Below are 57746 nucleotides of genomic sequence, written 5' to 3' on the forward strand. Positions count from 1 at the left end.
AGGGCGTGTCCATGGCGTACACATTGGCGTCTAGTGCGCACCCGCTCGAGTTCTTGCTGGCGCGCTTCCGCTGTCTGCTGAGATCGACGACCCGCTTCCTGTTGGCGATGTAGATCACGGCCAGCTTCGCGATCATCTTTTAACATCTCTGCTCTTCGAGATGCATGTTGTACACGGTGTAGCTCGCGTTCCTGTTGCTGTTGATCTGCTGTATGTTCCACTCTATGCTCCTTCTGGTGCTGCCTCTCCTGCCGCCGTCGTTTCTGAAGCTCTACTCCGCCCATTCGAGCTCTACGGGCACGGGTGAGCTCAGCGTCCTTCTTCCGGGCACGGTCGCGCTGAGAGAGCGTCATATTGGCTTTTCTCGTACGGGTCTTCTGAGCATCACCGGCACGGCGGCGCTCGTTGTGAGATAGCGTCTCGCTATCTCTGCTTCCGTGATCACGCTGCGCTGCCGAGACAGGGATCCCTTCCTGCGACTTCGATTACTTTGGAGCTTGCTAAAACAACTCTGATAGATGATTGCAATCTGAACGAAGTATCAAAGACGGTAGACACGAGTAGAAGGTTGGCTAAGGCTTTCAAGAACGAAGCTTTTGACTTTCAGACAAGGAATATCTAGCTTCACAATACAGAAAAAAGGTTTTAAAAATGTTTAAACGACCGTAAATATTCTCTGCGGAAGTGGAATTGTGGCGTTTGAGCTAAAGGTGCTCTCATGATACAGCACGTTTATCTAAAAATGACAAATGAACGGTTTCTACGAGCGCCTTTATCCTCGTTGGGAGCACCCTTAAGCGCACATGGCATTTGAAACATATGAAAAATCACATGTATTAATGGTGTAGGAATGCAATTCGTTCGACTTAGGGTGATTCCAGTTGCTATGGGTCTTATCAAGCTGGAAATTTGAAACAGCTCAATTGCTATCTGAAACACCCAAACTCTGATCAGGCTAGAATGCCTCAAACGAGCTGGTTTTGACTTTTTCAGCAATAAACAAAACCTGAATCGGGCTAAATGTCATTTATAACCAACATCCAAACCAGCAATTTGCGCGAACGTGCCCTTTTCCGATCCAGCCGTTTATCCCCCCCCCTAGACTAGGGGCCTAGTGGAGTCTGGTCTGCGTCCGTATTTCCGTCCGCGGCTAGGTCTAATAAATGTAGCGCTAATACGTGCGTTTTAATGGCTGCTGAGCGGAGCGAAGGTGGCCTCGATTGGCTAAGACTAACATTATGTGTTGTACACAGTGTATTTGGTCTACATATCGTATTTAATTGCAATGTTCAAATTTCATTCCCCCCCCCATTTTCAGAACGGAGGCCAGGGATCGCGACACTACTCGAGGTATGCTGCATGTATGCACGTTAGCTTGCATTAGTAGCTAGCAAGACACATATACACCGATAGTTCGAGGTTCCTGGGGCTGCTTAGGGGGAAGATTATAACTTGCGGGATTTTATCCTGCAAGTAGGTAGCTGTGCTAAGGGTTTTTAGCTCCAGAGCCAATTGGGTTCTCGCTCGGCGCATCTTGGCTTTACGATGGCCTAATGCTACGTTTCTGTTCTGCTTTGCACACTGTATCAACAACATTGTCAAAGCAGTGTTAAAGTCGTTTTTTGGGGCTGCCAAGGAGGCAACGGCAGCCGTTAAGTGCCTTACTGCGTCATCAGCTAAGTGGCTTGTCCGAGATAGAGCCATGATGGAGGAATGCTACGACAAGCCGCTAGCGTTGTTTACACTTTGTGAGACACCAAGGAATAGAATGCAGAGCTGTTTTGCCTCATTATTGAGAGTTCGTACTGCGCTAGAGATGCTTATAGCAAGTACTGTGGCTATAAGGATTACCCTAGATCGCTGAAGGTGTTCAACGACCCATCATTTTGGAGGAAGCTGACAGCGGCGGAACAAGTTACTGCGCCATTATTGGAGTCATCCTATCGGCTTCAATGCGACGATAGCACATTGACATATGTCGTTTTATCAGTTCGTGATATTTTTGTGGGTTTCGACAACTTTTATTTGAATTACCGAAGTGGACTAATTCAATGTGTAGAATTACGCTGGGAACAATGTGCACAGTCACTGATCATGTTGACCTTTCTATTGAGCCCGATGACGGCCGACGAAGGAAGAAAACTTGTGGAAAGAACCGACGACAGAAAGCGTGTCGTAGAGATGGAGGAGCGCCTTTTTGGTAGAGATGTGCTAGACGAGAGCACTGAGCAAGAGCACCGGCAACGGTATCAAGATAGCAAAAAATCAGCCATAATCGCATCTTCGACACAGCTCGCAAAATTTGCTGTCTATTATTACCGTCGTCGAATTGATGATGACTACGACTGTATTCGCAGTTATATGATTGAGTGGATTGAGAATTCGCTGTCTTCCGCGCATCCGAAAGAGTTTCGATATAATAAGTTAAGTATTGGCAGCACGTTAAAAGGAAAACCCAACAAGTGTTTTACCTGACCTGGCAATAAGAGTACTCTCGATCGCGGTTGATACTGCAGCTACGAAAAGGTTATTCAGCGAGATTGGGATGATGCATACTCCAAGACGCAATAAGATGAAACCACCGAAAGCTCTAGACACGCAGTGTATACGCCAATACAAGCGTGAGCGCGAACAAACATCCACCGAAAGCGGGCCAACAATATCCCGTATTCTAGATTCAACAGAGCGCCCGCTGGTTGACAGATTCGTACAAGAAAAATGGCGGGTTGAGGGGCATGAATCGTCCGACAGCGGGTCCGTTAGCGCCGCCGTATTAGCGGCACCCATCTCCACTGACGCCCTGCCTGAAGCTGCACCATCTAGAAAGCCTACGCTGCACACCCCAGCTCACCGTTTCGCCGGGTCGTACATCGCGAACCCCAATACGACGCTCTTTTCGCAAACGAACCCCCACTCCACAAGCACATCAACGCCAGTCCACCCGTCAGAATTGCCCCACTCCACTGTGGTCGCAAGCCGATCAAAAGGATGGGCAGGCACCATACGAGGACGACTTGGACGATATAGACGACGGCGTTGATGCAGAAAAATCCTTTCCACACTGGGTAGAGTATCTTGAAGAAGTTTTTGAGGATGCGGAGCTTGGTAGTAATTTCACTGCGTCTTACGAAGACAGCCTTTTCCGCAATTGGGACTTCGAGGAGACCCCCACACCCGATAACACACCGTTTCCAGACACCGATGGCCCCATGTTTCTGCAAGAGAGGAACGTCCGATGTATTCGCGCTCTGAAGTCACCACTCGCTGCTCTCTTCGCACGGTCAAATTCTCATAACCCACCGAGCTAATTGAGCGTGTAACCAAATATGATTACATCACCACCTTCGTTTTCGTTTCGACTGTCGAGCATTAAGTTGAATTCGTAATCGACAAGTCTCTGCCGTTACCACACGCACTAGCATTTGCTCCACCAACACGGACGTCAACGGGGCTGTGGGTGCAGTGGGGGGGGGGCTTCGGGAAGTGGCAGCACCATGTACACTAGCACGGACGCCGAAGAGAACACGTACGTGAATGCGGACGCTGGGACGGCGTCGGGCAAGACAGGAACGCGTACACCAATACCGACGTCGACGAGTCCACGTACGAGAATGCGGACGCTGCAGTGGCTTCGGGCAAGACCGGAGCGCGTACACTAGCTCGAATGTCGACGAGAACACTTAAGCGACCACGTACGAGAATGCGGGCGCTGCAGTGGCTTCGGGCAAGACCGGAGCGCGTACACTAGCTCGAATGTCGACGAGAACACTTAAGAGACAACGTACGAGAATGCGGGCGCTGCGGAGGCTTGATCAAGACCGGAGCGCGTACAATCAACTCGGACACCGACCAGAACACGTACGAGGATGCGAACGCTGCGACGGCGTCGGGCAAGACAGGAGCACGGACGCCGAAGAGAACACGTTCGAGAATGAGGACGCTGCGGTGGCTTCGGAAAAACCGGAGCACGTACACCAACTCGGACGCATAAGAGAACACGTTCGAGAATGCGGGCGCTGCGGCGGCTTCGGAAAGACCGGAGCACGTACACCAACTCGGACGCATAAGAGAACACGTTCGAGAATGCGGGCGCTGCGGAGGCTTGATCAAGACCGGAGCGCGTACAATCAACTCGGACGCCGACCAGAACACGTACGAGGATGCGGACGCTGCGACGGCGTCGGGCAAGACAGGAGCACGTACACCAGCACCGACGTCGATGAGTCCACGTACGAGAATGAGGACGCTGCGGCGGCTTCGGAAAAACCGGAGCACGTACACCAACTCGGACGCATAAGAGAACACGTTCGAGAATGCGGGCGCTGCGGAGGCTCGGTCAAGACCGGAGCGCGTACAATCAACTCGGACACCGACCAGAACACGTACGAGGATGCGAACGCTGCGACGGCGTCGGGCAAGACAGGAGCACGGACGCCGAAGAGAACACGTTCGAGAATGCGGACGCTGCGGCGGCTAGGGCAAGACCGGAGCGCGTATGATCAACGCGGACGCTGACCAGAACACGTACGAGAATGAGGACGCTGCGGCGGCTTCGGAAAAACCGGAGCACGTACACCAACTCGGACGCATAAGAGAACACGTTCGAGAATGCGGGCGCTGCGGAGGCTCGGTCAAGACCGGAGCGCGTACAATCAACTCGGACACCGACCAGAACACGTACGAGGATGCGAACGCTGCGACGGCGTCGGGCAAGACAGGAGCACGGACGCCGAAGAGAACACGTTCGAAAATGCGGACGCTGCGGCGGCTTCGGAAAGACCGGAGCACGTACACCAACTCGGACGCATAAGAGAACACGTTCGAGAATGCGGGCGCTGCGGAGGCTTGGTCAAGACCGGAGCGCGTACAATCAACTCGGACGCCGACCAGAACACGTACGAAGATGCGGACGCTGCGACGGCGTCGGGCAAGACAGGAGCACGTACACCAGCACCGATGTCGATGAGTCCACGTACGAGAATGCGGACGCTGCGGCGGCTTCGGAAAGACCGGAGCACGTACACCAACTCGGACGCATAAGAGAACACGTTCGAGAATGCGGGCGCTGCGGAGGCTCGGTCAAGACCGGAGCGCGTACAATCAACTCGGACGCCGACCAGAGCACGTACGAGGATGCGGACGCTGCGACGGCGTCGGGCAAGACAGGAGCACGTACACCAGCACCGACGTCGATGAGTCCACGTACGAGAATGCGGACGCTGCGGCGGCTTCGGAAAGAGCAGAGCGCGTACACTAACTCGGACGCATAAGAGAACACGTTCGAGAATGCGGGCGCTGCGGAGGCTCGGTCAAGACCGGAGCGCGTACAATCAACTCGGACGCCGACCAGAGCACGTACGAGGATGCGGACGCTGCGACGGCGTCGGGCAAGACAGGAGCACGTACACCAGCACCGACGTCGATGAGTCCACGTACGAGAATGCGGACGCTGCGGCGGCTTCGGAAAGAGCAGAGCGCGTACACTAACTCGGACGTCGACGAAAAAAAACACTCAAGAGTCGCTCTGACAGCGGGGCCGACGCACGAAGAGAAAATCTACATTTTTGATGAAGGGCCTCCCGCCACTTTCTTTCGTTGTGTGGTTAACATGCTGCAACTAAATAGTAGAAAGTTAACTAAGTAGTAGAAACTAAAACCAAGACGTTTGGGCAAAATGGCGAGGGGTTTGGTCCCCGCCTAAACTTTTCAAAAGGCGAAAAGGTTCGCCTTTTCCACCACTGCATCCAGCCCACACCACACCATCGATTGTTTTGCCCAGCTCACCCCGTTCTCGTCTTGTTCAGAGACGAATACACTCGGCCGCAGTATCTAAAAGAAACGCTTTCAAGGACCCCGCTTGACTTTGCGCCTTTCTCGATGTCTAATAACCCCCATATTGCGACGTTCACATAGGCTCCGCCAGCTTACCTTGATTCGCTGAATTGGAAAGCGATCCGCTGGCTGCACAAAATCGGTCGTGTTAGGCGGGAAAAAGCGCGCGCGCGTTGGCAGCTCACGTGCAGCCTTCTGCATCTCTTCGCCTGCCTATCCACTTGCGTTATCGAGTCATAACTGGCGCTCTTTGGCGAACGGGCCTGCTGGCCCCCAACTGTGAGTTTCGCGCAGCCATTTAGCCATGATGCGATGGTTGATGAACGCACTCGAGTATGTACGATAGCAGACCCCATTCACACATATATGGGGGGCTTGAATAGGATAGTTGGACTTGGCGCTCTAGATGATCAGTATTAAGCAGAGGAGTTTGGCATTGGCACCACCCTTAACCCCAGTGAAATTTATCCTAAGAGAAAGGATCAAACATTTCCGAGCCAAAAATAGGCTGCTTGATTATATCGTATGGCCTCTTTTGCGATAGGATAAAATTGTCTACATTCACTCTTCATCGCCCCCTTCAACTCAAGCGATTCCGCGCGGATTGCTCCAACTAGCATGGCCGACTCCGATGATGAAGAATTGCTATCAGAGCGTGAAGATGACGGCGAGCTTGATAGTTCGACCATCTCGAAGTGGAAGAGACGTCATTAGAGCTCGGTATTGATGATGTGGAGCAATACCTTCTCGCGAAGGCAAGACTAGAGGTCCCCCGGGTGGCTGAGCGTCTGATGGCGCGTATGTACGGCAAACGTTCACGTCCTCTCCAGCCTGAACTTCCTGTTGAGGACATCGTACAGTTGTGGCTAGATCCGACCGTGCTGATGCTGACAATGCAGCATATAAATGCAAATATGGATACCAGCGAGTTTGCAACGGTGAATGAAGTAAAAAAAATGCTTGAAGTGGAGCTGTGGTTGTGCTTCTACAGTATTTCGCCGACAAAGCTCTATGCTGAAGAAAACAAGAGGTACTATCCTCCTGCAAACAAAGCAATGAATTGTAGACGTTGTTGAATGCACGTGGGACCCCAAGTGCGGCTATTTCTACTTCTTCAGACTTTTGGAATGCCCCATTTTCACCGGACCGCCACTTATCTCAAGCAATGGATGCAATTCGTCGAGTGTGCTCCAAAATTGGATTTGTAAACGAAGTTTCGATTGCCAGTCTGGATGATGATTTGTTGAGACTTCGCTCAAAATCGGTTGATGATCTCGGGCTGACGAGAACTCGAAATCCAGCAAAAGGGCAAGCATGTAACGCACATGTTGCTATATATTCTGATAGTACGCACTAACACGATCATGTGCCTAGATTCGGCCCTGTACAACACGGCATCGTGTCGCTGGTCACCGGATTATTCTTGTGTAGTCATGTGGCGTCCAGAGGTGAGACCGTGGTTGACGTGCTGCGAATTCTAATGCGATCGCTCTGTGGTGTATCCACGGATAGCCAAATTAAACTCCCGGGGGTTGTCTTTGCTTTGGATCGTGGATATCAGTCCAAGGAAGTAAACCGCCAAATTATGGAGTGTGGCGGCATAGTTATCGGGACTCATAAACGTGATCACAGCTTTCCGTTCACATACGGAAAACTTGGTACTCAGAGGCAGACAGTGATGACGGAGAAAGGTGTCAAAACTACAAAATGGGCTACCATGAAGCACTCTGTCAGATCTACAGAGAGCACTTCTACGATGTGCGCTTTGGTTTATCGCTCTGGGCTTGGTAGTGTTGTACTATGCAACACTTCACTTAAATCGGCTGGTCCTGGAAAATGGTCGTATATTCCATTGCCTAGACCACAACAAGCTCATCGTGACATCCAAGGAAACGAATTTGCGAGTTTTGAAAGACGTGTGCTTATTCTGACGGAATGTCAGAGAACTCCCGACTGGTTTCTCATGCGCCAATTTCGCATTACTGGACTTGTTGCAGTTCAGATTCTCCGCGCAATTGTTAAGACTTCTGAGAGTCCTGGCGAGCTAGAACAAGCCTCCGAGAATCGGTGCAGTGTTTATCACAACTTGGCGCAGCAGACTACCGTTCAACTGGTGCAGAAAATATTAGGTATTATGACCGATTCAATCTCTGGTGCATCCCGATCTTCAACTGGTAGTGAGATTCCATCAGAATCGGCTCTCAGCACAATGAAAAATAATGAGTTGCAACAACTGTGTCGTGATCAAGGACTCACAGTGTCAGGAAACAAACGTGAGCTTATCGGCCGTCTTTTGAACGGGGAAAGTGACACAAATTCGAAAAAGAACACGATTAAATCTCCCGCTGCAGCGCTACTTAGCGCTTGGTTCTTAGCTCCAATATCGTCTACGGACATGAAAGTTGATCTAAGAACGAGGAAAACATTTGCTCACGTGTACCAAGGTTTCTTGAAGCACACTCAAACTTTCGCATTCTTCACACAAAGTCTTATGGTCTCCTTTGTTGGTACGTTGAACGACTGCCACAGCTACGTACCATTATTGATTTGTGAGAATGATGCATGATATAGCCCTGACGAGCGCTATTTGGCATTTTCTCCGAATGATATCGCATTGGTAACTCGGCCTTCTAGTAATGATTCGTTTTGTTGCTGTACTGGAGTATAAAACGAAGACTAGAGGCAATACTGTCGACACAGAGCGAAATATTGCAGTGCGATGCGGTAAATTCGCAGCTGTAGAGCTGAATTCCCATTCTGATAGTCGGTACTTGAAGACGTTGATTCCCGACCAAGGGCACCGATCTCAGCTGCTACACAACATCATTTCTGGGTCTCTAAGAGATGGATTCATTGTGTATGCGTCGTCAACAGCAATACTTCGTGTCGTTCACGTTGTAATTGGTGACGATATTGTGGATGCTTATCGACTTGCTCTCCGGAATATCAAAGAAGCATGCATGGACTGGATCTACACACCCGACGCTCCCGTACCGCCGTTTACAGTAGACGAATTAGGATATTGTGGAGACGTATCAACGCTGAAGCAGCATCTCGCGTTATGGCGAATAGTTGTGGCTAAAGCCGAAGAACGTGGAGGCCCACTACCTGCAGCAAAACACATAATCCCCAGCGTGATAGCGATCTGGAATCGAGTCAAAGGAGGAATCGACGTATATCCCGGTACCTGAAGAATATAAAGCCATCGCACGAGCATTTACCACCCCTCGCTGCTATTTGGCTGCGGTTTTTGATGACTTAAGTTTACAACGCGTTCCAGTCAGCCCAGTTACTCAGCGTACGTTGTACATGCAATCAATACACTGTACAGTGTACATGTACTCATTTCTGCGTATGCTTTGCTTAATTCAGGGAACCGCGTTCTTAATGGACGAAGATAGGTGCAAGTCCTACAGCAACTACCAACAACACAAAAGTAAAAATGCATCATTTCGAAATTTTTGCCGAGATGCCGCAAGCTGTTTGGGAGGAAACGCTTATGACGACGACAGTATCGATGCACCGAGACGGCCGCTTTCTGAGGTTGATACAAATGTCTTGAGCGCGAATGAGCTGGGAAGCACTTTTTTGAAGCCGCATTCGTTTGCGTGCCGGGTACGTGATCATTTTGACGATGACCCCGAATGGCGGAAGCTTCGAAAGTCCAGTCGAGAGCTTCACAACGAGGTATGATTAGCTCATTCATTATGTGGTTGTGAAGCTAGAAAATTGACACTAACTACGGTACTTCAGAGGTTGCTGCTTTCCGGAAAACAACTTCGATGTGTGCTGTGCTGTGAACGAGATCATGGTGAAGAGAACACTACCCGCCATCGACTAGGATATAAGACTAGATACGAATGCTCCTTATGCAAGGTTGCTCTTTGCCAGACGTCACGCTGGGAGAACGATGAATCTTGCTTTGACAAATTTCATTCATCAGCCAAGCTGCCCGATGCATGTCAGCAAGCAGCAACAAAGTCCAGGCAAACTCGTGCTCCACCCCCATTGCGTAAAAGATCACAAGCATCGGTTGAACAGTTTGAGCGACGAGTCACCCGACACAAATCAAAGCCACTGCGGCGATCGGTAAGATTGTCTACTGAGTCCGCCGCATAATAGTTTATCCTAGGAACTAGGATAAAACTCCATCTTTAGCAAAGATTAAGCGTCGCACTTAAGCTTGTCTTTACAACATCAGTGCGCATGCGTTTGGGCTGAGGTCCTCGAACCTTGCTAAACGAAGTCTTAACGTCATGATGAGCCTCAAGTTTTTTTCAATTTGTGCTCTGGTTGCTCCAAGAGAGGCCATCAAAAGTTGATCCTTCCATTTATCATACCAAAATAGCTCACTGGGGTTAACTAGGACGCAAATTGCAATACCTACCCCACCTATTGACATAAATTAAAAGGAGGTCAGTACTTACACAGATACTCAAGCATATTTAAATCAGTACTTCGTATCTGAAACGATGCTACTGCATCTGCGAACAAGAATCCATTGAAGTACGAGTCACGGTCGTACGATCTGCAAAGGGGACCAAAACGGCAAATTTGATACCAGGTAGTACCGTACAAACTGTCCGCAGAAATGAACCTGTTTTATTTCTAGTTTGACGTGGGAATCAGTGCTGTACAGGGAACTTGGGGGTGTTACGTTAGCTGCTCACATGTACAATTCAAAGTGATACCACCACATTTACAGCTTGCTGCTGACGGGTCCAGTGAAAACACTCTCGAATCGCTCGCGCTGCATATTCTTCAGCCGGTATCCGTTGCAGAAATCAAGCGCGGCCCCAACTTTGCGATCTGCTTGCTGCAGCTTTGTAACTAGCAACCAGGAAGCATCAGCACATCGAAGCCAGAGCGCCTGGCGTTTCTTTTCGAAGAAGAAGGTCCCAGCCTCTGCTGGTCCGTTGCGATCCTCGTCGGCTTCAACTAAAGATGGGGGTGCTGTTAAAATACTACGCTCGAGCAGGTCATCATACTTGACGAAATAACGCACCAGATTGCAGCTCTTCAGCGGTTGGGAGCCGGACCTCGATCAACTTGACCACCTTTCCTCTAAACTGGACTTTTACTCCAACCGAGCTGCTCAGTGCCTGCCACCGCTAGAAGATAAGCGTAGAACCACGAATGAAACATGAGTACATAGTAAACCATGCGTGCAATAAAAACTCCTGTTCTTACGTGGAAGATGTCGCTAGCTGCTTCGTTAAGGAAGATAAGCCCATCCTTGAACGTCAGCTTGGGGGCCTTACAGGCGACGGCGTCGTCCTGCGTCACTGCGGTCTTCTTAAGCATCGGTAGATCACCCAGCGTTTTTACGATACAATCCGCTCCAAACGATGCGAGTTCCTTCGCAAGGCTATATTATACCACGAAAGCACGAAAAAAACTCGTTAGTACCGACCCTCAAAGATGAAGAAAAAACGGGTTGGACACACTCATGGCATTGGATACCGGGCTTGATATCGTAATGTTTCTGAAGTAGAATACGCCCGACGTCGAAAGCCTTCGGGTCGATCTCGATCACTGACACGCCTGTGGTTGAGTCGCCGTTCAAGAGAGCATGGTGGATCGGTGCAGGGCCCCGGTACTGCAACCATCAAACAGCGAAATAAATTCCCAGCGGTCCAATCCAGCTTTACTATCAACACACGAACCTTTGGCAGTAGTGACGGGTGCATATTGATCGCACCATGATGCAAGTTCTTCAGCATGTGCGGGTGCTGCAACCAAAACCAGATAGCGTCACCAAATGAGCTCGGATCTTCGCTTCAGACAGCCACACATACCAGAAAGTAGCCAAAGGACACGACTACGCCCACGTCAAAATGACTAGTAGCAGGAAAGTCCCACGTCTTAAGCGACTTTAAATGCGACGGCGTGTCGTAGGCCTTGTAGCCACAGCGCTGTGCAAATCTCTTGACTGGCACTGGTTCATCCTTTTTACGGCCGTTCATGGGTCGGTCCGATGGACAAACGACCTCAATGTGCTCAATTAGACGGTTGCCCACATTCTCTTCATTGCTTCAATGTCCACATGCACGCAGGATTGAGTGCGTGAAAGGAGAGCCACACGATCCAATTGGTGCACGTACCTGCTGGCGTGCAGCGCCTTGAGTGTGGCGAGCGACACATCGTCCGTGCCGAAGAAGAGGACACGGTAAGGTGGTTGGCCAGGTGCAGCGAGCGAAAAGTGACGGCTATTCAGTGACGCAGCGTGGCGTCGAGCAATGAACGTCATTTTCCGCATGTAGGGGTACAGTTCTTAGCGTAACCCTTTCATTATGAAATTCGGCAGGATACCGATTGTGCTCATTAGCATCACATTTGACGGCTCTCGATTGGATAAAACCCAAATCTGATCCGGTCATTCATTGGGCAATACCCTTCGAAGGTCGGACTGGATATCTGGTCCGAATACTTGCCTAGTCCCTTTGCAACCCCCAAGTCAAAACCTCGGAGTCCGCCGGCATCGACACTACAGAGAAGACAATGCAATCCGCAGGCAATTCAAGGCAGGAGGAGATGCCTGCTCCTCCTGTAGCTGATGCAGTCCATGAAGCTCTTGCACCGACACCCGCCGCGACGATGACTTCGACTCCTGCGGGCATCCAAGAAGACGTTCAATCCTCAAACGCACCGTATGCGGCAGCGCAGCCGACGCCAAGCGCGATGAAGATGGCGTCGACGCTTCCGCCTATCGCCATAGCGCAACCGCTGGGCAACATTAACCAGATCCAGTCGCATCGGGAGGGCGGAAGCAACATTCCCGTGAACCCGAACGCCCCGCAAGGCATCTATCAGAGCGGGCACAACAGCGCAAACCCAAGTCATCCGTACGTGACTGTCATGGCCATGGCCCCAATTTCGGGCGATGGGGAGGCAGACAATTTGCGCTTTGCATTCTTGCAAAAGTGCCGATGGATGGCGGGCTGCTTGATGGCGTATTACGTGGCGACCTTCTTGTTCCTGCAGCCGTTTATTCTAGGCACACTGGGTCTGCTTACGGCGTTTATGGGCTACTATGGCTCGCGGCCGCCTGTGGACGCGATGAGGCTCAAATGGCTGCGCTGGTACATTTGGGCGAACTACGTCATGCTGATCCTCAATATGTGGCTGCTAGTAGTGACGCTGGTATTCTCGGGGAGCATGTTCACCTATGGGGATACCGACGGCAGTGATAGCGACAGCAGCGCCGAGGATGAGTACATGGAATCAACATACTACTACTCCAACAGTGCTGGGCTATTCGTTGGGCTGTTAGTGGCTGCTAACACGATCATGCACCTGCGCTGCCTGCGTACGGCACAGCTCTTGGTCGCTGAGCTAGCGAACGCTGGAGTTGAGCGACAACCAGCGCCTGCCGTGATGCTCGCAACTGCCAATCCCGCCTCAACAGTGTAAAGCTGTAGCTTATTAGAGAACGAAGTGGGTGCTGTCTGTAACAATCAATGCATGTGCTTACCGTAGGTACATGTAATTGTATTTTGCTCCGAAATGTTCCTCGCCTTTTTCAGCCAATCACATGTCTCACATCTAATGCAAATCGACACGTTTAGCATTAGGCGAGTATCCTCCGCGTGGCAACATGTACTCGGTCTGGACGCGTGCGAACTCCGTGTTCTTTACGTCGCTGATGGCCCTGGCCATCATGTGTACCCTCACAGCCATCAGCACGTACATGCACGAACCAGCGCCGGTCGTGAGGCGTCTGGAGATGACCAAGCTGCACTCGCTGCGCAACTACCGTGATAAGGCAGACCGCGCCACGCTCTCGTTCGACCTGGACGCCGGTGCGCTCGCTGGCTATAATAAATACTACTCTGTGGGCTGTTATACTGACATCTATGTATATTATGGTAGATCTGAGCTCCGTGTTTAATTGGAACGTGAAGCAGCTCTTCGTGTACGTAATGGCCGACTTCGAGACCGCCAGCAACTCCCGCAACCAAGTGGTCGTCTGGGACAAGATTGTGCAGACAATGGAAGCTGCTAGCCAGCTGCAGCTCCAGGATGAAGGCGTCAAGTACTTTTTGGCCGATCAGTACGACGAGTTGCGCGGCGCAAATGTGACGCTCACTCTCGAGTGGGACATCATGCCTGTATGCGGCCGCCTCTTTGTGCACACTAGCGACACCAAGGCGAACTTTGCGATGCCAGACAAGTATCAGGGCAAAGCGCCCAAAGCTGGCGGTCGCTTTTAGAGAGAGAGGAAAGCTTTGAGACTCATGTCGATGACAGTCACCAATTGCTCTTCACTTTGTTCCCCTTTCAAGTCCCTGTCTGTTCAGGGTTTTTTGGTTTACCTACTTGAGGTTCTCATCAGTTTGTTTGTATTAGACACTTCATTTGTTCTCGAATCGAGCGCGGAGAGCTGCAACGCCTGACAGTGTCGTCGTTGCCTTTTTCTTCTCTGGTGTGGGAGGCTCCTTTGGTGCATCTGGAGCAGGAGACGCTGCCCCCGTGGCATCACTCTGGGTACGCGTCAGCGCTACGAAGTCGATGTTGCCATTGGAGTTCTCCTTGCGCCTCTGTTTCATCCGAGCAGCAATTGTCTTGATCTGGTTCATCTCAGCGGCAGGGCCGGCAGCAGAGCGACTGCTGTTGAAGACCTGCTCGGTCTCAGCTCGAAGCATGGAGGTGTCGATACTGGCAGCTGATCGCGCTTTGTGTAATTTCCTGTGTCTCCTCCGCTCCGACTTGACGCTTCCGTTGTCCTCCATACCGTGGTCATATCTAGCTGCGTGGTATGCACTCCTGCGCATGGGCGGTAGATCGTTAGCCTCCTCACGAGCAGCTACGAAGACATTATCAGTGGACCGATGTCGCAGTAAGACTGACGAAGGTGGAGGTCCAGGTGGTAGTGGAGGTTGCCTATACTCGGACACTGTCGATGTCTCCGTAGCTTCCTCCCCGTTCTCTTCCTCCTCGTTGATCCGGAGACTTAGAGGAATACTGCGCGCCAGACGTAACTGATCGTTAAATTTACGCGAGTTCTTGCGTCGCTTCATCAATTTATCCTTGTGCTTGCTGTCGCCGGATTCGGATGAATCATCGTCAATACCTAATATGGAAGGCATCGGTTCGTCACTTGCTGAAGAGCCTGACGCGACCAAAGTGCCGAACAGGTTTTCCCACGATTCGTCACCATCTTCACCTAGAACGGTGGATGCAATGATCTTCATTTCCTCCACGTCACGCACACTACCAGCATACGAAGCCGTGATGGACGAGCTTTCAATCACAGTCGTTGCGTTGGACGCACTGGACTCTCCACGTCCACGACCGAACTTCGACAGAATGCCATCAACGCCAGCACCACTTGCACCTCGACCACTTGAGAATGACGACCAGTCGGGTAGCGTGAAGGATGTGAACTGCACATCGGCCGTTCGCGCAGCAGGGACTCTACTGCTACTGCGTCCAGAGAGTTCGCTATCACGTTCAGAAGGACGCTGCCAATCATCATCTGCCATTCCCATGGGCTCTTCTCGTTTTTCCTCGTATTCGTCCTCTTGCGATCGCTCCAGCGCCATACCCTGAACTGACGACAGCAAGCTAATGCGCTGGTCCTCGCCTAGTTCATAAGCAAAACACACATTGCGGGCGAATTGAAGAAGCTGTCGTCGCGTAAAACCAAAGCTAGAGAGATGGTACAAGTAGGCCGACGCTTGTCCGTAAACAATGTTGTGGACCTCCAGCACCTTATGCGCTCGTTCAGGGTCAGGCAGAAAATACCACGGCGTGTCCGTCGACGTCTTCCTGAGTTCCTCCGCCACACTTTCTAGCAGCGCGTCTCCCCAGAAGGCTGCTACACGCCACGCCGCATGGTCTTTCAGCGCAACATGGAGATATTCCTGCCCGTCCTTGCTGGTTTTACGGTAAAAAGTCTGCAGCATGTTCATGAGGTGCTTGGTAGACCGTGTGTCATGCTGCGCAAGACATGCATCTAGCAGCAAACGCAGCGCCGCTGCAAGTCTCGAAAAACCCTCACGTGTCAATTCGCGATCGTGAGTTCTCTGATGTGTGAGGCAATCCAGTATGATGCGTCGAACAACGCCTAAGCGATACATTGACTGTGTGGCTGAAGCTGAGGCATCCGTGAACTTGCCACGGTGCTTTGATGACGTACCTGAAGAGGTTAGTGCTGTGGAAGGGAGAAGAGCAGCTTCGGGCTCTACGAAGCAACTCGATACAAAATCTTTGATAACCTCAACGTCCTTCTCGGATACACCCGAAGCTTTTAGCTTGGCAACGTCCTCTTGTGACCCTGAAATTGACAAATAGCTCTCAGGTTCAGCCGAATGTCGCGATTGCTGTTCGTAGCGCCACGACACACGATGCCACTCCATCAAACCTAGCGCCTTGGCATGACGGTGTGTAAGTTCTGGAGTCATACTATCCACAATATACTGCTGCACCACCGAGTCACGGTCCATGGCTTTAAGTGTTCGCTGCAGATCCGCCATCGCTTCAATTTCTGCCTGTAATATCGCCACTTTGGTCTCCACGAACTGCCCGATAACAATCAATAGCGTGTCGAGTCGGTCTTCCTCCACAGTCTGCGAGAGCTCGGAAGCCTCTTCCACGACCTCATCTCGTCTAGCAATCGCACTTATCAACATTGTCCTCGCGTCGTCGTATTCAGCGCCGGCTGCTTCATCCTCACCAAAAGCATTAGAGAAACGGTATTGTGCCGTCTGGAAGGCACGCTTCACCTCCGGGTTGTTTGGCTGCACTTGATACGTAGCTTCATTCGCAGCCAGCACCGTCTTCCAATGGGCAAGTTCGTCCGCCGCACGCGTGACGCGTTGTCGTGCCTTGTCCATCTTCTTCTCCGCCAGCTGCACATCGGACACACAACGCTGCACCAGGTTGTAAACGTCACGTGCCCATCGCTTCGACTTGCCAGAATTCTCCAGTGGTTTGGTCATATCCATGTAGGCCTTGCTAGCTGCCAAGTGCTTGTTGCCTAGCACCTGGTTGTACGTTCGCATCTGCGTGAAAAAGTCCTGGAAACAAGACTGAGCCACTTCCTGTGGCTGTAATGCCGGTAGACAAGCATCACTTAAGTGGGTCTGCGCCACCATGTGCTGCGTGGCTGACGCCGCCTTTAGGTACTTGCGGAGTTGCTTGCGGACCTTGACACCGCTCTCCACACGTTCGCTCGCGCGTACAAACGGCACCTGGCGGAAAGAGGGCGCCCCTGAGCCACCATGAGCAGGAGTGGGACGCTCACCCAGCATGTAGGGCGGCGTAGGGACCATTGTCGTCGCCATGGTGGAGCTGGAGCCGAAAGAACGCACAGAGTGAGGCACCCTTGGGCTTAGGCTGCGTGGACGGCGATGTCGCAGGCGCCGTGGAGCCAGTAGAGACAGTGAAGGGGTCGCCAGAAAGCGTCGAGGAAAGGACTCACTGGACGATGACTCCGAGTCGGACGATGTGAGTAGCGCGGGGAAGTTCGCCTCGGACGCGGAGCTGCTTCGCCGGCGGTGTCGTCGACGCTTAATGCGAGATGGGAAAGAGCGCAAATAATTGGTAGAAATTGGGCGCATTCCACGAACCTAACGTTTGCTCAAATCTGGCACTGTTGCGTAACGGATCTCTAATTTAGAGATCGTCGCTTGGACAGAAGCTCTCCTTCACGAGCTGCTGAATCTATCTATGCTTCAAGCATACAAGCATTGCTTGGTCTTCCACCTAGAAGCGCAGCCTGTTTTGCTATGCTTTATGCATGGAGGACTTGTGGACCGTTTGCGTGTCGAACATTGTGGCGTTGTGACGCTTGACAATTCAATTGAGTTTTAATGCGGGACCCCTTCACATTGTGAATCACAATGCTGCAAATGCTGACGTTTAGCCAAAAGTCACCGTAAACTCAAAGCGGACAATGTCATGTCACATGACTCATGTGAACCAGGCCACGATGATTCAGCCGTCAACCGTGCTTGGGTGGATAGCGCCATGTGAATAAAACTTTAAAGTGGAGCTTCTGGCAAACCTTGTCAATTGGAGGAAGTAATTGGGGCAAACAGCGCACCATAAATGAATTCGCGTTAAGTGTTTGATCATTTCGGCTTTCGTTTTGACTTCAACGAAAATTGTTGTTGGTCTTCATCTATGTCAATGGTTGCACCTTTGCATAGTGGCATATTGTACCAGCTACCTCTGAAAGCTGATGATCCGATACAAAAGGTCTCTTTAAAAGCTGCTAGTCAAGATATAGCTATGCTTTAGTCTGTACCAGTGTAGTTCTCCTAAAACCAACCATTTTAAGTCTGCTGCTAGGCAGCCTGCTTGTAGTGGGCCAACTCTAATCTAACTCACTTCGTCTTTTGACGCCTACAAGTATCTTCTTCTTTTTCTCTCTACTTCGTCTCGATCTGCTTACCGAGCTATAGGTTATGAGCCCAAGCCAAGCCTCAAGCGACGACTTCTCTCGCTCATCGGCGCCAAGAATTTCGACGTCTGGAAGACCCGTGTGTGCGCAGCACTCGATGGCAAGCACCTACTCGGCTTCGTGAAGCAGCCCGACTACGATGGTGTGTCTGAAGATGAGAGTGAATACAGCGGCAGCGATATGTCTGATGTCAACGATGAACCGCATGCCAACGCTACCAAGAACGTCGAAATCGACTCCGACGCTGTGGACTACGACGAAAGCGACGATGAGCTCAAGCTGATCTCGGACTCGGACGAAGACTCTGGGGCCAGCTCCGATACGAGGAAGGACCTCCCGGTAGTTCGACCATTTAACCATCGCGATACTCGCCGTGCACGCAAACGCACCAAGAAAGAGAAGCGCCAGCCTCTTAGCCAGCGCGAACGCCGTCGACAAGAAGCTAAGACCAAAGCCTTCTTGATGAAAACGATGGACAACATGCACGTGCGGCTGGTCAAAAATCTCACGACATCCTACGAGATATTCAACTACCTCTGCCAGAAGTACGAGGGAGCAGCCTTTCATGGTGATCCGTTCTTCATTCAATACTACTTGCTGGAGATCAAGTATGAGGAAGGCTCCGACTTAATTGAGTTCTTTCTCAAGCTTGAGAGCGCGATGAAAGCCGCGTCAGAAGACACCGAATCGGTGATGACCGAGGGACAGAAGTCTATCTACCTGTTCCACTCGATGCCCAAGTCGTGGAAGGGCGATCTCCGCATCTGGAAGGGCCAGCGGAAGTATATCCGTATGAAGACCTTAAGCAGAGCATTGAAGGCAAGGTTTGCGATCTTCAAGCTCAAGAGCGCTACATCTTGGCCAAGAGACCTCTGCAACCAAGGGTGAGAGAGCTCTAGTGGCTACCGGACCTCCTGTGACACAAGCTCAGGGCCGTGACAGCGCCAATGTCTGCTCCTACTGTGATCGCCCACGCCACAATTTTCGCCAATGCCGAATCCTTCAAAACGATTTGCGAGATGGACGTGTGAGGGCTGAGACAGTACTTCCTGTTCACTTCGCCTATAAGGGTAACTCGAAACGCGATCACCCGTACCAGAACTCGAACAAAGGTGGTAATGGACGACACGGCAAGAATAACAACAGCCGCGACTTCAAGGGCAACAACAGTAGTAGCAAGAACAAGCACGGAAATGGCGGCAAACAACGCGGCCAAGATCGCTACAAGGACCGCTCTCTTGAGTCAGACAATGACGAGGAAGATGACGACGACAGTGATTTTGGAAACAACCGCAAGGTAATCTCCCAAGGACGTCGTGACATCGGTCTCATCGCTGTTGCTACCACAGTCAATCCTCTGTTTAGCCTCACTGCTTAGGCCAAGGTAGAACCCGACCCCACCTGGACGATCGACTCTGTCTGCACTCGCCACGTCACGCATGAGTCTCAGTGGGATACCGACATCACCTCCAGTGGTGGATCAATTATGGTTGGTGGTAATAACCAAATCCCCATCGAAGGCATTGGACGGGTCGATCTGGAAGTCACTGACTCCAAGGGCACTATGCAGAAGCTTATCCTTCGTAGCGTCCTGTATGCTCCCCAGCTCCAATTCAGTCTGCTATCAATTCCAGCAGCTGTGAAACACGACTTTCGCTTCAGCTTTGACCGCAAAGAGTGCTATATGCAAACTGACCAGCGCTTCAAGATCAAAGCGCTTATGGCTACTATTTCGGATCTGTATCAGCTCCAAGCCAAACCAGCGGCACCTCCAGCGGCTCTCATTGCCTCAGGTAAGCAACGTTTCTTTCTGCTCCTACAAAAACGCCTTGGACACCCTAACGTTCGTGTCTTGAATGACCTATCTAGGAACCAGGCCATACATGGACTCGATGGATCTATACCTCTAGGTCCAAAGATAGATTTCTTTTGTGCTGCCTGCACGCTAGCGAAGTCACACCGCTTCCCATTTTTCTCTAATATAGCTGTTAAACGTGCTACATCACCTTTGTCAAAAGCCCATTCAGATATCTGTGGTCTTCTACATGTGCCTAGCCTTACTGGTTGTCGCTACTTCTTGATCTTCATCGATGACTTTTCTCGATTCATGTTTACTTATGCAATTAAGAAACGTAGCGAGTTGTATGACTGCTACGAAGACTTCAGGAAGAAAGCCCTGTATATTTTCAGACAATATATATATATGTCATAGAGTACGCGTTCAGTGCTGAAGACAATGCAAACCAGGGTAACTTTGAGATTCAGCGGCTTCAAGCAGACAACGCTAAAGAGTACGAGCAGCTTGGCTGCATCATATTTTAAAAGTATGAAACTCACGCCCAGTTTACCAATGCATACACACCTCAGCAAAACGGAGTTGCAGAACGCCGCATGCGTACCATTATGGAGCGTGTCCGAGCCCTTCTACTTGACGGCAAGCTACCGAAGCAGTTATGGGCCGAGTGTGTCTGTCATGTGACCACTCTCATCAATATGACTCCTAGCTCCAAGACGGATGGACGAGCCCCGTATTAGCTTTGGCACAACCGTATTCCATCCATGCAGTACATCAAAGTATTCGGATGCAGCGGATATGTCCACATCACGGAGCAATACCGAGACAAACTCGACGCTAGAGCCCGTTTGTGCATGTATCTTGGTGTGCCTGACCATGAGAAAGGCTACCGTCTGATGGACATCAATACTCATGCAATTATCTACAGTCGTGATGTAGTTTTTAAAGAGGACGAATTTCCCTCTCTCACAGGCCTGACGTCTACTCCAGAGCCCACACAGTCCACGAATCGGCAGAAATCTACCGCTACACTTGTACCTGTACCTCTGCCACCTGCAACTGCTACTACAGTAGCACCGGAGCCTGAACATGTGTCAGAACCAGTGATCACACCGTCACCCACATCAGGCCCTGCAATGACAACAGCGCCAGGCACAGTGAACCAACGTGTACTTCCCTCACTGAGGGAGGCTATTGATCGAACAGCCATACATTATTCTTTTCGAACGGTGACGGACTCTAATCCTCCGCATCATTCGACTCCTAAGCGACCCCGCCTCTCTGCGGAAGCCATTGAAAGCTCTGAGGAAGCCAATGACGTAATCCTCAACTCTGAGGAAGACATACACGAACAGGAGCAACGTCAGCATGTACTATACACACTATTGTGCTTTGCAGATGGAATGTCCATCCGTTTTATAGCCTAGATCGAGCATGGTCGGAGCATAAAACCATGCGTAAAAATGAGATTGGAAGACGCAGGCATCGATTTGTTTAATCTGTGATAGAATTACCATTTCAAAACGGCAAAAAGGGTCGATTTACAGGATATCGATGTGGATTTGGTGGTTGATCGATCCCGAACGGTCGATTTGGCTGCGGTAGCTCGATTTATCAGCCAGTCTAGCAAGATCGATTTGTACTTTTATAGACCTCGATTTAATAAAACGACCTCTATTTATTATAAATCGAGCATCAGGCTCAGTGAAAAGGACAAAAGCATTGAAATGCACAATACTAGCTATTCGGCATGTGTCTGAGTCCACTACGTATCGGGAGGCAATGAAGTCTTCCCACGCTAACCAGTGGCATAAAGCAGCTAAATCGGAATACAAGTCCCTCATGGACAATCACACTTGGGTGTTGGTATCCCCTCCTATAGGAAGGAATATTTTTAGTAGCCGATGGGTCTTTGTTGTGAAGTATACCGGCACTGGCGAAATCGACCGCTTTAAAGCGCGTCTTGTGATCAAAGGATTCCTTCAGGAATATGGCATCGACTTCAACGATATATTATATCCTGTCATTAGGATGGAGGTACTTAGACTACTTCTAATTATTGCAGCTCTTCTCGACTTTGAAGCTCACCAAATGGATTTTAAAACAGCATTCGTGAATGGCTATTTGGAAGAGGAGATCTTCATGGCTCAACCGGAAGGTTTCAAAATCCCGGGCAAAGAGCATCTAGTGTGTAAACTTTTTAAGAGCTTATACGGACTGAAGCAAGCTTCCCGTGTCTGGTACCAAACTCTGGCTGCCTTCCTAGAGAGTATTGGGTTCCTGACACTTATTTAAAATCGATGTATATTTCGACGCACAATTGGTGACATCACCTGTTACATTGCAGTGTACGTCGATGACTTACTGATCATTGCGCCAACACCAGCACTCGTCAATCAGCTGAAATCAGCCCTGAAAAAGTGGTTTTTCATGTCAGATGAAGGGGACGTGAAGTACTTACTCGGCTGGACCAATCAACGTGACCGTAAGGATCGAGCGATATTTATCCAGCAGCATAAGTACGCTACGAAGGTCGTTGACCGCTTCAGCGACTACATTCCGTAGCCTATTGTAACACCAGCAGAACGGAGCGCCAAACTCTCCGTAAGCAGCCGGCCTAGCAGTGAGCAAAAGAAAGATCCGATGAAATCGATTCCGTATCGCCAAGCCGTAGGCAGTATCATGTACTTAATGGTCGGTACTCGACCTGACATGGCATTTTACATGCGAGAGGTCAGCCAATTCCTAGCGAATCCAGGTATGCATCACTGGAAAGCAGTCATCCGTGGTCTAAAGTATGTATCCGGAACAAAAGAATATGATCTTCTTCTGGGAGGATCGACCGATATTACCCCGGAAAATCTAGCCGATCAGCTGATTGCCTACAGTGACTCTGACTACGCCAACTGTCCCGACACGAGACGCTCCGTTAAAGGATACGTGACAATGCTTACAGGCAGTCCTATCTCATGGCTTTCGCAAAAACATCATACTGTAGTTATCTCTACAACAGAGGCAGAATATATCGCCCTATGCCACTGCATGCAATAAATGATATTCCTCAAGCTTCTCCTCAAAGAACTTGGCTTTACTACAACGGAGGCTAATGCTATATACGAGGATTATCAGAGCTTCATCAAAATCTGCTACAACCTCGAACTTCACGGACGATCAAAACATATACACGTACGATACTGTTTCGTACAAGAAAAAGTAGAGCGGCATGAATTCAACGTCACCTACTGCAATACGAAAGAAATGATAGCTGACATCTTTACTAAAGCGTTAGACAAGCACCAGTTCAGAGAACTAAGGGCCAAGCTCAGGATGAAGTCCCTTGAAGCTATAAAACTAGCCATTCCGTATAGAGTACGAAAATAACACTGATACATGAAGCATGCCTACTTAAATTGCGTTCCTTTAGCTTTTTTTTCCACTGGGTTTTATCTTTTGTTAGCATTAAGGTTTTCTCCTCGCCGAGGTTTCCTGGTCCTGTTTTGAATTATAAAAAATGCATATGTATTTCAGCATCCATGCAGACACAATTTGCTGTGAGCATTCATTATCGATAAGACAAACCCGCAGAAATCCCTACTGACTTCTATCCATCTACTTCTTCTTGAAGACAATGAAAGGACGAATGCAGGCCACGAAGGTGATCCAATTATCGCCGACGACACTGGTTTGGGACCCTTCAAGTCGAAAAAAATCTGCCGGATCTTGCTCTTCTTCCCTTGAATTCTGAGCACGAACGCGTGTCCAACGAGACTGTGGTTGTACGCAACAACGAAGTAAAGTCCGTTGTGGAGAGGCACTTCCTCCAGTATATGTGATCCACGGCGTCCAGCTATGGTGAAGTTGTCTTTGTCGATGGCCTTGAAGATAAAATCACGTCTAGCATCCCTAAGTCGACGCAGGAACCTAAGGACTATCTTCCACGAAGTACCCCGTGTGAGGTCCACTCCACGCTCTTGAAGTTCATCAACAACGAATGTACCAATATCATCTTGCGTCACGATGTCCGATCGCCCAGCAAGCTTGGCAGCACGCTTCAATGCAGTGAACATGCGTAGGCCTCGAGCATCAGCACCAATTGCACGCTTGCCGTATTCACCCTTAGGCCAGAAGTCCTTAAACTTTTTCACATCGGAAGCCTTCGAGCGATCCACGAGGTCCAACCCCTCAGCGAAATTATCGTCCAGCAACTGTTGACGAGGCTCTCATGTGCGCTGATAGTAGCGTCGATTCACAAGCAGATGTTTGACCCACAACACATGATACTCTGGACCAAGAGGAGAATCACGGGGATCATTGATACGAGCCACGCTCCAGGTCCTTGTGGTAGCTGCATAGTCAGTTGTGACAGTCACTTGCTTACTGCTATAGTACTTGCCGTATATCGGATAATATATTTCATCATCAGATGAGAGTTCGGTGTCAGAAGTGGCCAGAATGGTGGCAGTAGCTGCACGCTCGGTGGTTGCAGCCAGTACGGTGACAGAAGGTATCTGTGCACTAGCAGTAACGCTCTAATCGCTGGCAGTAGTCTGGGCTTTCCGAGAATTCTGGCCTGTTCTACCAGCCGCCTGCTCTACCTCTTCGTGATGTTTGGCTTAATCGGTCATGCAACCCGCAAGTTCCGTCAAGATCTGAGCTACAGTCGGGTCTGTGGTGCTAGAGGTTAAACCCACGTCACTACGTTCCCTCGCTTCAATGACGTAAGAATAATCTGCCGTGGCAGCAGCGAGATGCTCTGTCGGCTCACTCGCCGACGCTCCTGTGCCACTGCGCGAGCTGCACGACGCTGCACCGCTCACTGTGGCTGTTGTTGCAGCAGGCTCTACAGTGATCTCGGCCATGGCGGCTCGAAGGGCCTCTGAAAGCAAGCCACCAACAGCATTCTTTGGCTTGCCCTCAGCGGCCTTCTTCCTTTTTTTTCAACCCGGCCCCCGCGGACTCATGCCCTCTGGTCACCAAGCACTCTGCCTTCACGCTGAGCTCGGCACCAGGACCTTGGCTCCTCTTACGGGCTGCCGCCCGCTTGTGCTGTCGGATCTTGGCTGCACTGCCGAACTTCCGTTTCTCCAGGCCTTTCGGCGCTGATGGCGTGCCCGGCACCGGTGCTGCGAAACGAGCAGTCTTCAAGATCGTTACCATGGCCTGCCCGCGAAGTCAGTCTTCCCAGACAGCAATATTGAATGGGCAAAGTTGGAGCAGCTAACTCGGGGCTTCCTCGGCTGACGACTATGAAGACTGAGGCGTTTGCAAAGAGAATCTTCCCAGACCTGTAATATTGAATGCATTCGGTGATAAGCAAAGTATGCAAAGATGCAGGGAGGCTGTCAATGGTTGCATCTTTGCATAACGGCATATTGTACCAGCTACCTCTGGAAGCTGATGATCCGATACAAAAAGTCTCTTTAAAGCTGTTAGTCGAGATGTAACAATGCTATAGTCTGTACCAGTGTAGTTCTCCTAAAGCCAATCATCCTAAGTCTGCTGCTAGACAGCCTGCTTGTAGTGAGCCAACTCTAATCTACCTCACTTTGTCTTTTGACGCATACAAGTAACTTCTTCTTCTTCTCTCTACTTCGTCTCGACCTGCTTACCGAACTATAATCTAGAACAAAGTTGAGTTCTTCGGCTTCTGATAAAGACGCTAGAAAGGAAACGTCCATCGTGGTGTCAAGGCCATCGTTGCTTGCAGAGTACATACTTGCCTTTTTGGCGACGAAACAGAAACAAACTCTTTCATTTAAAAATTGCTTTGCTCTTCGAAATTTACATCTTTGTGGTATATCTTAAAAAAGTAAGTTTATCTAATCAGTACCCGTAACTTCTTAAATTCCTAAGAAATATGAACTTTTTGAAGTGAAATAAAATCATATGAGCGAGAAATTAGGCCGTGTTCGGTTTGCAGGGGCAAATCCAGCTTGTTCGAAAATAAGCTAGAGCTGTAGAACAGTCGTTTTGCTAAGTAAAATAAAGATAAAATAAGTGATCGTGTTCCATCAGAAAAAGGCTGGATTTGAAGGCGCAAAGGAGGTCGAATCAATGTTCAACCCAGAGCTGAATTTTGAAACCAGTCGCTTGGAGCTATCCTGCTGGATACCATTTTTTGTGTTTCTTAGCGGAATAAAGCTGGTTGAGACATTCCAGCTCTTTAATAACAATTACAGGTAGGCTGTAATATAATTTGAAATGGTTATCTTTTTCAGAACGGAGGTAGTAGCTTAGACCGAACACGGCCTTAAACATATTTCTTTTTAAAGAAATACTTTCTTAAAATTACTTTCTTGTAGAAAATTGTTGCTCCAGTGTTCGTGCAACATCCGTAAGATCTACTCTTCCCCCCTCTGAAACAGCGAGAAATCTTACAGAATTGCGTCCCTACTGAAGACACCATGGTACGACTCAACCGCCATTCTTGTTATCTGCACGAAGACTTAGTGACCTATCTGCTGTTTACCTGTGTCCTTGTTGCGTGCAACAGTCCATCTTGTCGTACAATGGAGCGGCGATCATCGCCATGGCGGGCAAAGATTGCGTCGGAATCGCATGGTACGCTGAAAGCCCCATGTTGGCAATAATAGGCCGCCACTAGCTAAATTTCAGGTGCCAGTGCTAACATACTATTTTACTATGAACTAACAGTGATACCAGACTGGGCATGCAGGCACAGACTGTGGCCATGGACTTCCAGAAGGTGTTTCGTGTGACGGACAAGACGTTCCTGGGCTTGGCTGGCCTCGCCACCGACGTACAGTCTGTGTCGCAGCTGCTTAAATTTAAGATCAACATGTACAAGATGAACGAGGAGCGCGACATCAAGCCCAAAACGCTGAGCGCGCTGCTGTCCAACATGATGTACGAGAAGAGATTCGGCCCGTGGTTCGTAGAGCCTGTGATCGCCGGTTTGACTGAGGACAACAAGCCTTTCTTGTCCAGCATGGACTGCCTGGGATGTGAGATGATGACGAAGGACTTCGTGGTGGCCGGGACCATGGAGGAGGCGCTTTACGGCATGTGCGAGTCCATGTACAAGCCTGATATGGAGGAGGAGGATCTTTTCGAGACGCTTTCGCAGTGCCTGCTGTCTGCCTGCAACCGTGACGCTCTCTCGGGCTGGGGTGCTGTCGTTCACATCATCACACCCAAGGGTATTACATCGAAGAAGCTGCAGTCGCGCCAGGACTAGGCGTCGGATTACAGTCAAGTGTGGCATTCTGTAGTGCGAGTGACCCCACACAACGTTGGGCGGAGTAGCAAAGCGACCAAAACGAATAAACTGCAAAATCACGAAGGCTTCCCATTACTTTGTCCCGTAAACAAATCCGTAAATACCGGAAAGACCTTTCGTTGGGTGGTCCACTTTCAAACATCACCGCACCATGGGACGAAGACACTCCGAGGAGGACGCTCCAGCGGCACCGTTCGCGCAGGGCCCAGCTCAGTCGCCGCTGCCGTGGGGGATGGAGAAGACGGAGATGCAGCCAAGCTCTCTGACGTCACTCACGGACGACAAACTGGCGCGCTTCGTGCTGGGCCACCAGAAGAAGACCAAGTTCCAGAAGGTTTGGCGGCGCTAACGGCCGTGCTAATTCGTGGCTTAATTCACTGACGACACAAGTAAAAATGCAGGAGCGAGAAGATCGTGAGGCTAAAAAGCGACAGGCAGATGAGGAAGCTGCCAAGATCTACGCGACGTTCGTTGCGTCCTTCGACAATGAGGACGAGACGAAAGGCAAAGCGTTTGTGAGATCGGGAACGCAGGCAGCCCAGGGAAACAGCGAGCTGCCAACTCAAAGTGGAGATGTATATAGACTGAAAGGCAAGGAGCAGGCTGCTCCTTTTTCTGCGACGAGGAAAAAGGTATCAGAAATGGACCAAATGTTGCAGCAGATTAAGCAAAAAGACGCTGATCGGAGAGAAGAGGCCCAAACAACGCATAAACCGAAAAAGCGACGAGCTATCGATGAGTTTCTGGAGGAGATGAAGGAGCGAGGGCCTGCGCCTGTCTCGATGGAAGGTGTTGGCTTAGCGAAAGGATCGTTCGATAATGGAGACCCGGAGACGACCAACTTGTATGTTGGGAATCTGGCACCGACTGTCACAGAGGAAGTTTTACAGGTGTGTGGCAGCTAGGGCACGCTACAGTGAAGTGGAAGGATGGCTAATGAATGCTTTGCTCGACTGTAGGCAGAGTTTGGGCGCTATGGAGAGGTATATTCCGTCAAGATCATGTGGCCTAGATCAGAAGAAGAACGCGCGCGCAAACGCAACTGCGGATTTGTCAGTTTCTACGAGCGTCGAGATGCTGACGATGCTCGCGTCAACTTGGACAACAAACAGGTGGGTTTGTTTTTGCAATACCTTGTCATGCTCAGCCCCCGAATGTTTTCTTAATGCAATGTCCATGTATTGCAGCTGGAAGGCCAGCCAATGATTGTCGGGTGGGGTAAAGCAGTGAAAATCCAACCTCGGGGAAGCGCCCCCGGACTTCTACTTCCATCCGCAGTGCTCCATCCATTAGCTACCACCACTGTATCTACTGTTGTGCCAACTCCCGATGGCGATTTAAACGGAAAGCAGACGATTGCAATCGATATACCTACCGACCAAGAGGCGAGGCGGCGTGTGGACCATCTGGCTCATTATGTGGCAGCGGACGGACTCCAGTTTGAGAATGCAGTGCGCATGCGAGAAGCAAACAACTCGGCCTACAGCTTCTTTTTTGAGCCCCAGTCTGCTTTAGCTCTGTACTACCGATGGAGAGTCTACTCGTTCGCCATGGGGGATGACGAGTACACGTGGCGTGAAAAACCGTTCCAGATGACACTCGACGGCCCTGTTTGGGTACCGCCCAAGATGCCTTCCCGGTCACCTAGGGGTCGGAGACGAGGCTCTCACTCTCGATCTTCTGGACAGTCTAGTCATCACGATAGAAGTGCCTCTCAACGTCGGAGTCACTGCAGAAGTCGGAGCTTCAGTCGAAGCAGATCACGAAGTTCCAGCCGAAGTCGTAGAAGATCTCGGCGACGAAGCCGAAGCAGCAGTCGTCATCGCTCCCGTAGTAGTACAAGGAGTTCTGATGATGACCGCGATAACCGAAGAAGCCGCCGCCACTCCCACAGGCGACGTAGTCGAAGTCGGAGTCGCGTTCGTCGAAGTCGCTCGTGGTCGTCAGATGACTCGATCTCTCGAAAACGTCGTCGTCGCTCACGTTCGCGTCCTCGCAAGGAAGACCGGCAGCGTGATGACAATCGGCGTGATGGCAACCGGCGTGAATTAAGCCGCGAAAATTGGCGAGCAGATATCCAAAGTGGCTTCAGCCACGGATACGTGGAAAAGGATGAGAAAATGCTGACAGGACAACAAATTGCACGGGCTCGCGACATGGAGAGAGGACGAGAGCGAAGTCGCTTGTCGAATGAGGACTACGACAATTTCAAGGGATTGCTCGAGGACCTGACTCTGGAGCGAGAAGCCGTGAAAAAGACGATGGGTTTCGCTTTGGACAATTCCGAGGCGGCAGTGGATCTGGTCAACATCATTCTAGATTCTTTCAAAACTGCGACCTCGTCGGGCGTGGCGCTTGTTGGTCTGCTGTACGTGGCGTCCGACATCTTGCACAACAGCTCGGCTGCAGTCAAGAACGCGTCGCTGTTCCGTACGACATTTCAAGAGTGCTTACCAGAGATTATGGACACACTACGCGTTGCACACAGAAGCATTGGCGGCCGCATGTCTGCGAATGCGATGAAGGACAAGGTGATGAATGTGCTGACAGCTTGGGAAAACTGGAGTTTGTTCCCCCCTGCCGTGCTCGTGGGGCTCCATGCGACATTCCTACGGAAAGTGGAAGAGGACGAGTATATCGCTGCACGCAGTCTGAAGTTCGATGCCATTGGGGAATCAGATGTAGAGCGGCTACGGAAAACATGCCGGCAGTCGGGAATTATGGCCACTGGAGACGCAAAGAGGCTGGCTGCTCGATTGCAATGGCTGAAGGAGTTCACATCTCCAACGGCACCAACTGCTGCTGGACAACCAGTAAAGCACTGCGTCCAGGCAAATACCAAGAGCAGCGTGAGGGAAACTGCCACCCTGACTCTACCCAAGGTTGATTTCAATGATCCAATAGCAGCGACTACTAAAGAAATGGGCAAAGAAAATGGAGACGAAGGTGACTTGGACGGCGAGCCTATTGATGAAGATTTAGACGGCGAACCGATCATAAAAGAAATCGATGAAATTGATGGCGAGCCGATGAAAGACGAAGCGCTAGATGGAGAACCGTTAAATGGGGGAACGACTGAAGACAATCTAGATGGAGAACCACTCGATGGCGGGGATTTGGATGGCGCTCCAATGGATGAAGAGGACTTGGATGGAGAGCCAATTTAAGCTCTCGGCATTTTCAATTTATCTACCGGGGGGGGACTTAATTCATGGTTACGAAAAGTGTTCTGATAACTCGATCAAGTCAATGGCGTCATAGTCAACAATTTCAAGATGCCGTTCTTGCTCTTCTGGCCACTCGTGGAACGTGTTTGGTGGGTCGACGTCTTTATCGTCTTCGTTGTCACTGCTGCGTTCACAGTGTGGGAATTGGTAATGGTCCACGTTAATTGGCATTTTGGAAAAGAGGGTGCTTACTTGTCGCTGGGAATTATCGTCTTGACTGCCTCAACGCGTGGAAGAACGCGTCCTTCCTGCATAAGAGTAAGCTGGAGAGTGCGAAGATGCGTCTCGCGCTGCTGTGCGTTGTAGTTACAGAAACTAGCTTGTACGTGCTTAGCTAAAGTGAACAAGCAGAGAAATATTGGAAGGATATTGCACAGAATGTGGAGCTGCAGCAACTTTTGCAGGGCATGAACGTCTCCTTGATAGGCTTCCGTCGACCCTAGTTTCTCGATTACCTATTGTAATTTGCAAGGTGGCCGATCAGTTCGGAGAGTTTAGAGGTACCACTTCGATAGGGAAGAGTTCGAATGCCGCACCTCAGTCACCTTGGTCCACACGTGATGGCGATTTGCTAGGACACTCTCCAGCGTTGTTTCATTTGCCTCAGGTGCGCACACGGGCTGAGCTTTGACGTTTGGAATGAGTTCTGACGACACTGCGAGACAATCGGCCAGCGTTGGTGCATGCTCAAGCGACATGGAGGGGTGGAATTCGACAAAGTCTGCTGCGATCGAGGCTTGGACTGCCGAACCGCTATTTCCTTGCGGCCTGCCGCGTGCTCGAATGCTGAGAGCTGATTTTCGCGACATCAATTATCCACTAGTATTCATTCAATACAACTGTAGTGGAGCCGTTACCGTAGGGCCTAAACCGGAAATGCTAAAGCTACCATTTGCTTCGAAGCACCAGTTCCTTGTTGGCTAAATACCGCCGGCGTTACCGGCGGTCCGCCGGTACCTTGCCGGTAGATACTACTACAGTACTGCACCCGTTTTCGCGGGGGTGGACCATATAGGATTTGCAAATAAATCAGTTTTAGCTTACAAATAATCGTTCATTTGGATTCAGAATCATCACATCCGGAAGTTTATCAGAGGTCCAAGGGCGATAAAACGGGGTGCAGTACTGTACTAGATTTTTAAAAGGCTAAGGCAGCGGCATCTGCATGGAAACTATTCAGGGCTCAAAGTATTTACATGCGTTACTTGCAGTGTCACATCTCGGGATCAGATGGGTGCCGAATTGCCACCGTGATTGACTATTGTAGGCGACATTGAACATTGGGCCAGAAATTGTAACCCATACTATACAGACTGTAAAAAGTCTAATACTTGTCTGTTTGATATAAATAAAAGTGCTATATATATAACTTAGTGTCTTGAGAGGGCGGTAGAACTCATCAATTAGCCAGAAGCATCCTTTAAGGTCAGCGAAAATGTCCGGCAAGCACGAGTTCTGCCCAGGAGAGAAGCGGATGATTGTGAACAGCTACGAGTATTTCAAAAGCCAGAAGGAACAAGGCCTCTTCAAAGGCATCAGGACACGCCAACTGGTCTCTGATTGCCTTGGTTGTGCTCCCAATACCGTTGACTCCGTGGTTAATGAGAAAAAGAATAACCCAGACACTGATTTTGAGGTATATCAATTATAACTGATATGGTAACATTTCCTTTTTAAACTAATATTTGTACAAAGCCCAGTGGAAACGACAGAGGTCGAAAGCGAGATTATGACCTGACGGATACCTTTATAATTTTTTTCACCATCCTGCTGGCAGAATTGAATGCTAAATCGACAAGGGCAATCTGCGACCGGGCGATGTGTCATCTTCCTTTTTGACATATGAATTTGATTCTAGACCAATCATATCTGTGTATTTGGCGCGCCTTTCCCCCGAAAATGACAGTGTTCTGAGAAGGCATTTTTAAACGACTGTAGCCTGGGAATTGGCTAAAAATTACCACAAAATCGAAATCTAAACGCATGATTGCACCCTATATCTAAATATGTAGACCTCTTATGCCTCTCTAGATTCTGGCCCAATGTTCAATGTCGCCTACAATAGTTACATCATGTACACTTCGCAAAGTGCAGTTAGTCAATGACTGTTCTAACCCTGTACTGTACATTCAATCGGTATGTTGTTCATCCGCTTAATTACATCATGTAAATTACATGTGTTAATAAGAGTGCTGGGAATCGTACGCTTTGGCCAAAGTTTAACATCCGCGGCTCCAAGGTTTGGTGAAGTTGAAGCTGCTCAACTTTTTTAATGAATTGCTTTTGGGTGCCAAATTGCATTTAAATTGGAACCCATGTGGCATTTTGCGATCGCCGCTGCCATCTGGGTCACAGTTGTCGGGTTGCGCCTTTGCAGGTTTTTACCTGACCGACTCTATTGGACTCCTGTGCTCGCCGTTCATTCCGCGTGGCGCAAGACTTTCCCACTGGCCAAGACCCCAGCACTTCGCTTTACAAGCACTCACTCCACCTACCCGGAGTATTCGCCTCACCTGGCCCAGACGGAAGGGTCGGAAGGTAGACAGCAGAAGACACAGGTAGCTAGCTAGCAGTGGCGACTAGGCTCGCGTCAACACAACACACAGACAAGTAGGTATGGGCGCCAGAAAACTCTGCGCGCTGCTGTTGCTGGCGCTGTGCGCCTTGGCACTCGTCACGGCGCAGACTAGCAACACGACTACCAGCACAGGAGGCACCACCACCGCCACTGGTGGGGGAACGACAGCAACGGCAACGACGGACTCGTCATCAGATGATGATACCGACTCCTCGTTAGCCACTTCGACGACCACGACGACCACCACGGCGCCAACTCCTACGCCTACACCGACTACCAAGACCCCATCGACGACTACCAAGACACCGACCACTACTACAGAGGCTCCGAGCGCCACCACGGAGGCTTCGTCAGCGACGACACCCGCTCCGACGCCTACGACCGCGACGCCTACACCGACTACACAGGCCCCCAATGCAGCAACACAGACGCCAACGGCTACGGTGGCGGCTGCGACTTCTGGATCGACAGATACCACTCAATCTTCTGCGCTGGACTCGTCCTCGACCACGTCGATATATGGCACAGCGGCGCCTAGCTCGGGTGGTTCCATGAGCGCTGGTACAGGTGACGGTAGCTCCTCTTCGTCGTCCAGCTGGATCGTGCCGGTTGTTGTGGCTGCAGTGGTGGTGCTTGCACTACTGGTTATCACCTTCTACGTTCGCACGCGCAAGCGCGATGATCAAGACGACATGGATCGCCAGAGCGACATTTTTTTCGAGGCTCCGCGTTCCAACACGAGCAACTACGCAAATGCCGCCGGTATAGGAGGAAACCACGGCATGGTCGGTGGTGTGACAGCGGAGGAACGCGCCCAGAAGGAGGTAATTATGGCCATGCGCAAGGAGTCGGCGGTGACGGCGGCCCCTGCTGCCATCCCGCCTGCATCCTCCAAGATGCGCAGTGACTCAGTGACTGGCGCTCAACCGCAGACGCGCAACCGCCAAGACTCGGTGCCAATTCTGGCAGAACCGCGCTTCACACTACAGCAGCAGGTTGAGCTCGAACAGTCGCAGCACTCGATGCGTGTGGCCGGCGTGCCACGCTCTCCACAGGCAATGACCAGTCCCGTCGGTCAGTCATTCGAGCTCGGCAATTCGTTTGAGCCGTCTTATGATCCGTCGCACCCGACGCCTGGCGCTGGCGCGTCCGTGCCGGGTGTCACCCTGTAAGGAGCGCCAAGTGCTAGCAGATACCTTTGAGGGAGGTGGCGGTGCGGCTGCAGTAGAAGGTGAAGCTGCACCGGCGTGCCTTGTACATTCTTGTTTTGCTCGTAGACGCGTGGCGGTTGTGCCGCGCTCCCTCATTAGCTTATTGAACCAATCCAATAAACCAATTGAGAGAACAGATTGCTACCGGTAGTAGCGATTCGCTACAGACGCCCTACACATGTACCGTAATACTACTACAGTACCTGTATGTACCTTGCTCGTGTTGTATAGCTTCACGTATAATATTTATGCTACGATTTGTCGAGATCCTCGCAGAACACTAAAATTCACACAACAGCAAGTACTCGTCCCGAACTCACTCCATTACTTGTATGCTTTCGCCAACCTTCACATTTTACAAGAATCAGCAGAATTTTTTTAAAATATAAATTTACCTTTAATTTTCCCAGAAGAGCGTGTCCGCGTGGCCTAATGGATAAGGCATCGCCCTCCGAAGGCGGGGATTGGGGGTTCGAGTCCCCTCGAGGACGCTTTTAAAAATGAAAAAGGGATAAGATTTGGAAAAATCTGTTGTTATTACTTATTCCTTTGGCTATCAAATCCGACATTTTTTCAAGCAAGTGTTGCCGTGGTTTGGAAATATCTTGAATAAATATTTGGGCTAGTTCCACCCCTGCTTGCAGAATAGCGAATACCGCTGTAAAAACGACGGCTACTGGATCGAAAAATGTAAAAAAAATCATGTGTGTATTCACCTTTCATATCTGGAACATGTATAAAAGCTCTACATGTACCGGTGTTAATACACGTGTTAAGAACACGTATTACAGCTTACATTTGGCCTATTTGGATCCAATTTATTGAAAGCCTAAAGAAACTACCTAAACTATGGCCACATCCATAACAGCGGAACTCGTCGAAAAAGTCTAATAACCCAAGTTCCTTGTCGAGAATGGCTGACGTAAAACACAGCACATCAAGCTGCTCTCAGAAACTCGTAAAACAAAGTGATATGTCATCATTTCTCCGACCGTACTTGAATAGAATATTAGTATTAATGGCCAATCAGAAAGGATAGCCCGTATTTGGACGAATCATACATCGACTGTGCCAATATTTTGACTAATCGAAGCACGATAGGGTCAGTATAGGTCGATAAGAGGCAGCTCCGACATATCGGGTCGGAGGCCCCTCTTGTGTAATTGATATCAGCATACAAACCTCCACTCATTAGCATATTTTGCAAATAGCACGCGAGCTCCGACCCCTCCGACGCAAGATGAGTCTGAGCGACCTCGCACCGACAAACACGAAGCGCGCACGGGCGCGGCACGCATGTTCAAAGCGTTTCTTGAGGAAGAAGGGGTGACATGGGAGTACCTAGAGGTGTGCATGAAGCGCGACAACGCTCCCCGCGTTTTGGAGGCCGTGGTGGACAAGTTTGGAATGCATCTCGCTTTCAAGGAAGGACGGAAGGGCAGCCTGTTGGCTAGGCACTCAGTCATGCAGTACTACCAACAGGCAAAAAGCTGGTTGCTTGATCAGTTCCCACAGCATCGAGAGGCTGTCGGCAAGGTTCTCCTGAAGAAGGGTCAAGTGCTTGAGCGCTTTTGCATGAAGCGAGAGTCTGGCAATTTTATGAAGAAGGCACCTGCATGCACGAAGAAAGCACTCAAGCAGATGATGGTGTACCTCTATTCAAATGGTGTAACAGCTTCGGACTACCAAGACGCGGCGCTGCTGTGCTTGCTCTGGTTTCTGTTTGGCCGAGCCTCTGACATCTCGCTACTCCGGAAGGTGAACTTATCCATCGGTTCGGGGGGAATATTTTTCCTGAGGCTGATCCGTGTCAAGACGTCCGAAGAACAAGGTCTCTCCCTTTTTCCCGACGACGACTTCGCCACGTGTCCGCTGCTAGCTATCGCTGTGGCCCTTGCAACTCAATCGGCACCGGCGGCTGCGCTGCTAAACCACCTCCCTGAACAACAAGTGGCGACCGAAGCTTCCCTGACTCCGGCAGCACCACTGATCGATCTGATCGATAACCCAGAAGCTGTCGCTCCACTCAACTCCACCACAGATGAGAACAAGCCGCTTGACGACACTACTGGAATCCACGGCTACGTGAATCGCGTCTTGACGAGAATAATGCCTGAAGCTGGTGTTGTCCAGCGCTTGAAGTCACATTCGTTTAGACGCGGTGGGCAACCAACAAGGCCTTCGCATACGTCTTCAACACCCCAGCTGAAGATCACAAGGTGGCTCGTGTTTTGAGCAATCGAGGACCAGATGACTCCGTCGCTTTGCTGTCACTTGATGTATTCGACTCTCATACCCGGCAAAGTATTCGCTTGGTCTCTTCAGCTTTATTCACGTCTTCGTCCGGAATGGAATCAGAGCAGTACAACGTTAACGCGGCTGTACACGACACTCTCATGGCTTACCTTCTGCGGCACTATCCGTCACTGAAGACTCTATCGACGTCCGGTCTTGTAATTCAGCGCTTGGAAGCTTGTGCCGAGGATAAAGGCTTCACTGTAAATCATCTGCTTGCTTGGTCGGCGTACCTCAGTAGCAACCCAAGTACTGCGGAGGACTCTAAAAGCAAATTTGCACAAGACAACCCAAACGACATCACCCAGTATCCAGTATATTTTCAGCAAACAGCATTGATTGAGCAGTTAATCCAGGTCAACAAGAAGCTTGACGCTCGGTTGACTGTAATGGAAGACATAATCGGAAACAAACACCCACGCGCGCCTACAAAACCAGAAGAAAGTGAGGACTTAAGCGAGAAGAAGTCTCGAGGAAAGCGACGCCGTACCTCTCCAGCTCCAAGCTTGAAGGATGTCTGGTTCGCGTGGTACACTCAAGAACCGCGCATGTGGAGCTTGACGGATGCTGAAACCAAGCACACACGCTCAACAGGCAAGCAGGTCGTTGCGTTCTTGAAGCTGTTCCTTTACGATGGCTTTGTGTTGGACAAGCACTCTGCTCGCTACCGCGACGATGTTCTCGAAACAGGAAGCCTTGCTGAGAAGGCAATTCTGGCGTTCTTACAGCAGCACAACGTCACTGCCCGCGGAGCGCAAAACGTCCTGAAGTCCATGCGGAAACTACACAAAGCTGGCCAACTGAATGACCACATTGGTAAGTACCTACAACGTCAAGCTCAAGGTCTCATCATGGATCCTGCTCCTCCGCATACTTGCAACACGATCGGGTTAGTGACCATGAAGTAATTAATAAAAGCACCCACCTTTCTGGTCATGTCCAGTCATTTTTTGCGAAGTTTTGCGCGCTGCACTCTCTGCTGTTCACTCTTCATTCTGTTCTCAAACCGTGACACGTCAGCCTCGGATGCCTACCAAGAAGCCAACCAAGAACGGCATTAGCGCCGCGAAAGAGTTCAAGACAGTGTGCATCGCTGTGGCCAAGTCTTGCAAGATCCGGGTTAGTGATGAAGCCATTCGTCACCTCGACTTACCATGAACATTACCGTCGCCTCTACCAGCCTGCTTCCTGAAGCAATTCAAGTCGTCTTCACCTCGTTGGCGGAGCGCAAGATCCAGCGGGCAAAGCTTGACGACATCCGCGAGTGGCTGGCTCCTCCTGCTGTCGACAACGACGAGGTGGACGGTGACGAAGATAGCGAAAGCGAGAAGATCCACTACGTCCGCAAGATCTTGAGCTGGAAACGCGTTAAGGGCAAAACGTACTACCTCGTCGAGTGGGAGTCAACTTGGGAGCCACGCAAGCACTTGAGCCAAAACATCGTCGCCGCGTTCGAGAAGGAGCGCCGCTTGCTTGTGCGCAAGAAGTTCTTCGAAGACGAGGCTGTGGAAGACAACACGCTCAACATCACGGAAGGATAAAAAAAACAAGATCTAGTGAGGCGCAAACGGCTTCGTATTACAAGTTTAGAAATTGTTAATGTGTAGAGAGACTTGAACAACAATGTTAAACGCTGACAATAGGACACAAAGCTTAACCTCCTAACGGAACAGCAATGTTAACCTCCATCATCATAGCACACAGATTTTAACGCAAGACGGCTACACAACACACACACACTCGCACGCACACGCGCACACACACACAAACACGCAAGAACACACTCACTAATGGCTTGCCTCTGACGGCTGAAAAATCGTGAATGACAGAAAAATCTGTTGTCGGCCACTCTTAACCACCAACTTGGTAGGAGGCCACGTGTCGGGGTGAATACGCGCAGGCGTAAAAACGGAATTTTTACTAATGCTCTTTTTAGTGGACCCCGATTTTGGGTGGCGCCCTCATTTCTCAAATTGCAGCCTGTAGTGCACAAGGCTCTGTAGCTTAAAATCATGCGTTTTTATTTTTTGCCGATTTCTCTGCCCACAGACCGTTTCAGAGCCTGTGAGTGCGCCTATAAACGTGCCGTTTCGGCAATTTCTAGCATAGACAAATCTGCACATGGTCTCTAATTACCCTACCCACAATTACCTTTTAACTTCTATTAAGTCCGATCTCGTCCCTCCTCTACCGTCGGAGCTCGTCGGAGGTCGGAGATTTTTTGGTATGGGAGCCTGGCCCTTGCAGACTGTAGAAAATACGACTGCAATGCAGTCGTATTTTCCAGTCTTTTGCACACGCCGCCTCGCCTTTTCGACGAAATCGCTTATAAATTGCACCAGTAGTAGCTTTTCTTTTGCTACGAGCTCTATGGTACTGCGCGACTGGGCGAACTTCTATCAAATGTACAGCAGAAACTCCGTGCAGTACTCACATTGCCACTGCGGCAGGATACTGGCGGCGTCAAATACAGCATCCTACAATGCTTGAAAATCGGAGAAGTTGCGCTCTATATCGTAATCCGGAGATCTCAATATCGTAGAAGAAGGAGCGTTGGTCGAAATGCTTTCACCGGCTGAAGGTGTCGAAGTTGGCTGACGCTAGTAGATGTCCATTCTGTAAACCACTGTTCCATTCTCGTCTTCACGCGTCTCCGAAAAATTGATAAAATCCACAGTGCTAAGAAATCTCACCGAAGTTGCCGCTTTCCACCGTCGGTGCGCGTCCAGATTCAGTGCTAGTTGTATTATTAGGGTCACGATCTTATTGTCATCGTGTTGCAATATTGCGCCTTCCAGTGGAGCTAAAATGGGGTGTATTTCGCCATCGGGTCGAACGGCTGCGACGGCAGCTGATTCTATTCGTCTGAATACGATATGAAGGTCGAGGGTGACGGGCAGGAGTTGTTGTGTACCCAGTGGTGCTGTTCACACAGCGCCTGGAATCTGGTATCTGAAAAAAATAGTGACATTGTTCCAGATTCCAGGCAAAACGTGTTCAGCAAACCTCTGAAACAGCGAAAAAAGGCACAAAAAGTTCCAAGTATTCCTCACTTGAATGACATTTTCCCAGGAACCAAAGGAGCTCACTGAAATCTGGAACTTCCAAAAGTAAATATCGCGATCCTCCCACACAACCAGATTTTCTCCAGCCCCCTAAGCATCCCTCTTAGCTTTAAGCATGCAGAAGAAATCGGCCACCCGCCAGCCAAGTGCGGTCCCGCTGAACCAGCAGAGACCGAGACGCGTCTTGTAGAGCCTGTAGTATTCACGAAGCGGAACTGGACTGACGCAGTCACGCTTGCGCTAGCGCAGGCTTGGCACGAAGTGCGCAAGGAAGGGCGCCGTAAGGACGAGAAGACAGCGCTGTACAACAGCCGGATCTATGAAGCGTTCAAGGCGGGGGGGGGGCACTAGTTCAAAACGCTCTAAAAAGGCAGTGGAAGACAAGTTACAGGCGTTGCGCGAGATGTATCGCTTCATCAGCGACGTCAACGCAAACCGCATAGTCGGGAGTACCGGCAAGCCTGACTGGTTTGAGCTGTCTAAAAAGGAGAAGCGGGAATTACGGTACGTGCTGTCTAGCTAATAACATATGAACCTTCTAACTATGCAATTGTTTGCACTCATGTTTAGTACTCGGCATCGTGTAAAAGTTCCTAAAGTAGCTTTAGAGGGTTACGTAAAGTTAAACATTTTCCTGAGCGAGAAGCCCGACACGGTACCCTTATTGGCCACCTTTATTGCCCGCCCTCGATTCGCAGAGGCCGATGCCTTACCTGCGACAGCGAGCGGCCAGGCAGGTGATCTGTTTGAGAGATGTGCTAGCGATAATAACGACCCGCACAACACTGGCAAATCAACAAACAAACGGAAGCGAGATACGAAGCTGGTGTGGTGTAGTGATTTCTCCGTAGTTGCGAATTATCACCCGTCGACAAAGACGTGACACCGCCCAAGATGTTCAAACGACGAACCCTCGGTCATGTGATGTACGGAGACGCCAGACTCGACGGCGTCACTTCCGAACTTTCAACGAGTATTGGATACGGCCATATGTCACTGAATCCAGGCTGTCCTTATTATTAATAATGGACTGGCCGGATTCGCATTCAGCGGACCATCTACGGTACGAACCCTCAGTGGCGGTTGGGATGAGTTCGCGGGAGACTCAGCGACCCTTGGAAGGCACGTTCACCGTCTGGGAGACAGGGCGCGGACCGTTAAAGATACTCATGCGACGATGCAGACGAAGCTTGGCATACAAGAAGATCCATAACGGATCATTGTTCACTTGATATTTGTATACTTGATTAGGACTTCTTATTAGGAATAGACCCGAAAGGGTAAGCTTAAATACAGAACAGAATTCCCACTCAAGCCCACAGAGCGACGTCCGGCTTCAAGGTAAGCGTCTGGTCAAGCTTGTTTGAGTGTGTTATGCCTGTCGGTGAACTCGAAACTCTGTAGCGAGGGCTCATCCGGCAAGGCCAAGAGACTTTGTGTATTGGCCGATTACTATCGGGAGGTTTTTACGTGACGGCTTATTGTTGCCTATTTGCACGACTGGGAGTGCTTGTATTGCATCCCTTTTATTCTTCCAACCGAGGGTTGAACACTCGGTGATCTCGTAAACGGCTTACCCGTGCCTGGTACCCTTCCGCTGTTGGGACCACGAGGATTCAAAACACCTACTAGCTTTGCTCGTGCTAGTAGCGTGTTCTTATTTTTACTGGTTGGCCTATATAAGTAGTTTACAAGGTCCAGTCTGTCCCGGTGCAAGGGCAGAACTGGGGTCTTCAGGTCCGCCCGAACGATCGTTTACTATCCTAGTAGACGTATTGTTGTGGGAACCTCCTAACTACATTTGTAGCTAGAGTTCACGTGGGAATTCCAACACCACAACTAGTGCCGCGATTCGGGAACAGATTGTGACCATTGTGAGCTGTTTGTATGACCTTCCCGTCTACGAGCTACCAAGAGAAGAAGAACAAGAAAAAGAAAACAAGAAACATGGCGAAAGGACAGACGACGGTACCAGTTACGCCTGCCAAGTCTGGCGGGACTCGCAACGAGAGTTCAAGCCCGGCTGCGCGCTTTGCAGCCGCTACCGAGCTTTCTGGGAGCTTTGACGACGAGGCGGACATCGGTCCTGACGCCCACGATTATGAAGATTACGAAGGCAAGACGCCGGCTCCAGAGCCAGGCGCAGCAACGCCGGAGACGGCCACGCTATCATCGGGGCTGAGCGGGGCGACCAAGTCTCTTTCGAGGAACCTCGCCGACGAGCTCGATGATGTTGCGGGACCGGAACCGACCTACGAAGATTATGACGATGGGACCGAGGGTTCTAAGCCCTCGGTGGCGAGTGCAAAGCATTCAGCACTGCTGAAGGCACCTCGCCCACGACTTCGACTTGTGCACCCACTCTAACGTCGAGAATCGTGTATAGACATGTAGCGTCTTTCCTGCCAGCTGGACGTAACAGATCTTCAACAGCAGAAGTAACGCCAAAACTTCCTTCTCAGCAGGATGGTAGTTCATCTCGGCCTCCTTGAGCACCCGACCGAGGAACTGTACGGGGTGTAACTTGCCTTCATGTTCTTGCATTAGCGTAGTGCTCAACGCCCATTCATTCGCAAAGAGCATCACATGAACTTCCTTCGACCGGTAGAAGTGCCTTAGGATGGGTGAATGTGAAACACTCGTCTTCAATTTTTTGAAGGAACGACGTGCCACAGAAAGGTCACCTTCAACGACAAAGTCTTCATCCTTGAGCTGGTACAGCGCCGCACCGTAGACCGCGAAGTCTTGTATGAAGCGGCTGTAGTAATTAACCGCTCCAAGAAACGACTGCATGCCCTTCTTGCTCGTTGGAAACGAAAGCTCGGTGATGGCCGCAAGCTTCTTGGGGTCAGCTCTGATACCTTCTGGCGAAATTTTATGCGACAGAAAGTCCACCTTGGGTTGGCAAAAGATGCTCTTGGTGAAGCTAATGCTGATCCGACACTGTGCAAATCTTGCTAGCAATCGGTCCAGCGTCGCCAGGCAGCTGTCGAAATCCTCGCCACCGAAGCAAATGTCATCCACAAACGACCGTCGACCAAATACAGGTACCAGCGATGATTCGTCTGGCTCCCCGTTCGTAAACATGTCAGCGACGGGGCTGTTGACGAGTTGAAGTACAGGGTCGGTCTCTACCGGTGCTTCGCGGTCTGCCGCGAACTTCGTTTGAAACGAACCCTCGGCGCTTGGCCCACGACGTTCCTTGGCCTGTTCTTCAGCTAAACGCATATTCTCCGAGTATTCAAACCAACCTCCTTTAGGTTGAACGAACCCCAGAGTGCGTTGTCAATCATACGCTGATAGATCATCGGCGCGTTCTTTAGCCCGAAGGGCATGCGTAACCACTCGAAATGTCCGAGTGCGCAGACGAACGCCGATACTTTACGCGCTCGCAAGGTCATCATGACCGCCCAGAAGCCGCTTGCTGCATCCAGCGAGCAGAACCATAGGTAGCACTCGAGATCGGTTAGCAGATCATCGACTAGCGGCATTGCATACTCCATGATCGCGGTGATAGCATTCACCATCTTGTAATCAATGCAGAGCCGGATGTCCAACCCGTTCTTTTTCATCACAATCACGATCGGCGATGCCCATGGACTGTCTGAAAAGACGATCATTCCTGCTCGCAACAAAGCGCGCAGCAGCTCGTACAGTTTGCCGAGAAATCGTAGCGGCACGCGCCGGGCACGCTGTTTCATTGGGGCGTGCCCCTGTGTGTCGATATCGCATATCGCGCCATAGGCTGGCGGCGGCAGTGCGTTGCCACTAGCAATCAGGATGTGCTCGTGGTTCTTCAGCGTCGCGACCAGACGTTCTCGGCGATCGGTCGACAGCTGAGGATCAGCAACATTGGACGCATTGTAGTCGATTGTCGTGGTGATCTCTTCGGTCAGGTCCGGCAGGAATGCCAGCTCCTTCGCGTAGTCTTCTAAGTCAATGTTGTTAACAGGGTGCTCGTAGAAGTCATTTCTCGTATCCTCTGTTGCTTCATTTCCTTCGGTCGTTAATACTCGAGCAACCGAGATGTACGTTTCGTCCAAAGTCGCTACGGACTCTTCTCTGGACTCATCGTCGGCATCCGCCTCGATTTCAACAGTCGGTGCTGAGTTCGTCTCCTTCCCAACCTGGTTTCCCATCTCTGGGCCACCTGCCGAGTCGTTGTTCGCCATATTGAATGCGCAGGCAAACGACATATTGGGCTGTTGACTGTTGTTCAGCGCCTCGGTCGGCCGTTGTCTTGACAGTTCGGCATTCGCACTAATCTCGCAACGAACACTCGGTGCCGTATTCACCACCTTCAGCGCGATGCCTGCATCCTCTGGGTCAGCCACCGATGTCTCGTTCGCAGATTTGGCTGCACACAAAGCCGGGACAACTTCGTCAAAACTGGTGACTCCATGTAGTCCAGTGCTGTTACTTGTCGCTTCCGTGGTCACCCCAGACTTGACACGAACGCTCGTTGGCGTATGTACAGCGTTTACCGGGCTCAGTAGTTCGTGTGTACGCGCTACCGAGGCTTCGTTTGCAATATTGCCCCCGCCGTGAGCTGTCGTGTAAGTGTCTAAAGGTTCTGCGGAAGGCTGACCGTCGGCCGAATCCCCGGCTGTCACCCCAGACGCCAGACAGGCTTCCACTCGTTCACGTTCCTCCAGATTCAGTGCCCAGCGCTCTGCACACGTCAGACGATCACTAGAATCCACTAGCGAGTCTTCTAGAGGTCGTACTAGCACCCCACTGGGTTCTGGATAGTCTGGTCGATCAACTGCCGAAGGCTGAGTTGCAAGCCATTGCTCGTAGATTTCACATTTACGCTGAAAGAGCTCGCGGTCTCTACAACCTTCGTAAGCCAACACTTGCCAGTCTTGGTACTTCTTGGAATCCAGATGCACATAGCCGTCACCTCGTGGCAAATCCCCATCTGGAATCCACATCGCGATCGAGTCGTGTGCTGGTAGGTACACAGTTCGATCAGACACGTTAGTCAGTCGAATGCTCTGAGGCCGTCCACGTCGAAACCTCGCCACTGACGGGATGAGCTTGTTCGTTCGACGAAACCACAGTACGTGTTCCTCCAGCCCGACTTGGCGCTTCGCTAGTCGATATTCTCACCACTCGTGCGCTTGAATGTCCAAACGCTCGGGTGGCCCGGCGTTAACATGGGAGCCGTATTCCTCGCTATCGATCATAACCCTATTTCTTGGTCTTGATCAGTGGGATTTGGACTTCGTGCGGTAATTGCGCCGCGCCGTGAAACAGGTCCAACCGGAGCCCAGCTGGGATCATAAAGTCGGTCCCGAGCACCACGTCGACGCCTGCACTATGCGCCATTACCCACATCTCAAACTCGAACACCATCTCCCATCCGAGCGTAATCTTGACGCACGCTCGTCGCGTCGTAGACACCTAGACTTCGTTAATTCCTTGAATGTCAATGCGGCGTCCGTGATCGGGTACATCTCGGAGTTGCAACTTCTTGGCAAAGGCGTCAGTGATCACACTAACGTTCGCTCCTGTGTCGAGGAGGATCCTCGTTCGCTGGTCGTTCACAGCGCCTTGCACCAGAGCTCTCATTCTGATCCGTCGGTCGAATTTCTTGGCCGACCACCACCCCTGTCTCTCGCCAGGGTTCAACTTCATCATCTTGGAGTGACCCTTGGGCTCGTCTCGCGCTGCACTCGAAACCAAGCCGAACGAACTCTCGCTGGTGCCCTCATCAGAATCAGCACACTCCACTCTTTCTCCAACACCTCCACCGAGGATTCTTTTTCTCTCCTTTTCATTTTCCGTCGTGTTCACACTTGTTACATAATTATCAGGCCATTCACTCTGCCCCATGAAAGCAGAGATACACTCTGCTTCCATTGAAGGCTCGGTTAACTGTGGCAGCCCGATAGGGACCAACCCAGCTGTAGTTGGCGGGCTGCCTAGTTTAAATGACGTTCTTGAACGACGGCCTTGAGCTCTAGCGGGAGTTCCTCCTTCGTGCCTTTAGTGCGCACGAATTTGGCAAGGTCTTGGAAGTTGCGGAAAAGTTCGCATTGTCCAGCATCGTGGAGCTGCTTGCAGAACTTGCGTCGCTTGTTACAGTAGTGGGCGGAGTGACTCATGCCACCGCACACCGCGCATGGTCCGTACTGTGGGCGTCGGTTGTCGCGGTTGAAGTCACGCCGACCGCGTTGGTCCTGATTGAACCCACGGTCACCACCTCGGCGATCTTGATTGAAGTTATTCTCGCGATCAGGCGTGTTTCCACGCGGTTGACGGTTGTCTGAACGTGCGTGGGTGCCTTCAGCAGCTGCACGGCGCTCATTTTCGCTAGCAGCTGCGATGTATCGGTCGTTTTCATCCAATGAGAAATCACCGTCCGTATTATCAGGCTGAAAGTCGCTGTACTCGTCTTGGACATCGTTGTAAGCGTTCGGATCTTTGTTTGAATACTCGGTGCCCCCTTGAGCAGCTTCACGACCTTCTAATTCAGCTAGTAGGTCGTCCACCGTGGCTTAATGAACATCACGCTTGGTTTGTTGCGGCTGTCACCGCGGCGACGGTCGTCAAGCCGATTGTTGTGGGCGTACCCATCGTCGCGTCGCGCGTCACGACTCTTAGAGTATCGGTACTCACTGTCACGCTTGGCCATTTTCTCCTTGCCCTTGAGAACATCTTCGATGATCTCTTCGAGCTCGTGGATGTCGGCGACTCGAGCGTGGTAGAGACTTTCCGCCAGCTTGTCATCATCACATGTCGCCAGGAACTGCTGTACGTGTTCTTTCGCGTCGCGACCACTCTTCTCAAAGTGTAGACGGGCGGTCCGAGCGTAGCCGCTCAGCCTGTTTATGTAGTCGCATAGATGTTCATTTCGTTCCCGCTTGGCGGAGTAGTAACGCGACAGTGCCGTCTGCGTGAACTGCGAGCAGTAGTAGCGGATGAACGCATCGCTCAGCAGCTTCCACTTGCGCTTCGTCTTCTTCGGGAGTTGACGGAACCAATGAATGGATCCGTCTCGGAGACTTAGCTCAAACGGAATGCACCATTTATCAGCATCAGTGTGGGTTCTAGTCATTTCATCGACGAGCCCACGGAGCCACTGCATACAGTTCTCGCTCTTGTTGTGAGAGCCTGAGAGCGGCGTGATGCGATCCAACGGTCGGTGCGATGCCATTTCAATCGTCGGTGTCGGGTCCACGTCGCTCAGCGTCACCAGCTCGTTCATTTGACGCATTAAGTCGACTTGAGGATCTTCCTCGTCGAATGTACGCACCGAAATGTCATCGTCTCTGGACGAACCATCGCTGTCCACTTGACGACGTCCGGCACCACTTTTGGGAGCTCGCGGACCACCTCCGCGACCGAACTAATCCTCGTTACTTGCGTAAACACGCTGCATACGGCTCCCCGAACGTGGCGTAACCATGTGCGAGTCTTGAAAGTACGGTGAAGCTTCGGTAGTGCCAAAGGCACCACGCTCAGCTCCACGCTTGGTCGGAGGAGTACGAACGAGTCGTTGGGGTGTCGGTGGCAGTGGAATCGTGGACGGATCTTCATCTTGAACGATCGTTCGACTCACAGGCTGCTTTCCGGCGTTGATGCCAACAGCGCCAAACGCCTTCCGAAGCTTCTTCTTCCATTTCTGGAGAGCAGTCCCGGCTTCGTGTGAATTCCAATATTGGAGCGACAATGTCGATGGTTACGTCTCGTTCTTGAAGCCCAGCGGCAACAGTAGCGAAACTGAATCCTCGGCGACTTGGCTAGTCGATACCGAGTTGACAGGGTATTGAAGCTCCTGCACAAGCGCAGGCCAGTCGGTCTTTTTCTTGGGGATGGACTTGAACAGCTGCATCCACTCATCATCCTGCATCAGCGCTTGTACGCGGTCGAAAACGCGCTTGGTGGCTGGTGTATGCTTTCGCAGTGGCATTTGAAGGTGCAGCGCGTGAAGGAGAAAGATGTCGCCTTCGCGCAGCTACTGCAGTCAAGTATCACGAGCTTCGTCGACCTGGATGACTCGCTCGCGCCGGTGGCACCTCCAAACAAGGGTTCTACGACTATTCGAATGGACCCCGAGTTGCTGTACGCCAGGCTTCTCCGTAATTACAGCGGATTCGTCATGTATTTTGACGGATCAGCGAAGACAGAGAAGTACGGTGGCTACGGGAGTTGTTCATGGGTGCTGTGGAGCCTTCCTGAGTGGAAGATAGTGATTGCTGCAAACGCTTATCTCTCGGCCACCACGGTGAATGAAGCAGAGTATACAGGTATGATAAACGGTGTCAAGGCTGCTATTGCGCACGGTGCCGAGGATTTAGTCATCGTTGGTGACTCAAGGCTCGCGATTCAGCAATCACTAGGGGTGATCGCATGCAGGAAGGAAACTTTGCTAGCGCTGCTGAATACTCATAAGGAACTCGCGGCCAAGCTTCGATCAGTTAAATATCTTCACGTTGTACGAGAATACAACGCTGCCGCGGATTCGTTAGCCACTGAAGCGCTGGAATCAAAGGTCAGTCGGGTCATCTTGGCTGAAACTCGCAAGTCGGAATTGGCGTCGCTGAATCGCATCCAGAAAATGATCTACGAGCCGAATGAAGACTCGGTAGATGTTTCGTCACGAGGAGCAGAGCGTCAAGTACATGTACTGTCAGGCAGCGAGTCTTCAAAGTGGAAAACTTTCGAAAATTTCGTGGTTGATTACAGCTCACCAGAGTGTGATTATGGTAATATGGCAGTGATGACTCGGCGACAGACGAAAGCCAAGAAACGCGTCAGGTTTGCAGATGAACATTCGGAGGAGGTCTCAAAAGCTCAAGAACAGCATGAAGAACGACGAGAGACATCCACCGAAGATTCAATCGGCGATGATTTGCCAGACCATCCTCACAAGACTGTACCATCGGCATTTCCCGATGCGGAAGATGTTGATCCGGTAGCGATACAGCGGGAACGACGCAGACGGATACTGGTGGCACAAGACGAGGAGCAGAAGTGGTTTAACATCAAGAAGGTGCTTCAGGGCCAAGCAGAAGAGCTGAGTTACAAAGAAGCTCGAGATGCCTGGAAGTATGCTGACCGGTTCGTGTTATCAGAAGACGGCGTGCTTACCTATCTTGCATTGAATCGTCGGTACGACCACGGTTGGCAAGAAGAGACCAAGCTGCGGCTTGTGGTGCCGACATACGATGATTCAAGAGGTCTTGCAGAACTGTCACGACTCGCTGGAAGGAGGACATCAAGGTGTGGTGAGAACGTTCCATCGCGTTAAGTCCGATTATTATTGGATCGACTTGTACGCTGACGTGGAGAAGCATGTGAAGTCATGTCCAGATTGCAGCTCGAGTAAAAGCCACCCGCAGCTTCGTGGATACTCACCTGGCAACGTACTAGCCGAACGACCTTTCCAGATCGCCTCGATGGATTTTGTGATCCCACTACCGAAATCTCGCAGGGGCAACACGGCGTTGCTTCTATTTCAGTGCTTGTTCACGGGATTCGTTATTGCCAAGGCTATGTCGGATACGACTGCACTGAGTGTTGCCCAAGTGTTCGAAGAATGTGTGTACCGACGGCTCGGAGCCCCATCACTGATAAGGCACGACCGTGACCCACGCTTCATGAGCGAGGTGTTCCTAGCATTTGCAGAGATGATGCAGTCAAGATCACGGGCGACTTTAAGCTATCGGCCACATGCTAATGGACAGCAGGAACGCTCGGTGAAGTCGGTGATGGGTTCCGTACGGGTGTACGCGGAAGACCCTCTACAGCAAGATTGGGACGAGATCGCAGAGAAGATGGTGTTCGCTATTAATACTTCTCAGGACACTACAAGGAAGGAAACACCGCTCTACCTCGTTCATGGTTGGGATGCGCAGTCGACGTTGCGGGCAATGTCGTCATCACTCAAACGAGGAATCGGCAAACAGTCTGACGCATTGGCGTGGCGGCGTGAGATCAATCGACAACATGAGGTCGTCCTCACTCTGTCCGAAGATTATTAGGCTGTAGAAAAGGAGCGAAGGGCTAAAAAGCATAATGATGCCCTGAGTCGACTGGAAAAAGCCGCCGTACCTCAACCGAGTGAAAACGAACACTCGGCGGACCCTCCAGAAGCTTCGGAAGAGATGGAAGATCCTGCAAGAGCCCCACCGAGATCTCGTTTTGAGATTGGGAGCCGGGCGTGGCTGTACATGGAACGCGTCAAACCGGGCTTGACGAAGAAATTAGCTCACCGATGGCATGGACCTTTTCGGATCAAGCGCAAGGTGGAAGAGTTTGCGTACGAGCTGGAACTGCCTGATCGAAGTGGGTATCGCTTTTACCCAGTAGTGCATGTGTCAAGACTCAAGGCTGTCAACGAATTCAACAGTCGACCGAACACTCGGTTGGTACTAGACGCGACTAACGAAGCAAGACTCGACTTCGATGAGGAGCTATTGCCTGAGGACAGCTGGGAACCATATCAAGTTGCCGGTGAATATGAAGTCGAGGCCATCATCGACGACAGAACACCACTGTCGACGAGCACGGAGAGTGCTGTACGCGAGTTCAAAATCAAGTGGGTTGGTTATGAAGATCCAACTTGAGAACCAACATCCAACTTGTCATGCGGAGGTCTGCTGTACGACTATTTGCGAGCCAAGAAGAGCGAGAATCGGCTGCAGATGGCGCAAGTGGCGGACGAAGACTAGCGTGACTGGATCACGTGTGAACTGTCCACAGGGCGAAGCAGCCTGTGGTAACTGTGGTGTAGTAATTTCTCCGTAGTTGCGGATTATCATCCGTCGACAAAGACGTGACACCGCCCAAGATGTTCAAGCGACGAACCCTCGGTCAGGTGATGTACGGAGACGCCAAGGTGCCAGGGACTCGACGGCGTCACCTCCGAACGTTCAACGAGTATTGGATACGGGCATATGTCACTGAATCCAGGCTGTCCTTATTACTAATAATGGACTGGCCGGATTCGCATTCAGCGGACCATCTACGGTACGAACCCTCAGTGGCGGTTGGGATGAGTTCGCAGAAGACTGAACGACCCTTGGAAGGCACTTTCACCGTCTGGGACAGGGCGCGGACCGTTAAAGATGCTCATGCGACAGTGCAGACGACGCTTGGCATGCAAGAAGATCCATAACGGATCATTGTTCACTTGATATTTGTATACTTGATTAGGACTTCTTATTAGGAATAGACCCGAAAGGGAAGCTTAAATACAGAACAGACTTCCCACTCAAGCACACAGAGCGACATCCGGCTTCAAGGTAAGCGTCAGGTCAAGCTTGTTTGAGTGTGTTATGCCTGTCGGTGAACTCGAAGCTCTGTAGCGAGGGTTCATCCGGCAAGGCCAAGAGACTTTGTGTATTGGCCGATTATTATCGGGAGGTTTTACGTGACGGCTTATTGTTGCCTATTTGCACGACTGGGAGTGCTTGAATTGCCTCCCTTTTATTTCTTCCAGCCGAGTGTTGAACACTCGGTGATCTCGTAAACGGCTTACCCGTGCCTGGTACCCTTCCGCTGTTAAGACCACGAGGATTCAAAACACCTGCTAGCTTTGCTCGTGCTAGTAGCGTGTTCTTATTTTACTGGTTGGCCTATATAAGTAGTTTACAAGGTCCAGTTTGTCCCGGTGCAAGGGCAGAACTGGGGTCTTCAGGTCCGCCCGAACGATCGTTTGCTATCCTAGTAGACGTATTGTTGTGGGAACATCCTAACTACATCTGTAGCTAGAGTTCACGTGGGATTTCCAACACCACAACTGGTGCCGCGACCCGGGAACAGATTGTGACCAATGTGAACTGTTTGTATGGCCTTCCCGTCTACGAGCTACCAAGAGAAGAAGAACAAGAAAAAGACAAGAAACATGGCGAAAGGACAACCGACGGTACCAGTTACGCCTGCCAAGTCTGGCGGGGCTCGCAACGAGAGTTCAAGCCCGGCTGCGCGCTTTGCAGCCGCCACCGAGCTTTCAGTGAGCTTCGACGACGAAGCGGACATCGGTCCTGACGCCCACGATTATGAAGATTACGAAGATAAGACGCCGGCTTCAGAGCCAGGCGCAGCGACGCCGGAGACGGCCACGCTATCATCGGGGCTGAGCGGGGCGACCAAGTCTCTTTCGAGGAACCTCGCCGACGAGCTCGATGATGTTGCGGGACCGGAACCGGCCTATGATGATTATGACGATGGGACCGAGGGTTTTAAACCTTCGGTGGCGAGTGCAAAGCATTCAGCACTGCTGAAGGCACCTCGCCCACCTATCAACGGTGATACACCAGCCGCCAAGCGCGTTTTCGACCGCGTACAAGCGCTGATGCAGAATGATGAGTGGATGCAGCTGTTCAAGCCCATCCCCAAGAAAAAGGCCGACTGGCCTGCGCTTGCGCAGGAACTTCAATACCCAACAACTCGGTTTCGACTAGTCAAGTTGCCGAGGATTCAGTTTCGCTACTGTTGTCGCTGGGCTTCAATAACGAGACGTACCCATCGACGATGTCGCTCCAGGATTGGAGTCCACATGAAGCCGGAGCTGCTCTTCAGAAATGGAAGAAGAAGCTTCGGAAGGCGTTTGGCGCTGTTGGCATCAATGCCGGAAAGCAGCCTGTGAGTCGACCGATGATTCAAGATGAAGATCCGTCTAAGATTCCACTGCCGCCGACGCCCCAACGACTCGTTCGTACTCCTCCGACCAAGCGTGGAGCTGAGCGTGGTGCCTTTGGCACTACCGAAGCCTCACCGTACTTTCAAGACTCGCACATGGTTACGCCACGTTCGGAGAGCCGTATGCAACGCATTTACGCAAGTAACGAGAGTTCGTTCGGTCGCCGAGGCGGTGCGCGAGCCCCCAAAGGTGGTGCCGGACGTCGTCAAGTCGACAGCGATGGTTCGTCCAGTGACGATGACATTTTGGTGCGTACATTCGACGAGGAAGATCCTCAACTCGAGTTGATGCGTCAGATGAACGAGCTGGTGACGCTGAACGACGTGGACCCAACACCGATGATTGAAATGGCATCGCACCGACCGCTGGATCGCATCACGCCGTTCTCAGGCTCTCGCAACAAAAGCGAGAACTGTATGCAGTGGCTCCGTGGGTTCGTCTATGAAATGACTGGAACCCACACAGATGCCGATAAATGGTGCATTCCGTTTGAGCTAAGTCTCCGAGACGGAGCCATTCATTGGTTTCGTCAACTCTTGAAGAAGACGAAGCGCAAGTGGAAGCTGCTGAGCGATGCGTTCATCCACTACTACTGCTCGCAGTTCACGCAGACGGCACTGTCGCGTTACTACTCCGCCAAGCGGGAACGAAATGAACATCTGTGCGACTACATAAACAGGCTGAACGGCTACGCTCGGACCGCCCGTCTACACTTTGAGAAGAGTGGTCGCGACGCAAAAGAACACGTACAGCAGTTCCTGGCAACATGCGACGATGACAAGCTAGCGGAGAGTCTCTACCACGCTCGAGTCGCCGACATTCACGAGCTCGAAGAGATCATCGAAGATGTTCTCAAGGGCAAGGAAAGAATGGCCAAGCGTGACAGTGAGTACCGATACTCTAAGAGTCGTGATACGCGACGCGACGATGGGTACGCCCGCAACAACCGGCGTGATGACCGTCGCCGCGATGACAACCGCAACAAACCAAGAGTGACACTCATTGAAGCTACGGTGGACGACCTACTAGCTGAATTAGAAGGTCGTGAAGCTGCTCAAGGAGGCAACGAGTATTCAAACGAAGATCCGAACGCTTACGACAATGTCCAAGATGAGTACAACGACTTTCAGCCCGATAATACGGATGGTGATTTCTCATTGGATGAAAACGACCGATACCTCGCCGCTGCTAACGAAAACGAGCGCCGTGCAGCTGCTGAAGGCACCTACGCACGTTCGGACAACCGTCAACCGCGTGGAAACACGCCTGATCGCGAGAATGGCTTCAATCAAGATCGCCGAAGTAGTAACCGTGGGTTCAATCAGGACCAACGCGGTCGACGTGACTTCAACCGCGACAACCGACGCCCACAGTACGGACCATGCGCGGTGTGCGGTGGCATGAGTCACTCCGCCCACTACTGTAACAAGCGATGCAAGTTCTGCAAGCAGCTCCACGATGCTGGACAATGCGAACTTTTCCGCAACTTCCAAGACCTTGCCAAATTCGTGCGCACTAAAGGCACGAAGGAGGAGCTCCCGCCAGAGCTCAAGGCCGTCGTTCAAGAACGTCATTTAAACTAGGCAGCCCGCCAACTACAGCTGGGTTGGTCCCTATCGGGCTGCCACAGTTAACCGAGCCTTCAATGGAAGCAGAGTTTATCTCTGCTTTCATGGGGAAGAGTGAATGGCCTGATAATTATGTAACAAGTGTGAACACGACGGAAAATGAAAAGGAGAGAAAAAGAATCCTCGGTGGAGTTGTTGGAGAAAGAGTGGAGTGTGCTGATTCTGATGAGGGCACCAGCGAGAGTTCGTTCGGCTTGGTTTCGAGTGCAGCGCGAGACGAGCCCAAGGGTCACTCCAAGATGATGAAGCTGAACCCTGGCGAGAGACAGGGGTGGTGGTCGGCCAAGAAATTCGACCGACGGATCAGAATGAGAGCTCTGGTGCAAGGCGCTGTGAATGACCAGCGAACGAGGATCCTCCTCGACACAGGAGCAAACGTTAGTGTGATCACTGACGCCTTTGCCAAGAAGTTGCGACTCCGAGATGTACCTGATCACGGACGCCGCATTGACATTCAAGGAATCAACGAAGGCAAGATGTCTACGACGCGACGAGCGTGCGTCAAGATTACGCTTGGATGGGAGATGGTGTACGAGCTCGAGATGTGGGTAATGGCGCATAGTGCAGGCGTCGACGTAGTACTCGGGACCGACTTTATGATCCCAGCTGGGATCCGGTTGGACCTGTTTCACGGCGCGGCGCAATTACCACACGAAGTTCAAATCCCGCTGATTAAGACCAAGAACATGATCGACAGCGAAGAATACGGCTCCCATGTTAACGCCGGGCCACCCGAGCGTTTGGACATTCAAGCGCACGAGTGGCGAGAATACCGACTAGCGAAGCGCCACGTCGGTCTGGAAGAACACGTACTGTGGGGTTCGTCGAACGAACAAGCTAATCCCGTCAGTGACGAGGGTTTCGACGTGGACGGCCTCAGAGCATTCGACTGACCAACGTGTCTGATCGAACTGTGTACCTACCAGCACACGACTCGATCGCAATGTGGATTCCAGATGGGGATTTGCCACGAGGTGACGGCTATGTGCGTCTGGAGTCCAAGAAGTACCAAGACTGGCAAGTATTGGCCTACGAAGGTTGTAGAGACCGCGAGCTCTTTCAGCGTGAATGTGAAATCTACGAACAATGGCTTGCAACTCAGCCTTCGGCAGTTGATCGACCGAACTATCCAGAACCCAGTGGGGTGCTAGCACGACCTCTAGAAGACTCGCTATTGGATTCCAGTGATCGTCTGACGTGTGCAGAGCGCTGGGCACTGAATCTGGAAGAACGTGAACGAGTGGAAGCCTGTCTGGCGTCTGGGGTGACAGTTGGGGATTCGACCGACGGTCAGCCTTCCGCAGAACCTTTGGACACGTACACGACAACCCATGGCGGAGGCAATAACGCAAACGAAGCCTCGGTAGTGCGTACACACGATCTACTGAGGTCGGTAAACGTGGTACATACGCCAACGAGTGTTAGTGTCCATTCAGGGGTGACCACGGAAGCGAGAAGCAACGGCACTGGATTGAATGGAGTCACCCGTTTTGACGAAGCTGTCCCGGCCTTGTGTGTCACCAAATCTGCGAACGGGCCATCGGTGGTTGATCCAGAGGATACAGGCATCGCGCAGAAGGTGTTGAGTACGGCACCGCGTATTCATTGCAAGATTGGTGCGGATTCCGAAATGTCAAGACAGCGGCAGAACGAGGAGCGGAACAAAAGTCAACAACCCAATATGTCGGCGGCCCACGCATTCAATATTGCGAACGACGACTCGGCAGATGGCCCAGAGATGGGAAACCAGGATGGGAAGGAGATGGACCAAGTACCGACTGTTGAAATCAAAGCGGATGCCAATGTTGAGTCAAAGGAAGAATCCGTAGCGGCGTTGGACGGAACATACATCTCGGTTGCTCGAGTGCTAACAACGGAGGGAAATAAAGCAACGGAGGATACGAGAAATGATTTCTACGAACACCCAGCTAACAACATTGGCTTGGACGACTACGCGAAGGAGCTGGCATTCCTGCCGGATCTGACCGAAGAGATCAACACGACAATTGACTACACTGCGCCTAATGTTGCTGATCCTGAGCTGTCGGCTGAACGCCGAGAACGTCTGGTCGCGACGCTAAAGAACCACGAGCACATCCTGATTGCTAGTGGTAACGCACTACCGCCGCCAGCCTACGGTGCGGTATGCGATATCGACACACAGGGGCACGCCCCAATTAAACAGCGTGCCCGGCGCGTGCCGCTACGATTTCTCGGCAAGCTGTACGAGCTGCTGCGCGCTTTATTGCGTGCGGGACTGATCGTCTTTTCAGACAGTCCATGGGCATCACCGATCGTGATTGGGATGAAAAAGAACGGGCTGGACATCCGGCTCTGCATTGATTACAAGATGGTGAATGCTATCACTGCGATCATGGAGTATGCAATGCCGCTAGTCGACGACCTGTTAACAGATCTCGAGCGCTACCTATGGCTCTGCTCGCTGGATGCAGCAAGCGGCTTCTGGGCGGTCATGATGACCTTGCGAGCGCGTAAAGTATCGGCGTTCGTCTGCGCACTCGGACATTTCGAGTGGTTACGCATGCCCTTCGGGCTAAAGAACGCGCCGATGATCTATCAGCGTATGATTGACAACGCACTCTGGGGGTTCGTTCAACCTAAAGGAGGTTGGTTTGAATACTCGGAGAATATGCGTTTAGCTGAAGAACAGGCCAAGGAACGTCGTGGGCCAAGCGCCGAGGGTTCGTTTCAAACGAAGTTCGCGGCAGACCGCGAAGCACCGGTAGAGACCGACCCTGTACTACAACTCGTCAACAGCCCCGTCGCTGACATGTTTACGAACGGGAAGCCAGACGAATCATCGCTGGTACCTGTATTTGGTCGACGGTCGTTTGTGGATGACATTTGCTTCGGTGGCGAGGATTTCGACAGCTGCCTGGCGACGCTGGACCGATTGCTAGCAAGATTTGCACAGTGTCGGATCAGCATTAGCTTCACCAAGAGCATCTTTTGCCAACCCAAGGTGGACTTTCTGTCGCATAAAATTTCGCCAGAAGGTATCAGAGCTGACCCCAAGAAGCTTGCGGCCATCACCGAGCTTTCGTTTCCAACGAGCAAGAAGGGCATGCAGTCGTTTCTTGGAGCGGTTAATTACTACAGCCGCTTCATACAAGACTTCGCGGTCTACGGTGCGGCGCTGTACCAGCTCAAGGATGAAGACTTTGTCGTTGAAGGTGGCCTTTCTGTGGCACGTCGTTCCTTCAAAAAATTGAAGACGAGTGTTTCACATTCACCCATCCTCAGGCACTTCGATCGGTCGAAAGAAGTTAACGCCATGCTCTTTGCGAATGAATGGGCGTTGAGCACTACGCTAATGCAAGAACATGAAGGCAAGTTACACCCCGTACGGTTCCTCGGTCGGGTGCTCAAGGAGGCCGAGATGAACTACCATCCTGCTGAGAAGGAAGTTTTGGCGTTACTTCTGCTGTTGAAGATCTGTTACGTCCAGCTGGCAGGAAAGACGTTACATGTCTATACACGATTCTCGACGTTAGAGTGGGTGCATAAGTCGAAGTCTCTCTTCGGACGCGCGGTCCAGTTCGCAGTGCTGCTATCGCAGTGGCACCTTAAGGTGCAGCGCGTGAAGGAGAAAGATGTCGCCTTCGCGCAGCTACTGCAGTCAAGCATCACGAGCTTTGTCGACCTGGAAGACTCACTCGCGCCGGTGGCACCTCCAAACAAGGGTTCTACGACTATTCGAATGGACCCCGAGCTGCTGTACGCCAGGCTTCCCCGTAATTACAGCGGATTCGTCATGTATTTTGACGGATCAGCGAAGACAGAGAAGTAC

At 51.1% G+C, this 57746-nt stretch overlaps 9 protein-coding genes and 1 non-coding gene across 10 annotated transcripts; 7 read left to right on the plus strand and 3 right to left on the minus strand.

Moving 5' to 3' along the window:
* Nucleotides 1-6151: 6151 nt before the first annotated feature.
* On the plus strand, nucleotides 6152-8607 carry PITG_08204 (uncharacterized protein; the record flags this gene model as incomplete). The annotated part of the gene is made up of 5 exons (XM_002904319.1): nucleotides 6152-6169; nucleotides 6513-6634; nucleotides 7207-7280; nucleotides 7830-8339; nucleotides 8597-8607. 5 exons carry the CDS (start codon nucleotides 6152-6154, stop codon nucleotides 8605-8607), a joined length of 735 nt encoding a protein of 244 aa, XP_002904365.1.
* Nucleotides 8608-10412: 1805 nt separating this feature from the next.
* Nucleotides 10413-12108, minus strand: PITG_08205 (methionyl-tRNA formyltransferase, putative; the record flags this gene model as incomplete). Its single annotated transcript, XM_002904320.1, has 7 exons — nucleotides 10413-10770; nucleotides 10838-10943; nucleotides 11023-11200; nucleotides 11280-11431; nucleotides 11499-11564; nucleotides 11631-11865; nucleotides 11937-12108. The coding sequence occupies 7 exons, from the start codon at nucleotides 12089-12091 to the stop codon at nucleotides 10532-10534; spliced, it is 1131 nt and encodes a 376-aa protein (XP_002904366.1).
* Nucleotides 12109-12303: 195 nt separating this feature from the next.
* On the plus strand, nucleotides 12304-14045 carry PITG_08206 (signal peptidase complex subunit 3, putative; the record flags this gene model as incomplete). The annotated part of the gene is made up of 3 exons (XM_002904321.1): nucleotides 12304-13141; nucleotides 13401-13634; nucleotides 13705-14045. 3 exons carry the CDS (start codon nucleotides 12367-12369, stop codon nucleotides 14043-14045), a joined length of 1350 nt encoding a protein of 449 aa, XP_002904367.1.
* A 141-nt stretch (nucleotides 14046-14186) lies between these two features.
* Nucleotides 14187-17120, minus strand: PITG_08207 (uncharacterized protein; the record flags this gene model as incomplete). Its single annotated transcript, XM_002904322.1, has 1 exon — nucleotides 14187-17120. The coding sequence occupies one exon, from the start codon at nucleotides 17118-17120 to the stop codon at nucleotides 14187-14189; it is 2934 nt and encodes a 977-aa protein (XP_002904368.1).
* A 6478-nt stretch (nucleotides 17121-23598) lies between these two features.
* PITG_08209 (uncharacterized protein) lies at nucleotides 23599-24103 on the minus strand (the record flags this gene model as incomplete). Its single annotated transcript, XM_002904323.1, has 3 exons — nucleotides 23599-23627; nucleotides 23675-23715; nucleotides 23790-24103. 3 exons carry the CDS (start codon nucleotides 24101-24103, stop codon nucleotides 23599-23601), a joined length of 384 nt encoding a protein of 127 aa, XP_002904369.1.
* Nucleotides 24104-26440: 2337 nt separating this feature from the next.
* Nucleotides 26441-27234, plus strand: PITG_08210 (proteasome subunit beta type-3, putative; the record flags this gene model as incomplete). Its single annotated transcript, XM_002904324.1, has 3 exons — nucleotides 26441-26443; nucleotides 26530-26597; nucleotides 26691-27234. The coding sequence occupies 3 exons, from the start codon at nucleotides 26441-26443 to the stop codon at nucleotides 27232-27234; spliced, it is 615 nt and encodes a 204-aa protein (XP_002904370.1).
* A 274-nt stretch (nucleotides 27235-27508) lies between these two features.
* PITG_08211 (U2-associated splicing factor, putative) lies at nucleotides 27509-30771 on the plus strand (the record flags this gene model as incomplete). Its single annotated transcript, XM_002904325.1, has 4 exons — nucleotides 27509-27610; nucleotides 27678-28166; nucleotides 28236-28388; nucleotides 28464-30771. The coding sequence occupies 4 exons, from the start codon at nucleotides 27509-27511 to the stop codon at nucleotides 30441-30443; spliced, it is 2724 nt and encodes a 907-aa protein (XP_002904371.1).
* Nucleotides 30772-31938: 1167 nt separating this feature from the next.
* PITG_08212 (uncharacterized protein) lies at nucleotides 31939-32154 on the plus strand (the record flags this gene model as incomplete). The annotated part of the gene is made up of 1 exon (XM_002904326.1): nucleotides 31939-32154. The coding sequence occupies one exon, from the start codon at nucleotides 31939-31941 to the stop codon at nucleotides 32152-32154; it is 216 nt and encodes a 71-aa protein (XP_002904372.1).
* Nucleotides 32155-33119: 965 nt separating this feature from the next.
* PITG_08213 (carbohydrate-binding protein, putative) lies at nucleotides 33120-34253 on the plus strand (the record flags this gene model as incomplete). Its single annotated transcript, XM_002904327.1, has 1 exon — nucleotides 33120-34253. The coding sequence occupies one exon, from the start codon at nucleotides 33120-33122 to the stop codon at nucleotides 34251-34253; it is 1134 nt and encodes a 377-aa protein (XP_002904373.1).
* A 457-nt stretch (nucleotides 34254-34710) lies between these two features.
* PITG_26939 lies at nucleotides 34711-34783 on the plus strand. Its single transcript has one exon. It is a non-coding gene; the product is annotated as a tRNA-Arg (tRNA).
* Nucleotides 34784-57746: the final 22963 nt, after the last annotated feature.

The sequence above is a fragment of the Phytophthora infestans genome, genomic scaffold (assembly GCF_000142945.1).
Source record: "Phytophthora infestans T30-4 supercont1.12 genomic scaffold, whole genome shotgun sequence".
NCBI classification, from domain to species: domain Eukaryota; phylum Oomycota; class Peronosporomycetes; order Peronosporales; family Peronosporaceae; genus Phytophthora; species Phytophthora infestans.